The sequence below is a fragment of the Schistocerca nitens genome, chromosome 7 (genome assembly GCF_023898315.1).
Source record: "Schistocerca nitens isolate TAMUIC-IGC-003100 chromosome 7, iqSchNite1.1, whole genome shotgun sequence".
NCBI classification, from domain to species: Eukaryota; Metazoa; Arthropoda; class Insecta; order Orthoptera; family Acrididae; genus Schistocerca; species Schistocerca nitens.
Window position 1 is genome coordinate 522,969,198 of NC_064620.1, and position 72,089 is coordinate 523,041,286.

Sequence of the window (72,089 nt, forward strand, 5' to 3'; positions counted from 1 at the left end):
TCTAATCGGTATTAGATCTTTCTATATATTCAGATCTAACTCTATTGGTAATATGGTAATATGTTTCATACAGGTAAACGACATTCTCATTAATTAGCCCTTTCACTGCAAATCTATACTACATTTTTCGCAAAAAATCTATAAAGTTGAGCAAAGTTCGGAATTACTATTCTCTGTCAATATCCTGTATTTCTTCTAATCGATGGTTTTGACCGCAAGTCAATCGATTCTCAGTATTGTGTTGCATTTGCGTCCTTGTGAGTGACAACTATTGCGACTTAATCCGTCTTCTCATACTGACTTAATTGAACATCACTATATTGTGAACATTGTTCGAATTACACACACACACACACACACACACGTTACTAGAGTTCCTCAAGTATCCCACGAGACCCTGAAGAACACCATTACTTTATCAGTTCATCACCAACTCACAGGTAGGTTTGAAAGGATACGATCGATTTCCTTCCCCATCCTTGAAACATTCGAAGTGTGGGCTCCATCTCTAATGACCTCGATGAAGAACGGGCGTTAACCCTAATCTTTGCTTCAACTTCTTATGTATCTCTCTCGAGAGGCAGCGAAGACAAGATTAAACTTATTACAGTACACACAGCTGTATTTAAGCAGTCATTACTTGAATAGCTGATGTATTACTTCCTCTTCACATTTTACTTAAACTTTAATTTTTAGGATAATTTAGTAACATCTAGCTGTTCTAAAAACTGGCTTGCTGGCGCCATTAAGTTTTTATCCTATTTTTCCAAATCTAACCCAGATAGCACAGTAAGCCGGTTTCAAACTTGTTTCCAGCTGTAAAGTTCAAGTATATAAGCTTGATCAAAGCTGGAATATTCAGGCCTGTTAGCTGGATTCAAGCATGAAACAAACATCAAAGTTGGCAGAGTTCAAGCTATATTTCAAGCTTGACTTATCAAGCTTGGCTCCAGCTGTATCTACACACGTGGAATACAGCCTGGTATTTACAGCTTGTTTTAAGCTATATAAATATTAATCTGAATTTATTGAACCTAATTAATTAAATAAATATCAGAATGGAAATGGTGTGAAAAAATTATGAAGAAGTTTTAATTTATTTGTGCCACGTATTAGAGAGTTAGTTTAAAATGACCTCTTTTTGCTCAACAACTTGTAATATGTATTCTTAGCTGGTAATCCATTTCACTTTTATCCAGGCTCAATTTTTCTACGTAAAAGAATATGGTATTCCTTTACGTTACGTAATATTTAACATTTGTAACATTAACGCACCGAACTGTTTTCTAGTATAAAACAAACGTGTCAACAAACCACAACCATTAACGCGCGTCACAAAAGTAAAATGGCCGTAAATGTAACTTTACGTTACGTAATATTTAACATTTGTAACATTAACGTACCGAACTGTTTTCTAGTATAAAACAAACTTGTCAACAAACCACAACCATTAACGCGCGTCACAAAGGTAAAATGGCCGTAAACATAGCAAGGCTCAGAAAACCAAATAAAATAACATAAAACAGAACTGGAGACAGCCACACTCAAACCAAACTCCGCGCCGTCATGACGTCACACACAACACCCTTACGTCACGGCTTATAAACGCTTGTGGCGCTTCCCGTGGACGTCTATGGAAGCTATGCTGCGCGCGCATCTGCTGTACAGCCTTCCAGGGAAATTACAGTTTATTTCAAGCTTGGGAAAATTATTTTAATTCAAGCTACATTTTTACACCTTGATGTAAACTGTGTAACATGTTGATTTTTCAATCTTGAATTTTCAACTGAACCTAAACTCAATACCCACCTTGAAACAAGCTGTGTAACAGGTTGATTTTTCAATCTTGAATTTTCAACTGAACCTAAACTCAATATCCACCTTGAAATAAGCTTGAGTGCTAGCTGGGAAAAAGTGCATGTATCATCGTCCTCAGATACGTAACTTCTGACATTAGTGCTGCTACTCAGGAAACAGCTCTGAATAGCAATGTTAAGCTACATATTTGACAATATACCCATTAGGAGACTTCCAGTTTCACTTACGCATGTTCGTATAGTGATGTTGGCGCTGGAGAGCTGTAGGTTGTTACCTATTGCAAATTTATTAGCCAGATGTCATTGTCACTTCTAATCTCGTGTTGCCTAACGTTCTCTATCATTGGCGTACAAATTATTTCTTGTTTTATGCCCTGCACTGAAATCCTCCAGAGCCATAATGAAGTTGCATTCGGGTATCGAGTCGTAAATAAATTACTTGGCTATAGAATTTCTTCCGTAGTTCCTCTTCTTTGTCATTAGATAGAGAATGTTCCATTGTTGAAGGTGGTATTAAACCACTGGGCCACTACAGTACATAACATAAAAGTTTTTCTGCTTATTGATTACTGTTAGCGTTCTTTTGAACGTGAACCATGGAGAGTGAAAATAAACGTTTATCAACAAAAACTCATTTTCTTCTCAAACCCACGATGCCGTTACGAAAATAAAATGAGCGTAATTAAAGCGTCACAGAGTATATGAGTACTTCCATTAGATTCTGTTGAGCGACAGCAATCGCTGCTATCGGTCTGGTGCTGTAGTGCTAGTATTCGTGATATAGAAGGCAGCGGTATTATTGACTAAAAAACGAAATAATTTTATCTCTGGTACTGTATTGATGTTTAGTCTGTTCTGCAGCAGCTGAGAAGTACGCAGTTCTCGTGGTGCAACAGTAGAAAATTTTTGTGCAATAGAAGCGCAACGATAGTTGTGCAGTATGTCGTTGATCAGAGGGCTTTCAAAAACTTTGCGGCCGTCTCTCCTGAAAGTGCGGTGCACAAGTACCCCAGCATTGTATTATCATGAAAAAGTAAGATATTTAGGCCTACTGCGCAATACGAGCTTTCTAAGAAATGAAAATCGGAACTAGACTATTGTGTATCATTGGTTTTGACAGGTATTGGATCACTACGAAAACCCAAGAAATGTGGGATCACTGGACAAGAATGACAGCAGAGTTGGGACCGGGTTGGTTGGTGCTCCGGCGTGCGGTGATGTGATGAAACTTCAGATAAAAGTGGACGATAACGGAAAAATTATAGACGCCAAATTTAAAACATTTGGCTGCGGCTCAGCAATTGCTTCTAGCTCGTTGGCAACGGAATGGGTCAAGGGGAAAACTGTAAGTAAAAATTGAATTTTATGCACCATATGTAATGTTAGTGTACACTTTGACTTGTTCCACATCCTGAGGAGTCTGTGGAACTAAAGTGAATGAGAAGTTATTGTTATTGAAAAATACATTCCTGATAAAGTATGGGGGTGCATAGAGTGTGCCATAGTAGAGGACAGCAAGTTAGTTTTTTCATCCTAACAAATTTCAATACACGAATAACGTTCAGTGAAGCTTTTGTAGTTGTATATTTTATTGTAAACCACCATCTGTAGAGTCCTGTAGTATGACACATTTAATTTAAATACAATATACATTTAACTACAAATGGTCAGTAATCCTACCCAGCCTAGGTCTCTGGCTGCACTAAAGTTAAATGTTGAGGACATTGTTCCTGCGGAGTCTAGTGACAGTGCTACTAGGAGAAAGACTAACTATATTTGTCACTGGTCACATTGGCTCATTTTCAGAAGAATGTGCATCACGTGTTCCAAACCCTTCCAACTTCTTGTAGCATAGCCAAAGGTGTAGGTGATAGGTGACAAACTGGTTGTGCATTGGTGAAGCCAGTGAACGTGAAAACCAAATGAAGGTTGTGTTAACAAATTGGCTGGTATTACAGCCTACTGTTCATGTCTGTTCCATACACACAAGGGTGTTCTGGTATGTAGCTTTTACCCAGAAAAGCGCTGGACTAATTATTCAACAAGGTTTTTCCTCATACACACCTTGTGCTGAATAAATTCTATCATGGCGCACGGCCTTCAGGGATATGGAGCATGCCAAACTTACACTTAAATTGACAGAAGCACCCAATGCAGGCTACGTCTGTAAAAAGTGCTAGCAAATAATTAGAATCTACTCACATTTATGATTTCAATAATTGTGTGTGATTTTTCATAATTATTAATGGGTGCAATTGGCAGTAGTTGTAATTGATTGTAAATATATTATACATAAGCCTAGAGTACCCTATGGACCTTATTGTTGGTGGGGAGGGTTGTGTGCCTCAGCAATACAGATAGGCCAACCAAAACGCCCCCCCCCCCCCCCCCCCCCCCCTGCGGGTTCGGGGGTTAGAATAGGCCCACGGTATTCCTGCCTGTCGTAAGAGGCGACTAAAAGGAGACCCAAAAGTTTTGGGTTTATGTGATGGTCCCATCTCAGGTTTGACCTCCATCTTTCTAAATTCTTCCAAAGAGTGAGCCAATTGGGGAAGGGTGCCTTACATGGTGCACTGTATCTGTCGTGCGTTGAGAGCTTTAGCCGGCTTTGTTGTCTTTGCAATGCTGTCCCGCCCGTTTTCCATCTCTTGGGTGAGGTTCCAGCACTGCTGTGCTTCCAGCCTCGTGTCTTGATTGTGGTCGTCCTTCCCATCCTGATACTCCATGTGCCCCGCCTCTCATCCCCCTTGCTCGCTGGACTGTCCGATTCTGCAGAAGGAAAGGAAAATAATGGAATAAAAGACCCTGGACCGACTGACCTACACTGAGGCTAAGCGGAAATTTGAACGGCTTCATCCCGTGCGCATGACGTTTTCTTATGCCGCCACTGTCACTCCTGCTACAGTTCCATCAGCTACAACACTTGCAGTCAGCTCTGAGTCGACGGACGACTCCTGCCCCCTAGATGGTGGGGGGGCTTTTCCCTCCCTGTTGTTCCTGCATCACCTCCCTCGGGAGCAGCACCACCTCAGCCACTGGGGACACCGGTCCACACTTCCAGGCTGGAGAAGCGTAAGTCTTCTTCGGCTTCTCTTGCTAGGAAGGGATCCCTTGGGTCACTCCCTTCCCAGGTTCCTCACAGCAGACACCCACCAGTGGCTGAAGAAGCCACAGATCGCTGGTCGCAGGGCTTCGCAATCGTCTTCTGTCCCAGAGACTGACTCCAAGAAGCCCTCCCAGTGAGGGCAACCAAGGGAACAGTGCAAGAAAGTGAAATTGAGGACCCATAAGACCAAGGAACCTGCAGTGGCACCCCACTCCACCACTTCCCACAAGCTCTGAGGATGATGTAGAGATTCTGGTGTCCGCTGAGGACCTAGATCTCGCCGGATCCTCGGACGCAATGGATGTCACTCGCACGGGTACTAAATTGGTGGTAGCAGGTGACACAGTGGTGTCACGCCTTTCTCAGCCATGGACAATGTCATCCTCCAGTGGAAATGCGGCAATTTCTTCCACCATCTTGCCTAGCTCCGACAACTTCTCAGCCTTCACCCTTTCTTCTGCATTGCTCTTCAAGAAACTTGGTTTCCAGCTATGCGAACCCCCGCCCTCCGTGGCTATCGGGGTTATTATAAGAATTGGGCAGCTTATGAAAGGGTATCTGGTGGTGTCTGCATCTGTGTCCTTCTCTCTTCACAGCGAGTCTGTCCCTCTACAAACACCTTCAGAGGCTGTCGCTGTTCGGGTGTGGATGCCACAGGCTGTTACTGTCTGCAGTCTGTATCTTCCACCGGATGGTGATATCCCACAGCATGTCCTGGCTGCGCTGATAGCCCAACTGCCGCCACCTTTCCTGTTACTGGGCGACTTCAACGCCCATAACACTCTGTGGGGTGGGTCGGTGGCAACAGGTCGAAGTGCCACCGTTGAGAATGTATTGACACAACTCGACCTGTCCCTTTTAAACGATGGTGCCTTCACACATTTCAGTGTGGCGCATGGCACGTACTCCGCCATCGACCTTTCGATCTGCAGCCCTAGCCTCTTACTGTCTGCCCAATGGAGTGTGCATGACGAACTGTGTGGTAGTGACCACTTTCTGATCGTTCTGTCACTGCCACAGCGTCACTCTTCTGGGCGCCCTTGCAGATGGACTATGAATAAGGCTGACTGGGACTTGTTCTCCTCCATTGCCACTATTGAGCCTCTTTCTAATGCAGCCATTGATGCGGTGGTTCACTCGGTCACCACCGGCATTGTTACTGCCGCAGAATCTGCCATTCCCTGTTCTTCTGGGTCCCCTCAGTGGAGGACTGTGCCTTGGTGGTTGTCTGCCATTGCCGAGGTGATTAAAGATTGCAGGTGGGTGCTCCAGAGTCACAAGCGGCATCCCTCCTTAGACAACCTCATTGCCTTTAAAAGGCTCTGTGTGTGGGCCCGCCGCATCATTCGCCAACACAAGCAGGAGTACTGGGAATGGTGTGTCTCCACCATTGGCCTCCATATCTCTCCATTGCAGGTTTAGGCCAAGATTAGGCGCCTCTATGGCTATCTACATCAACATTTATACTCCGCAAGCCACCCAACGGTGTGTGGCGGAGGGCACTTCACGTGCCACTGTCATTACCTCCCTTTCCTGTTCCAGTCGCGTATGGTTCGTGGGAAGAACGACTGTCTGAAAGCCTCCGTGCGCGCTCTAATCTCTCTAATTTTACATTCGTGATCTCCTCGGGAGGTATAAGTAGGGGGAAGCAATATATTCGATACCTCATCCAGAAACGCACCCTCTCGAAACCTGGCGAGCAAGCTACACCGCGATGCAGAGCGCCTCTCTTGCAGGGTCTGCCACTTGAGTTTATTAAACATCTCCGTAACGCTATCACAGTTACCAAATAACCCTGTGACGAAACGCGCCGCTCTTCTTTGGATCTTCTCTATCTCCTCCGTCAACCCGATCTGGTAAGTTTCCCACACTGATGAGCAATACTCAAGTATAGGTCGAACGAGTGTTTTGTAAGCCACCTCCTTTGTTGATGGACTACATTTTCTAAGCACTCTCCCAATGAATCTCAACCTGGTACCCGCCTTACCAACAATTAATTTTATATGATCATTCCACTCCAAATCGTTCCGCATGCATACTCCCAGATATTTTACAGAAGTAACTGCTACCAGTGTTTGTTCCGCTATCATATAATCATACAATAAAGGATCCTTCTTTCTATGTATTCGCAATACATTACATTTGTCTATGTTCAGGGACAGTTGCCACTCCCTGCACCAAGTGCCTATCCGCTGCAGATCTTCCTGCATTTCGCTACAATTTTCTAATGCTGCAACTTCTCTGTATACTACAGCATCATCCGCGAAAAGCCGCATGGAACTTCCGACACTATCTACTAGGTCATTTATATATATTGTGAAAAGCAATGGTCCCATAACACTCACCTGTGGCACGCCAGAGGTTACTTTAACGTCTGTAGACGTCTTTCCATTGATAACAACATGCTGTGTTCTGTTTGCTAAAAACTCTTCAATCCAGCCACACAGCTGGTCTGATATTCCGTAGGCTCTTACTTTGTTTATCAGGCGACAGTGCGGAACTGTATTGAACGCCTTCCGGAAGTCAAGAAAAATAGCATCTACCTGGGAGCCTGTATCTAATATTTTCTGGGTCTCATGAACAAATAAAGCAAGTTGGGTCTCACACGATCGCTGTTTCCGGAATCCATGTTGATTCCTACATAGTAGATTCTGGGTTTCCAAAAACGACATGATACTCGAGCAAAAAATATGTTCTAAAATTCTACAACAGATTGATGTCAGAGATATAGGTCTATAGTTTTGCGCATCTGCTCGACGACCCTTCTTGAAGACTGGGACTACCTGTGCTCTTTTCCAATCATTTGGAACCCTCCGTTCCTCTAGAGACTTGCGGTACACGGCTGTTAGAAGACCCCTGTCAGCATCCCTGCGCTTTGCGTGAATGGAGCAGTTTGTACTGACTCAGACATAATTGCAAACCGCTTAGCAGACCATTTTGCTCTCAGTAACGCTTCTGTGAATTACCCACTGGCCTTCCGCTCCATTAAAGAGTGGTTGGAACGTTGGAGCCTTTCATTTCACACTCGCCAACCTGAATCCTACAATGTTCCATTCAGTGAGTGGGAATTCTACAGTGCCCTAGCCGCTTGCCCTGATACAGCTCCGGGGCCAGATCGCATCCACTGTCAGATGCTGAAACACCTCTCAGTGGACTGCCAGTGACACCTCCTCGACCTTTACAACTGGTCAAGGGTGAGTTTCCGTCGCAATGGCGGGAAGGCATTGTTATCCCCGTTTTGAAACCTGGCAAGAACCCATTGGCGGTGGCCAGCTTCCACCCGATTAGCCTCACCAACGTTCTTTGCAAGTTGCTCGAACGCATGGTGAGCCGGCGGTTTGGTTGGGCACTCGAGTCTCGGGGCTTTCTGGCTCTGTCTCGGGGTGGGTTCCGTAAAGGCTGCTCTGCCGCCGACAATCTGGTGGGCCTGGAGTCAGCCATCCGTATGGCCTTTGCCTGCCGTCAGCACCTCGTCGCTGTCTTTTTTGACATGCGGAAGGCGTATGATATGACATGGTGCCATCACATCCTCTCTACGCATCATGGTTGGGGTCAATGGGGTCCGCTGCCGATTTTCATATGAAACTTTGTCGCGCCGTACCTTCCGCGTGCAAGTTACGGCCTCCCATAGTTCCCCAAGAGCTCAGGAGAACAGGTACCACAGGGATCTGTCTAAAGTGTCTGCCTGTTTTTAACTGCAATTAACAGGCTCACTGCGGCGGTGGGAATGTCTGTCTCAGCTTCCTTGTATGCTGACGACTTCTGCCTCTACTATAGCTCCATTGGTCTAACAGCTGCTGAACGTCAGCTGCAGGGCGCTATCTGCAAGGCGCAATCTTGGGCTGTGGCACATGGCTTCCAGTTTTCGGCTGCCAAGACCTGCGTTATGCATTTCTGCCGGCGACACACAGTTCACTCTGAGCCGTGGCTTTATCTTGCCAGCGAACTTCTTGCTGTGATGGAGACACATCGGTTTTTGGGTGTGGTTTTTGATGCCTGGTTGACAGGCTCCCACATATTCGGCAGCTTAAACAGATGTGTTGGCGGCATCTTAATGGTCTGCGATGCTTGAACCACACCCACTGGGGTGCCGACCGATCTACCCTCTTACGGCTCTACCAGGCGTTAATCCAGTCCCGCCTGGATTATGGGAGCCTGGCTTATGGTTCAGCATCCCCTTCTGCGTTGTGGGTGCTGGACCCAATCCTTCACAATGGGATCCGACTTGCCACTGGAGCTTTCCGGACCAGCCCTGTGGACAGTATACTTGTGGAGGCAGCCCTCCACTGCGGTTCTCTCTCTCTCTCTCTCTCTCTCTCTCTCTCTCTCTCTCTCTCTCTGTGTGTGTGTGTGTGTGTGTGTGTGTGTGTGTGTGTGTGTGTGTGTGTGTGTGTGTGGTGGGGGGGGGGGGGGGGTTAACCCGTAATTATGCTTACACACAACAGTACAGTGCCATGTAGTGAATAAAGTCTTTGTTGAAAACCTAAAGACAGTGGTTGTTTTAAGTAACTTTTGAGAGTTGATGGGTGTTGTATAACATTTAAGGTTACTTAATGAGTCACACAGAGGTCATAGAGCGAAATAACACGTCTTAATTTCCAAAAAGTGTAATATTTGCTAAACAGGCCTATTTAACTACCACTGCAGAATGAAATGGTACTGTAACAGAGCTATCAGGCAATTGTTTTGATACATACAGAATTGAGGTCTACGTTTAGTTGAAGACTCTACAAAACTTTTGGTAGTTTATCGATTTTATAAAAGACATTTGTGAGCTGTTTGCTCTTCCCTGTCAAACTCGGATGAATGCTCTCACTGTTAAAAGAACTTTTATCTGTAACCAAGATGGGGGAAGGACATAAGGGATAACTGCAGATTGTGGTACCAACTGTCAGCTTTAAACTGTGACATTGTCAAAGTGACAGCTACTTCATTCTTATACAGTGTGGTAACTGTGACTGCACACACTAAACAGATCTAATTGCAGAGTATGTGAAGTGTTAAGTTCACGGAGAAGGTGTGGGACTGACCAAAGTTCCAGCACTTCGGATCAGGGACCAGTGTTTGTGGCATTGTCGGTGGTAAGTATGGCATTCTATTTAGAGGGGCTCCTGGTTTGAGAATTATAAGCTGGCCATTAGGGAGACTGTAGTAATAACATACTGTTTTTGCTGTTGCTCGTGGTTTGTTTTATTATTTCAAAGTTGTGAATAATATTTCTTGTTTTTACTTTTTTATTTGGGTATTGTGTGTAGGTGGGTAATAGACATATACAACAACAAAAAAATTGCAGAAATAACATGAAACTAATGGGACAGCCACCGGAATTATGGGGTTTTGGGTGGGACAAACTAAATGTACGTCAATCCTAATAATGAGGACATACCAAAACAAATAGCTATGCAAAAATCAAACAAACAAAATACATTCAATGAAACCTCAAAGCAAAACCTAGAAAAAGCTGTATTGGAAATTTTACTTGACATATATAGCTGAAGCGAAATCTAAGCTACCACAAAACTACACACTGCTCAACAAATCTGGTGTTGAGCACTTAGCTTGACCTGAATTGAAGTAGGTGGTACCCCAGCACCGAAACTCACTCATATACGTAATATCAAAAACTTCAACTCACGAATGTAGTCAAAGAAACTCCATGTTATCTACCAATCACAATTCAACATCATTATCTTCTACTAACAACACAATCAAAAAATTCAAAAAAAGATTGCATCAACACCAGTTTTGAAAGACAAGAAACACGCTATTATGCCCACAAATACACTTACCGTCCTTGATACTAGAGGAAGAGAAAGACGAAGAAAACCATACCAACAACCAAATTCAGCTCACACACACACACACACACACACACACACACACACTGGGAAACAAAATAAAAACCAAGTCTTCTATTCCTCTCAAACCCAACCCCCTTCCCTTCCTAAAACCCCCACCCTCCCAAGTAAATAACAATTCTAAACACAACACTCAAATAAAATTAAAAAAATAACACCATTCACACCCTCAAAATAAAAACAAACTTAAGCAATAGCAAAAATAGTAAGTCAACAACAAAATCTAATGACTGGCCTAGATTTTTCAAAACTGGAACCCTTCCAGATCGAACCCCATACATTTTCCTTCTGACAACAGCACATGCTCTGGTCCCTGGTCTGAGATTCAGCAACTTTGGTCAATCCCACATGTTCTCCACAAACTTCACACTTTACGTACTTGGCAATTAGATTGCGCAACTGTAGGAATGTAATCGTGGTCAGCATGTCATCCCCCACTGCAGCATGCAATGACCTACTCGTGAAATCCATTGTCATATCCATAACTAACAAAATTATGTTTCCAACTACAAACAACACACAACACTAATAATTCCAAACCTGAAAACAGATCTGTTGCCCTTAACAGTCAACATCAAAATAATGTGGTACAAAGTCATTACAAACACTTTCAATGTTATTCTTACAAACAGCACTAAGTCAGTCCAGTGACTCACAAACAACTTAGAAACACTAGAGAATGCCACCACTTACTCTAGTACATCCTCGGTAACCATGATAAATTTCAAATACACTGGCCACCGTGATGTTGCATTGCATAAAACAATTACGTCACCGGTTGAAGCAGATGGGTGATACTGCAAACTCTGGTTTTTGATTTTGCATGAGGCGTAAGAGTGCTGCAGGGTCACTGTTACACTTGCTGCACAGGCCAAAGATATTGAGAGGGAAATCTCCATGATGCCTTACACATACTTCATTTTAACTGTAAACTATAAGTAACTGTTTTTTGTGGGAAAGCTTATCAGAAAAGTAATAATCCTTGTACATTAGCTCAACTGAGTAAAATGTAATATAAATGAACTAGTATATTTTGGCAGAGGTAACTGGACTGCATTTTTGACCGTAGTAATGAAGAAAAAATTGTAATTAAATTTTTTTCAGAGTTAACTGCCTTTTCTCGGGTTAAGCGTGCTATCGAAACAAAAACATCAGGAAAGTGAACCTTTATAAACACTAGTGCGAAATAATTTGAATTTTGTTCTGCTATGAATAATTTGTTCAAGGGGCAGAAGTCAGTGACCATGTTAATGGAGAATGTTGCTTTGCCAGACTCGTAGAATAACCTGGAACTGAATGAAATGTAAAGTCCAGCCACCTGTGTTTCTATAATTTGTTTTGTAATTGTAGCTTGTATTGCAACTATGTAATGATTTCACATGAAAGGAAGTAGTGAAGGGTGTAATATAATGTATCAGTTGTGGCCAGTGTCTGCCATTTGGATAGCATTTGTTGGCTTCACCAACTCTCAACCAAACAGTCAACTTTGTCACTTCCTAATACAGAGTGTCTCAGGAGGAATGGTCAGTATTCAGCGATGTGACAGGAGCAATCATTGAAAGTGAAAAAGTATAGTAAACATGGCTCCAAATTGCATATCTTAAGAACTCTTTGATACTGTAAAATGTATCTCTTCTACTGCAAATTTTTGCTTTCCATGTTTTGGAAACAGACAGTATAAATAAAACCAAAAAGAAACAGTAAATATAGGTTCTAAAATGTATACCTTAAGAGTAGAGATCAGAAATGCGCTCCATATACCCACTTTAAACTTGCCAGTGAGTCCTGTGACATTTCCAAACTCATCATCTACCGGTGCCAGTAGACTCGGCTCATGAGTCTCTTCCACAGCTCATTTGTCACTGGAGTGTGTTGTCAGGTGCAAGTGGACTCAGCTCATTCAGAAAGGAGAGTGAGTACACCAGTTCACAGGTATAAGTTCAAGTTGAAATGTCACAAAATGTTCAACTGCGTAAATGACAGAAGCAAGTTATGTACAAATATAATGAGTGGTCAGTTAGCAGTGAATTTCATCCTATTTACACATACGTTTATATAAATAAAACTTATTTGAAGCAATCTCTGCCTCCAATAGGCAACACAAATGTCTGTTTCCGAGCTTCCATGAAACAGCAATGTGCACTATGGAGCTAATAATCAGTTAAATACTTCGTGTTATTTATACTGAGATTGCTGTTAGTATTGAGAAGTCAAACTACAGCCATATCTCTCATTTTTTAAACAATCACGATCAACATATTGCAGGAATGTACACCACAGCGACACAGCGGAGATAAGCAACAGTGTAGTGAAGGCGAGAGCCTAGTATACTGTACAGTTGGCAACAAACATCTCCCGACTGCGGCCAAATGCTACCAATCAGTAGGCAAGTTATACCTGGAGGTGGCGAAAGTCATGGGATAGTGGTATGCACATCTAAAGATGGCTGTAGTATCGGGTAAGCAAGGTATTAAAGGGCAGTGTGTTGGAAGAGCTGTCTTTTGTTTGCAGTTGATTCATGTGAAAATGTTTCTGGTATGATTATGGCAACATGGTGGGAATTAGCAGACTTTGAATATGGAATTGCAGTTGGAGCTGGCCGCATGCGTAATTCCATTTTGGAAATTGTTGCGATATTCAATATTCAGAGATTCACAGTGTCCAGAGTGTCCTGAGAATACTACACTACATGCACTACCTGTCTCCTGTCACCGTGGACAATGCAGTGGCCAATGGCCTTCACTTAATGACCGAGAATAGTGGCATTTGTGTAGAGTTGTCAATGCTAACACGCAAGCAACACTGCTTCATATACCAGCAGAAATCAATGTGGGACATACGATGAACATATCCAATAGGACATTGAGGCGAAATTTGGCATTAGTGGGCTATGGTAGCAGAGAACTGTCAAGAGTGCCTTTACTAACAGTAAGTCATCACCAGTAGCACCTCTCCTGCACTTGTGGCCATATCAGTTGGACACTAGATGACTGGAAAACTGTTACCTGATAAGATGAGTCCCGATTTCAGTTCGTGAGAGCTGATGGTGGGGTTAGTGTGTGGCACAGACCCCACAAAGCCATGGACCCAAGTTGCCAACAAGGCACAGTGCAAGCTTGTGGTGGCTCCCTAATGGTGTGGGCTCTGTTTAAATGGAATGGACTGTGTCCTTTGGTCTAACTTAACCAATAATTGACTGCAAATGGTTATGTTTGGCTACTTGGAGACCATTTGCAGTCATTCATGGACTTCATGTTCCCCAAACAACAATGGAATTTTTATGTATGACAGTCCACCATGTTACTGGGCCACAGTTGTTGGCGATTGCTTTGAAGAACATTCTGGACAATTCAAGCATATAGTTTGTCTATCTGGATCACCAGACATGAATCCCAGTGAACATCACCAGACATGAATCCCAGTGAACATTTTCAGTTTGTGCACAAAATCCTGCAGTGGACTTCCAGTTACTTATTGATTCCTTGCCACATCAAGTTGCTGCACTGCACCAGACAAAAGGAGGTCCAACACAATATTGGGAGGTATCCCACTACTTTCGTCACCATGGTGTACTCCTCGCTTAGTAATATGTTTGTGAAAAGTGAGTGCAGCTAAACACAGGAAAACATAACACTTCCATGGTGAGACGAGAGAGACGTTTTTTGTTACAATACATGAAGATAAGTGTATATGTTTGATATGTAATGCTACTTTAGCCATACCTAAAAAGGAATATATTGAATGCGATTTTAGGACAGTTGACTTGAGTCAGAAGCAGCTGTTGGTAGTGAGTCGAGGAGGACGAAACTTTCTAATTGTAAAAGTAATATACAATCACAGCTGATGTTTTTTGTAATGTCTCTTTCATCAAACATAGCATCATTTTGTGTATCAGAAGTACTGATGAAACATGGAAAACCATTAGGTGGTGGCATATTTGATAAGGAGTGCTTTCTGGCAGCTAGTGGGTCCTTGTATTCCACATAAAAAAAAAAAAAAAGAATCATAGATAATATCAAGATGGAGTATTTCATATAAAGTTCGAATTTTTGTGAGACTGATGTGGTCAGATATCACTGTAAAAGACGACTTACTTACAGTTTTCATCTTTAAAAACACTGCAAGAGCAGAAGATTTTTAAAAAAGCTTTCATTTCTGAGTATGATTTGCCAGTTCAAAAATGTGTATGTATTACTACAGACAGTGTGTCTTGTGTATATGCCTTTCTTTAAGTATCATTGTTTCATGCGTCAGCAAGTACTTAGTGGACGTGTTTTGAAAATTACGTATTAATGTTGGCACAAAAATTGAGAATTCAGTTCGCTCACAATCACCACAGAGAAGAAAATTTAAAGTGCTATTAGAAGAATTAGATAGCCAGTATGAAGAGCTGCTATCACACACTGAAGTTAGATGGCTGAGTGGAGGGATAATTTAGAGAACTTCTGCCTGTGATAAGGCCTTTTGTGTTTGAAAGAGAGGAAGAGTACTTGCAACCGTATGATTTGAGCTGGTTAGGTCTTGGCATGTGTAACTGATAAGGCAGTTGAACAAAGACCTTAAAGGAAAAAAGCCAAACCATCAGTACTCTTTAAGTCTTCTGCAAAGTGTTTGACAGTTACAGAAATTAAATGTGAAACTCTTTCTTCAGATGCTGTCTGATCAAGAAAAACCTTTGGATCAAAAAACTGTATCCTGACAGCATGGAAAACAGTTGTTGAAACCCGATTTTCAGATTTCAAGGCAATGGAACCTGTCCAGTTTTCCAAAAAGAAAGAAAAGAAGAAGGATTTTTAAGATATTTCAAGTAAAAATTTTCTCTTGTAGAGAGACTGAACATACAGACGAAATAATTCTATTTAAATGTGACATTCCTTTAAAGTCAGAATACAGTGAAGATTACTCGTGGAAATTAGGGAGTGTAAAAACCTACTCTAACATTGTAAGAGTGATAGCATATGTTTGATCACTTTTTTGGATTCATTTTTCGGATCAGCATCTCTCTGTGACACAATGATGAACATAGTGAAATCTAGGTGTCCTCTTTGACTGTACTAGTTAGGCTCTGATAAATTTTTCGCCAGTTTATTACAAACTTGATAATGATAGGCAAAACCAAGTATCTCACTCAGATTTTGTCAACATTTGATAGTGCACATTTTAGTTTTTTTCACATGTGTAATATGTTGAAAATTTAGTAGTATGTATGCAACTTTTAATAGAGAGAAAATTATCTTTTATTATTTTGTGTAATTAAAGTGGTTAATTTTGGCTACAGTATTATTTTGTGCTTAAACCTGTATGATTAAGTCAGTAGATCTCTAAATGGACTGAAGACATGTAGTAGATCTCAAGTCTAAAAAGATTGAGCATCCCTTCTCTAGAGGTAGTTGCACCATTGACAAAGTTAAGTGTTAGTAATACTAGAACACAATATTCATTACTTCAACAAAAAGAAACCCACTTCATTAACGTAACATTTTCAATGTATCTTTTGCACTACGATCCTCACTGATAATGCTCATCGAAATGATGATATCTATCCCAGAAATCACCTCCCAGGTTGAATTCACTTGCCACTTTCGTATCTGGCTGAAACACTGCTGCCAAAGAGAATCAGCACTGTGAAAGAGAGATTGTTCCTGAAAAATGCTGTTGGTAATTCTAGACATTAGTATTTCTGGTAGATTGCAGTAAAATTCTTCTGCCTTTTTTTTGTACTTCCTAAAGTTCATTAAGACTTAAGTGATATGGTGCCAATGGACATACAAAGGGTGTTGCCTCAGACCGTACACAGATGAAATGCTGCCTGTAGAAATCCACTTTGCCACAGTTTGTCAAAAGAAGACACCAGTGCAACATAGATACCTGTTAAAGTCGAGTTAATATTTGTGCTTTATGGAATACGTTTCTAACTAGTAATGAGAACTCCTGTGCTTTGTGCCGACTCTTACTTCGATTCTTTAAAATGATTGTGCAGAATATGACTGGTTGCCTTTTTAGTATGGTGTGACATACTTCATGTCTATAATTTTAAAATTTGGATTACTATTATGGCAAAAGAATTATATTAACTCAGAAATGCTGCAGATTGAAATGGATAATTATTATTTCAGTTGGATGAAGCTCTGAAGCTGAAGAACACAGACATTGCCAAGGAATTACGCCTTCCGCCTGTTAAACTACATTGTTCAAGTAAGTGAATTCGTGTTTTAACACTAATTTTTTTTATTTACTTCGATGTGTAACTTTTCATATCAATACACGTTTAGGAAATAAAGGGAATTTTATGTCTGGTTCATTCTCTTTCCTTTTCCGCGGTCTCTATTGACAATTCCTTAAGGAAAGAACACCTGCCATTATGATATGACATATTTGATAAAACATTATTGCTAAAGTTCTCAGTTGTTTAAATGCAGCTGAACATAGTGAAGATGACTATACAACCCATCAGCTTTGACAAGTGACGCTATCGATTGAGTGATTATTCAGCAGCACTACGTGACTGATTTGGTGTCATACAATGACACTTACTAGTGTCAAGAGCAAATCTTGAACCTAAAGCTAATCCTAAGACATCGGAGAATTTGTAATAAAAATTTAGTCTGCACATTTGTTGAATGAAAAAAGATCTGTGACTCAGTTTACTGAGAGTCGCTCTTCAAAACCTTAAATTAACAAGATCTAGATCAATCATAAAACAGGCACTGACTGACAGAGTCCAAAATTAAATTTATGGGGGTACTCTTAGGTCCTTTCAAAATAAAATAGGGAGCAAGAGAAGCAGATGGACTGCCTCAATTACTTTTCAACTGCGTCCTTGAGAAAGTGTTAAAAGAATGGTGCAAACAAAAATCAGTTGTCAAAACTGACCAACCAATCACTTTAGGCAGAGGCAAGTTATCTATAGATTACCTAGCATTTGCAGATTTAGAAACATTAATTTGACACTTTATGAGTCCAAATACTTTGTGAGTACTAATGGGCTTATTTGCAAATAATAATAACAACAACAACAATTAAAGTTGTGGGACTGCTGTTATTAATCAAGCATACTACGAGGGTGATTTGAAAAGTTCTCAGTATGAAATAGAAAAAAATACTGACATCACTGAAACTTTTTTTTTATTATTATTTTTCAGTTTAGTCTCTTTGTAGATTAATGTACTTGGTCCAACGATGTTCCAGTGCCTTGATCTCATCTCAAAAATGAGTTTCCTTCAGGCCTGCAAAATATTTGTCAACTCTGGCTATCACTCCTTCGTTTGAAGTGAATCTTCATCCACAAAGAAAAATTTTCACTTTTGGGAAGAGATGGAAGTCTGATGGAACCATATCAGGTGAATTAGGGGGGTGCGGCAATAATTTATACCTCTTTGTGTGTAATTTTTCTATGATTGTGGCAGCATTTGAAGCACTTGCCACATGTTTTTGATCCAGCATCAAGAGTTGTGGCTCCCATCTTGCAGATAATTTTTCATTTCTAATTCTTCCGTTAAAATGTGATATAACCTTTTAGATGACATCTGGCAAACATGAGCAATTTCATGCACTTTCAATCGGCGATCCTCCATGACCATTTTGTGCACTTTTGCAATGATTTCTGGAGTAGTGACACATCTTGGCCGACCAGTGCGCAGATCATCATCTAACCTCTTCCGATCAAATTTAAATTCATTTGTCCACTTGCAAACAGTTGAATACGAAGGAGCAGAGTCCCCCAGTGTATTCTGGAAATCAGCATGAATGTCCTTTGCTTTCATACCTTTCTTTACGAAGTACTTAATCACTGATCGAATCTCAAGATTTTATTTTTCCATCTTCACAAATCACTATGTGGGAACAACAGAGCCACGCCACCGCCACAGCTCTCTTCCAAGAGCTCTGACGTGGCATGCGTTTACAGGCAATAATTCAATGAATACCACGTGAACAACACGTGCTAGTGCTGACCTCTAGTGATGATTCTGAGAACTTTCCAAACCACCCTTCTAAATACTCGAAATATTTGACAACTTTGGGAAAATAAGTGTTTTCTGTGGTGATGTAAGTATTACTATGAAATGTGCCATCATATAAAATTTGTAGGCTTAGACAGTTCAAAACCACCTTCCAACCTAACCTGACCTTGGGCTACACTACATATCAGTTTGTCACTACAGTCATAATTTGAAAAAAGTAATGCCAATGATGTCACTGCTCAAAGCTAAACAGTTTTATTGTGAAGTTCACTACATCCTCTTAGACTAATGAAATCAACCAATATGTTAATAATAAACTAAAGTATCTTGAAGTGGAAATAACTGAATTCTGTAAGTTCTAACATTACAGCTTGCTTACAGTACATCATATAAAACAAATGTAAAGACTAGTCTCCTTCTGTGGGAACATCAGTCTACAAATGGCAAGTAGCCGGTATGGTAATACATGCACAAAAAATTGTAATTGTGTCAGTGTATCGAATTCCAGGATCTGATGAAATAATATTTATGGAAAAAATTAACACACTAATTTTGCAGTTGTCCAAATGTAAACAACATAAAATTATAATTTTAAGTAATATTAACATAGATATAAGGGCAAAGAAGAAAAATGTTATCTATATGGTTCATTCTTTGAAGTCATTGAACTATTATTGTCTTAATGAAAAGCCCACCAGACAGAATGAATGTCTTGATAACATAATTAGTAATGTATATAAAGATACTCTTGAATGTGACATAATAGAATTAGGAATAGCAGATCTTGCAGGACTATGGCTTCAAATAGAAAATTCAAAACTCAACACTAAAGAATGACAAATGACACACAGACTTCTAGGAGAATCCAATGTAAACAACGTGATTAATGAGTTACAGGAAATTGATTGGTCTCATAAAATTAATAATAATAAGACAATTGATAACTGCTTTACTATTTTCCTCACAGAAATTAAGCACATTGTAGAAAAGACTTGGCCCACTGTAACAAAAAGACAGCATCCTAGTAATACACATAAGCAATGTCCTCCTAACAAGTGGTACACTCCAAAACTTAACAAACTTAGGATACTACTTCTAATTCTGAAGGATAAGTCTAATGAAAGTGATAAAGACAAGGCAAATTACATAAATATGAGAAAACTTTACTAATCAGAAATAAAAGGGGCTAAGTACAATGCAAACGATGAATACATTTTGAATTCCAAAAATAAATGTAAAGCAGCCTGGAATGTTGTAAAACAGGAAATTAATAACATCAGTAAAGAAAAAAACATCCATATAGCCTGTGATACACTCAATGATTATTTTGTAAATAGTGCCACTACCACTCCACTCAATAATTCTACCATAGATGCAGAAGCACTACTCATCCATACAAAACAGACTAGTGAGAAATTTACTTGGACCCCTATCACCCTAAATGACATTTGCAAATCGATAAACAAACTAACCATTTCCAAAACAGAAGATTGTTATGGACTCAGTAATTCCATCATAAAGCGTATAGCAAAGGAAATCAAAATGCCTCTTCTCTCTCTGTCAGAGTACTAGATGAAGGAATTTTTCCAGAATGTCTTAAGCTCACAGTTACACTACCTGTGTTTAAAAAAGGTGATAAAAACCTCTCAAACAACTACAGACCCATATCAATAGTACCAATCATATCCAAAATAATAGAAAATTGCATGCATATGCAGCTATACAGCTATTTTGAAAGCAACAAACTATTAAATGAACAGCAGTTTGGATTAAGGTCTCACCTGTCAACTGTAAAAGCAATTGAAGCTTTGGTGAACACTGTACATGAAGCATATGAAAAGGGGCTGCATATATCTGGAACACTTATTGATTTAAGCAAAACATTTGATTCAGTGTCTCATGACATAATCATTAAAAAGTTAGAATACTATGGCATTGAAGATATACCGTATTTACTTGAATCTAAGCCGCACCTGAAAAATGAGACTCGACATAAAGGAAAAAATAATTTCCTGAATCTAAGCCGCAGCTGAAATTTGAGACTCGAAATTCAAGGGGAGAGAAAAGTTTTAGGCCGCACCTCCAAATCGAAACAAAGTTGGTCCATTGTAATATGAGACAGAATTCAGGTTGAATGAATGACGATACAGCTACAGTAGTTTGGTTCGAGCCGTAAGCTTAGCTGTTAAGCTTTACCAGGTAGCCATTGCTATGCGTCAGGCGCTCCGTCCTTATTTATGCGGGTACCCTTCGTTTTTCACGTGCTTCGTCTGGTTTGAATTGACTGCTTATTTTTCCCAGATCTGATAATTGCTGTTCTCTTTGTTATAGGTGTTTTCGTCACTCTAAGCTGAAAATGCATTACTGTACTGTGTCGTGCATTGTTTGTCGCATTCCAATAATGAATGTTCACGACCTGTCGCCGCTCGCGGCATGGTTTGCTTTTGTGCGTGCTACCGCCGCTTAAAAAAAGAGAGAGAGAGAGAGAGAGAGAGAGAGAGAGAGAGAGAGAGAGAGAGAGAGAGAGTAATTGTCTCAGTAGCGAAACAATGGCAAGAGACTGCTATTTGTTGTTATTTACACTGCTGCTTTCTTTGATAATGATCAACAAGAACCAAATAATAAACTGCGTATGATAGATGATGTTCTGAACGAGAGTTTAGCGAAAATTTTTCTCCGTTTGAAAATCTTTGCAGACGCCTCTTTAGTACATTATTTTCTGCACAGAAATTAGAGTAATCTTAGATTTAAAAATCTAGTCAATTGCCGTGCTTCATTTCTGACTGTATCACTATTAGGCATAAGAATAATACGAATATGAACATGAAATATGTGTATACTTCCGCGTTTGTGTTGTCTCACTCTAGTTTCGTAGTTTATTAGGCAGACAGGATTTAAATGAGATAGCAGCAGACACGAAAGAATACATGGCAACATGTTTATATTCTTATTATTCTTATGGTGAACAGAATACTGCATGTGATTCAGAATTCACAAAAGTTCCCATTAGCAACCATCTCTTCTCACAGGTAGAAAAAAAATCAGAATGTAGAATTGGCCATACTGACAAACATCGCAAACGGTCTTGCCAGTCGGGTTTTCGTAGTACATTGAAAAGCTGCTACATTCGAAGATGAACAATACAGAATTTGTATTTACTTCGTTGGATAATGTATGAAAATGCAGTGGTCGAAATCCGGGGCGGAGAAAAAAGCTCGTCTTCCACCTTTTTTTTTTTTTAATTTATTTACTGACGCAGAGGTTTTGGCGCCAGTATTTATCTTTGTGCCTGTAAAGCATGCCTGTGTAGCGCTACATATATTCGACGGCAGAAGTTAGTTGTGGCAGCACCTACCAACATATTTCAGAACTTCCGCTTACTTTGCACTCGATTCTAAGCCGCAGGCCGTTTTTTGGATTACAAAAACCGGAAGAAAAGTGCGGCTTATATTCGAGTAAATACGGTACCACTCACCTTATTCAAATCTTATTTAAGCAATAGGTTACAGCTAGTATATGCAAATAAACAGAGATCAGCAATACTCCCTATAAAAAGAGGAATACACCAAGGCTCAGTACTTGGGCCTTTCCTGTTCATCGTCTATATTAACGATTTCTCGAATTATGTACCATGTAAGAATATACTGTATGGTAATGATATAACACTAATAACCTCAGGTGACAATTTACAAACTGTGCTGGATAACAACAGAGAAATAATGCAAACGACTAGTCACTGGTGTCAGGCCAATCAACTGTGCATAAACAGTACAAAAACAGAAGAAATAATTTTTAATCTAAAAGCTACAAAAAGTAAAAATAAAGCAGTGAAACTACTTGGATTGCACATAGACCAAAAACTCTCCTGGAGAAGAACACACCAATAACCTGTGCAGCAAACTAGCCCGTGTACTTTTTTTACTGTACAAATTGAGAAACAGTGTGAGCAAACAGCTGTTACTCCACTCATATTTTGCTTTCTTCCATTCCCATCTGGATTATGGAAGTTTGCTCTGGGTAATTCTTCAGGGGCTAAATGTATTTTCAGATGGTAAAAGAAGGCCATCACATGTATACTAGGATTAGCACCCAGAGATTCCTGCAGAAACCACTTTAAATATCTCAGTCTAATGACAGTACCTAGCATGTACATATATAACTGTTTAATGTATGCTAAAGAAAATCTAGGTAAATTCAGCACGAGATGTGATGTACACACACACAATACCAGAAATAGTCGCTTGTTGGATTTTCCGTTTTCGAGGCTAGCTGTTGTCCATAATAACTATAAACATTTGGGCATAAAATTTTGTAATAAGTTACCATACTCAGCTTGTACAGCCCCATTTAATAAATTCAAGAGTGTATTGCAAAATTGGTTAAAATGCAGTGAAGTCTATACAATTGAAGAATTCTTAGGAAATACTCATTATAATATAAGCTTTTAATAAGTGATAAAGAAATGTTTTCAATTCTAAAATAAGCTAAAAAATTCTGTGTATGTACGTGTTTATTGTGCTTAACTGTAGTCCATTGTAAACTTTGACGAAGCCAATTGTATGAAAAATACTGAAAGGCGAATAAAAATATTCTATTCTATTCTGTTCATACGCTACTCTTGCCACCCTTGGTGATTCCAAATGGCAAGCATCATAGAAACTTGGTCTAGGCTGCTGAGATAGGGAGTATTGTACAAACATAAGAAAAACACTCTATAAATATGCTGGTGGAGGGGTTGGAAAAACCATCAGTAGCTGACAGCATTTGAAGCACTTGCCACACTCTGGTTGCTTAAGGCTTGCTTATGTATGTGTATCTATATCTAAAAACAAAGATGATGCAACTTACCAAACGAAAGCGTTGGTATGTTGATACACACAAACACCCACACAAAATTCAAGCTTTCACAACCCACGGTTGCTTCATCAGGAAAGAGGGAAGGAGAGGGAAAGATGAAAGAATGCGGGTTTTAAGGGAGAGGGTAAGGATTCATTCCAATCGCAGGAGTGGAAAGACTTACCTTAGGGGGGAAAAAAGGACAGGTATACTCTCTCTCTCTCTCTCTCTCTCTCTCTCTCTCTCTCTCTCTCTCTCTCTCTCTCTCGCGCGCGCGCGTGTATACCTGTCCTTTTTTTCCCCCTAAGGTAAGTCTTTCCGCTCCCGGGATTGGAATGACTCCTTACCCTCTCCCTTAAAACCAACATCCTTTCGTCTTTCCCTCTCCTTCCCTCTTTCCTGATGAAGCAACCATGGGTTGCGGAAGCTTGAATTTTGTGTGTGTGTGTGTTTGTGTGTGTGTGTGTGTGTGTGTGTGTGTGTGTGTGTGTTTGTGTGTCTATCAACATACCAATGCTTTCGTTTGGTAAGTTACATCATCTTTGTTTTTAGATATGTTTTTCCCATGTGGAATGTTTCCCTCTATTATATTCATATCATTAATGTGTCTATATCTAAATTGACTTCTGATTCCCTAGCTTACTTTGGGACGAAAATGGCACTCAATAATTGTACCAAAGGCACTCCCAGTAAGTTAGATGGTCACCTGATGATCACTCCCAAATGACAAAGCGAGTACAGGTGGGTAGTCTTCCAGAGCAAACTGAAGTACAGTGTGACAAAATGTGTACAGTCAGAGTATGTTGTTAATTTGAAAAAAAGGAAAGGATGGTTGAAAATTTCCCTATCAGGGGGCTCGAGACTGTTTTGTGAGTACATATGTGGTGAGTGTGGGCCCCAAGCTCAGTCTCCATCTCTGACTATCTTTACTTCTTCTACTATAGAACTCAGCATGACAATTCTTCATGTTGACCTGGCTATTTCTGCAGTTTGTCGTACTATGGCACAAACAACAGCATGATCACAATTACTTAAAGTTCATACTTCTTCCACATACATGTGAACAACAGTTAAAAACATAGACACAAATATAGAAACAATCCAGGTGCTGATACAAGCAGTTGCTGAGGGTGAGTGCGTGCTTACGAAAAGGAGGGTTCCTGCAGATGGCACGGTGGATGCTGTGTCATGTGCAAGATTCAAATGGCCCACCACAGGCAGATTATGGTGGTGGTCCATGCAGGTGCCATTGATGGAATATTCAAAGTGTAGCATGTCAGTGGCCTGGTCTCAAGTATTACGTACAGGGTTATAGCACCCCCACCCCTCCTTCCCCAGGAAAGGGCACTCTATCGATGCAGGTGTCAGTGTGGCTGTTCAAACATCTATGGCCTCTGCGGCAGATGTCACAGGTCATGTTGGCAGGAGATTCCAGGCCAGAATCGGTGAGTAGGGGCAGAAGTAGTGTAGTCATGGACACGCGCAGTGGCCTCTCTCCTGCGAAGAACCACAAGAGATGACCGGTGACAAGAGTACAGGTAGCATCTCATTATCCTGTTACTCGATGTAGTGGAACTGCTCTGATAGCAAAGACATTGGCCACTCGGTTGGGGCACAAGGGATACCAGTGTTGAAGGGCCAGATGGTGTGGCCCAGCGAGCTACAGAATCACCGGAGGCAGTGAAATATTGCGGGGAAGGCCTGGCAGCAGGTGCTGAGGGGCCTGGGCCTCAGAGGAGAGGCATCTACAGGAATGGTGGGTCCACCCCAACAAAAGGGACTGGGAGATGGGACAGGTGCTAAGGGAGGAGGCAGTGATTGCAGACCCACAGTGCTCGGGTGGTGTGAGACTGCAGCTGATTGTGATGGTGTGCCACCAGCCCATAACCGGTGTGCACCACACAAAGGCAGTGACCTCGGCAGCTGTAGACCATGGCTAGAATCTACTTCAGTCAGCAGCTGAACCCCCGAGCCCAGACTGCAAAGCCAGGAGCAAACCACAATGTGGGCTACGATAATGGGCATTGGTGGGGTGGGATGAGCAGAGCATAGGAGTGTGCGTGGCTGGAGACCTTGGGGCATCTCAGCTGGTCCCAGATTCCCCACCAACATAAACCTGTCGGAGCATGTCAATGTGTCTTTCATGGAGTAGTTCGCAGCGTACTTCATTTGAACCTTGAACAGGCGGACCAGACGTTCTGCCTCGCCATTAGATTGTGGGTGAAAAGGAGCATCTGTCATGCGACGACTACTATGATGGGTGCAACATTGGTGGAAGGTCTGAGACACAAACACCATTAACCATCACAAGTTTAGAGGGCATTCCTTCAATAGAGAAAATGTTGGAGAGGGCCTGAATAATAGCCGCAGCTGACATTGTCGTACAATGTTTATGCAGGAGCTGAAGCATATCCCACCATAGGGTGGCTGAGATAGGCAACATCCCATCCGTAGCTAAGAGACCACCACCATTAAATACCAAAAGACAGTGCTGGAGGGCAACATAGTTATGCAAAGGTTCAGAACTCCTGCCAGGAGGCCTGTCCTGCCAACCGTTATGAACGAGGTGAACAACTTACTGCAAAATGGGATCAGCAGCAGCAGCAGCAGCTATTACCTGATACCTAGGACCCCGTAATAGGGAACCCTTCCGTTATACATTGCGCCTCAACATCTAAGTAAAAAAAAAAAAATTCATCCCGGTCGAAAAATAGGATCTGACCACCTTTGGAAGCCGGTACAGCACATTGGTCTTAGCATGTTGCGCAATAGGCTGAAAATGTATATCAGAGTTGTAGCGAGACAAACAAGCCCAACACTGGAGGTGATGTGCTGCTTTGTCTGGCAATGAAGCAGAAGGATTAAACAATGTAACCAAGGGTTTGTGGTCAGTAATGAGGTGGAACTTAGACCCATACAGAAACACATGAAAAGTTTTTGAGAGTGTAGACGATAGCAAGCACTTCCTTTTCGACTTGGAAATAGTGCTGCTAAGCAGAACAGAGCGTTTTTGACGTGTATACTATAGGATGTTCACAATCATCCTCATGTTGATGTGTGAGAATGGCCCAGAGTCTGTACAGAGAGGGGTCTGTAGCAAATACCAGGTCGTGGTGAGGGTTGAAAGTAGGCAAACAAAGATTAGAATGTAACTTAGATTTCAAAAGTGTGAACATGTGCTTGCAGTCTGGCATACACTGGAAAGCAACTTTTTGTGGAAAAACTCGTGGAGATGGGCCAATGCGATTGCACCTGGAATAAATTTGTGTCAGTAAACAGTTTTACCTAAAGTTTGGAGTTCTTGGGACATTTGTAGTGTGTTGTAGAGCTGTGACTGTTGTGACATGATGGCTTAAAGGCTTAACATCATCCTGAGAAACCTCAGCCTCAAACCCCAAGTACACAATGAATGGCTAAAAAAAAGTGTGACTTGGCCAAGTGGCATTTCTACCCTGCAACACGAAAGACCATGAACAAGGTGTAACAATAAAATTGAGAATATAATGTAAATGGATAGGGGAAAAAAAATCTATTCACCAAGCGGTGGCAGGCATGAGCGCGCGCACGCGCGCACACACACACACACACACACACACACACACACACACACACACACACACACAAGGTTTAACAAGACTGTAAACCTGAGAGCTTGAAGGTGGAAGACAGGGTAATATTCAAGACAGAGATTACTACTAAAACATTGTGCATGAGTTAATAAGAGTAAAAGCTAAGAGCATAGCATTGTGTGTAACAAAGGTGGGTGCGGGGACAGCGAAAAATAGACAGGTGAGTATATGACGTATGTAGAAAACTAAAATGCAGTGAAGAAAGGAGCAGTTAGTGTGAAGAAATGCTAAGACAGAAGAAACTAACGTAAATTAAGGCCAGGTGGATGACAAGAACCAAGGACATGTTGTAGCACTAATTTCTACATGTGGAGTTCTGAGAAACTAGTGTCCGGGGGAAGAATCCATATGGTGTGTGGGGTGAAATAGGCACCGAGGTCATGGCTGTCATGTTGTACAGAATGCTCTGCAACAGGATATTGTGTTTTGCCAGTTACAGTGTTGGAATAGGTGGTGGTAGGAGGTTGTATAGGGCAAATCTTGCAGCGGGGATGGTCATAGGGGTAGGAGCCATAGGGTAGAGAGATGGGTGCAGAAGCAGTATAGTGTCGGACAAGGATATTGCGGAGATTGGGAGGGTGACATAAAGCTATTCTAGGTGTGGTGAGCAAAATCTCAGACAGAATGGACCTCATTTCAGGGCATGATATTAGGAAGTCATGGCCTTCTTGAAGTAGCTGGTTAGTACATCCCAGACCAGTATAATACTGAATGACCTGTGGTGTGCTCCGAAGTTGTTGTTTTTTTTGGAGGGATCAGCTGTACCAGGATTGGAGGTGATGACCCAGGAAATCTGCTTTTGAATTAGGCTGTTGGGGTAATTACTTCCAGTGAAGGCCAAGGTGAGACTGGTGGTGTATTGCTGTAAAGAGTCTACATCTGAACAAATACATTTGCTTTGAATGTCAAGGCTGTATGGGAGGGAATGTTCGACATGGAAAGGAAGTCAACTGTCAAAATGTAAGTGCTGTTGTTTGTTAGTCGGTTTAATATGGATGGAAGAGATCAATATCAAGGAAAGTGGCTTGGGATTCAGAATAGGACCATGTCAGATTTAATTGGGAGAAGGTATTTAGAGATTCCGTAATTTTAACTGGTCAGCCTCACCATGATTCCATGTGACAAATGTGTCATCATTGTATCCAAACCAAACCAAACCAGGGGATGAAGCCTCACGGATCCCAGGAAAGCCCCCTCCAAGTGACCCATGAAAAGGCTGATATAGGAAGGAGCCATCCTGGTTCCCGTGACCATACCCGTGATCCGTCTGTATGTCTGCCCCTTAAAGGTGAAGTAATTGTTGATAAGTATAAAGTTGATTAAGGTCAGCAAGAAGGATGTCATAGGTTTGGAATTAGGTGGGTGCTGACTGAGGAATGTTCAGCAGCAGACCGACCATATGCATGGGGGATGTTGGTATAGAGGGAGGTGGCATCAGTGGTGACAAGCAATGTGTGTGGTGGGAGGAACACAGGCAAGGATTTCAGATGATCTAGAAAATGGTTGGTGTCTTTGATGTAAGAGGGGAGTTTTTATACTATGGGTTGCAGGTGTTGATCAACTAAGGCAGATATAAATTTGGTAGGGGATTTGAAGCCAGCAGCTATGGGACAGCCAGGATGATGGTGTTTGTGGATCTTTGGAAGAAGGTAAAAGGTGGGGGTGCGTGGTTTGGGTGAGGTAAGAAGTTCTGTGGATTGAGGTGTAAGACCTTGTGAGGGGCCTTAAGTTTTTAGGTGGCACTGCAGGTCAGTTTGAATCACAGGGATGGGATCTTGATGGCAGATTTTGTATGTAGATGTGTCACACAGCTGGCATAAACATTCACAAACATACTCCTGTTGGGCAAGTACATGGAGTAATCAGCTTGTAGAGAACATATAGCCTGAAGTTCTGGAGAGGACAGGTTAGGGTCATGTTGCAGAGAGACCTGAGGAAGGGTTGTAAAGCAGTGCTGGATGTGAGGAATTTTTGGAAGGTTTTTAAGGGATGATTCTGAGGTAGTGGTGGTGGACCAAGTTGGGATCATGGTCAGAACTGTTAAAGACAGGATTTAATGTCAGATTTGCTGTTGGAAAGGTTTTGGGACTGGGTTGCAAAGTGATATTTGCAGTTGACATTTGTTTAAAGGAAAGTAGGTCCTGTACCAAAGCAGCATGATTAAATGCTGATTTAGGCCTGAAAGTGAGACCCTTGGATAAGACAAATAATTCAGGAGCGGAGAGTGCTTTAGATGAGAGGTTGAGAACACTGTACTGTTGTGACTGGTTCTTGCGATTGAGCTATTACTGGTTAGGAGGCATTGATGAAGGCTGTGGGATGTTAAGGAGGTTAGCCAACCTCGGTTTGTAGGAGAAAAGTGGTGGTTAATGGTGAGGCTGTTTCGGGAGTTGCAGAGGGACGGGAAGAGAAACATCACTGTTAAGGTAGTTTAGGAGAAGATGGGATAGCTTCTTGAGGTGAAGTCTAGCATGTTGTTGCAGTCTAAAGTTGGCTTGGCAGATGATACCATCCAAAGAAACATGAAGGCCAGGTAATTGCAACATTTTGGAGGAGAGAAGTCTGGAGGAGTGGAAACTGGCAGATGAGGCATATAGGTCACAGATTAGTTGGGTAGGTGCAAGAGATTTCTGTATTTGAAACTGTAAAAGAGCCTGGTGTAGAGTAGGATTACATCCAGAAACAGGGTTTCCAGTGATGGGACTTTGGAAGTAACACCAAAGGACAAGCAGGTTCCAAGAAACAGAATGTGGGACTTTAATCTTGATAGTGCAAAAGCTTGTTTTCGAAAGGAATGGACGTAATATGTGATGAGATGAGATTCATCATGGCAAGAGAGGACTCCCCCCCCCCCCCCCCCACCACCACCACCACCACCACCACCACCTTCATTACATATAATGCACTTGGCTTTTCATTCTCAATAACTCGTGGACGGTGTTTTAGCAGTAATCTCTGTTTTGCATATTGCCTGTCTTTCACCTTTAAGCTCTCAAGTTTACATCCAGTGCAGTCCCCAATAGTCTCTTTCCTTATCCCGTCCAGTAAGTCTCCCCTGACACCGGGGTCTGGATGACTTTCCTGAACTGTATCCTTTTTCCTAAACCTTTCCAGTCCTTTACCTTAACCGCTCTTTACTCCACTTTCAACACTTCTGCCAGGAGGAGGAGCCACTTGCTCCGAAAGCTTGTAATAGTTAAACCTTTTTGAGTGTGTAGTTTTTATCTATCCATTTACATGAACAAGGTGTGCAAGTTCTGTAAATGCTCTTCTGTGGAGGCACCCATCATAATTATATCAAGAGATATTTGATGTAATCCAGAACAGACATTGTCAGCTGTTCCCAAGAATTCTGAAAAATTATTGGGGCACTAGCCACACTGAACGGGAGGTGCTGATATTGGTACAACCCAAAGGGTGTGTGAATCACAAGGAGCCATTCTTGTCATCATCATCCAGTAGAGCCTGTAAATAGGCTTCAGATGAATCAGTTTCGGAGAAAAACTAGCCCCTTGCCAGTTAGCCAATAACTCATCTGAAAAATGCAAAGGGTAAAGTGTGAATGATAGTTTGTGTGTTAAATGAAACTTTAATGTGGCGACAGAGGCAAAGCTGACCAGTAAGTCTTTTAAGTCATTGGGGGGGGGGGGGTAGTAGACCACTCGCTTGATGTAATAGGCTGTGTGACTCCCAATGATGTCATCTTGTCCCATGCTGATTTCACTTGAGCCACTGGAGTAGGGCGTGCATGGCACATTATCTGAAATGGAAAAACCAAAACCATTGAAAGCAACAGACCAAACAATTCATGGATGTGAGCACCATTCACTACCAAAAAGTCAAGGAACAAATCACAGAGTTATACATTGTGGGAGCTAAGTTACCACAGAATTGGATATGCTGGTTGTTGTAACTCGCCAGCTGGCGAGTAACTAGGGACAACACCAGAGATCCCAAATCCACATAAGTTTGTGAGTTCATTAAAGTCATGTCTGCACCCTTGTCTGAGCACTTTGTCCATCATTCACATATCAGTAACAGTTCATTATCATTCGTAAGTATTGGAGATGCACAATTAACGTCCATATCTGTAGGTGGGGGCTGGGAATGATACACAGTTGTAGCAAACTCCCCAGTGCTCTGGGGTGCACGGCCCTCTCATGTTAGACGAAATAATGGGGGCAAGATGGAAGCGTAGAATGCTGTCATTGCTGTGGTTGCTTGGCACGTCACTGTCCAGTGCAACATTGAGGCTGTGTTTATATGGCTGCCACATCATTCTCCTCCCTCCCCATCCACTCCCATCCCCCAAGAACAGAACTGACCAGTGCCCAAGGACCAGGACCAGGAACAGGAACCACTGCAGTGATGTTGCATGAAGCCTCAGCTGTTCACCAGCAGCACAATATGCCTCAAAAGATTGAACAAGAGCAAACATGGATTCTTGTACTGTAGTGCATGTTGATGCACCTCCTTGTCAGGACCCAACTGAATGATGGCATGATGGACCATAGAATCAGCATAGGAGTCATGCAGAGCCATGGTTAAAACTATTGTTTGCAACTGAGGACTTGGAGTTCGGCCACCCAAGCCGTGAAGGACTGGTAGGGCTGTTTATGATACTGATCAAACTCTTTACGCACTGCAATGACACACGTATGTTTGACAACAACTTAACATATTTTGTTGAACAAAGGAGATGTGGATTCCTGGATTTGGAAAACTAACACAAAAACTGATAAATCTAGGGAGAAATCCAAGAAAGGAACAAAGCCTTACACATGTTTTTGTCAGTGACACCAAAAGCGACGAAGTGTTGCCAAAGCTGCTTCTCATAAGCCTGCTAATCTTAGACTGCATCATTGTAAGGGGGAAATGGCAGCAGATACTTTGGCAGCATGGGAGTCTGCAAACCCCTTACAGCTGACAAGTTAATGATAGGCACTGTAAGAGTACTGCCTCCATGGACACAAGAACTGAAGGAACAACCAAATAGAAGAAGTGAGCACTACACTCATCTCCAATTTTAATACTGTAAGACACAAACAATAGCATTGCCACGATGAGCCAAATTATTATTATTATTATTATTATTTTTTCTTCTTCCACGTACAAGCTAACAACAATTGAGAACATACACACAGATATAGAAACAATCCAGGTATGTTAAAAGCAGTTGCTGACAATTAGTATGAACACAGCAAGAGGGAGGGAGAGTCCCTGCTGCCCTTCTCTTATAAAGAGCACTTTTATTTACATCTTTCTGCATTAATTTTCATCAAACATTTTGGCTAAAGTAATTTTTTTGTCCCCGTTATGGGTTGACTTCCACTTTTTCTAATTTTTTTTCTTTAGTGCACAATGGCTGTGGAAGGACTTGCAGTGCTGACTTACCTACCATGTAGAAGATCCTCTGTGCCCAGTAACTAAGTAGATACAGAAATATGCTTAAAAGCCAGCACAGTAGCCAGTCTGTCATGGGGGGAACATCATCTGGCCTCTTCAGAGTCCATTGAAAACATAGGGGTGGCACTTCTGATGCCAGAGCTGTTAACTCCTCATGCATGCCAAGGAGTAAGTGTTAAGTCTTCCTGGCTTACCAGGGTTCCAGGCAATGACCATCATGCCAGATGACCTTTGCTGTGGACAGATGATGCCAGTGAGGAGAGTCCTTGATTGAAGTAAGTGGCATCAGGATGGACATTCCACAGAGGAAAAGAATCAGGTTAAGTCAAAACGATAGTCATAATGACTCTGCTGTCTCAGTAGAGAAAAAATAATGTAATCCAGAAACTTATAACTGTATTGTGTTCCCATCTTGAGCAAGGATGAACAACCTAGCAGGATGAAGAGTTCATTTCATCCACCAAATCAGAAAGGTCTGAAAGGTGATAGGATAGATACAGGCACTTTTTCCATGGTCCACCTTTGAGACTTTTTGGTGCCTGTGCTTTGATCACCTGTGTTCCTGCTGCATCATTTATCTTAGCTGTGAAAATTGTGGAGGGCTTTGCACGAGAACTGACCTCCAATGTTTGTTAATTGTCCAGGCCCACAGTGCCCATGTTAATCATTCTGCTCCATGCTCAGAAAAGAAAAAGATCCAAGAATACAAAATTATAGAAGCCAGTGGTTGACCTCTGTGGTAGTGGGGCTGTGTTGTCATAAGTCAGGAAGCAGGTAGTTCACCACCATGGGCGGAGTAATGGTGAAGCACTGAGTAGAGGTCTAGTTGTTGTCTGATGTTCTGTCATGAAAATAGCAATGTCAGAATATTCACTTATTGCTCAGCAACCTACAACATGATCGGAGAAGCAAATGCTCCCAAAGTGTAAGCTGTGCATGGTTGGCAAGGTTCTGCAGTCAGAGAGCAGCTTTTCTCTGGCCACTGGCTTCACTGGCCAGATGAACTGGTGATAACAGTGACTCTAAAGATGTTGCCTGTAGCAGGGGAGCAGGTAGTAGTCCGTGATGGCAGGCTAAAGGCAGCCATGTGACTCAAGGCAGGGTGTGCCGGATACATGCAATTGTGCTGTAGACTTAGCATGGAGAAGGCTGCTCTACCCATGCAAGAGAAGGCAGACAGAATGGAATTTGAGAGCACACAGGTAATGATGGCTGAACGGCTGCATGGCACAAGGTTCGAACTGTAGACCACAAGGATAGGAGGCTGACAGTGACTGAAGTAGGCCCACGGGTGGCCCACCAGCTAGAGGACACCGATTGGCAACATCAGATAGTTGACTCCATGCAGACTCATGCATTGGCATAGGAACTGGTGGCTGTTGGACTGCTTACTTCTGTGTAGATATAAGTCCATGTTTGTTTCACTTCGATACAAAGCTACATTCTGGACAGACACCTTCCGAAAAGACTTCCAGACATTTAAATTTATATTCCTTGTTAACAAATTTCTCTTCTTCAGAAATTCTTTTCTTGCCATTGCTATTCTATTTACTTTACTACCAAATAGCACAGATCATTTACTGCTTTTAGTGTTCCACTTCCTATAATTCCTTCAGCCTCACCAGATATAATTTGACTACTTTCCTTTGCCCTTGTTGTGCTTTTGTTAATTTTCATCTTACACTGAAGCATCAAAGAAACTGGTATAGGCATGCGTATTCAAATACAGAGATATGTAAACAGGCAGAATATGATGCTGCAGTTGGCAACACCTATATAAGACAAGTATCTGGCACAGTTGTTAGATAGGCTGCTGCTAAAACAGCAGGTTCTCAAGACTTAAGGAGTTTGAACGTGATGTTTTAGTCAGTGCACGAGTGATAGGACACATTATCTCGGAGATGCTGATGAAGTGGGGATTTTCCCGTACGACCATTTCACAAGTGTACCGTGAATATCAGGAATCTGGTAAAACATAAAATATCAGACATCGCTGTGGCTTGTAAAAGATCCTGCAATAACTGAACCAACGGTGACTGAAGAGAATTGTTCAACGTGACAGAAGTTCAACCCTTCTGCAAATTGTTGCAGATTTCACTGCTGACTTTGTGTGCGAAATATTTGATGAAACATCATCGATATGGGCTTTCGGAGCCGAAGGCCCAATTGTGCACACTTGATGACTGCACGACATAAAGCTGTACACCTCGCCTGAGTCTGTCAACATCAACATGGGACTGTTAACTGGAAACGGGCTGCCTGGTCAGACGAGTCTCGCTTCAAATTGTATCGAGCGGATAAATGTGTACAGGTACACACACACACTCGTGACTCTGTGGACCCTGCATGTCAGCAGGGGACTGTTCCAGCTGATGGAGGCTCTTTAATGGTGTGGGTCATAAGTAGTTGAAGTGATATGGAACTCCTGGTATGTATAGATACGACTCTTGACAGGTGGCACTTACTTAAGCATCCTGTTTGATCATTTGCATCCATTCATGTCCATTGTGCATTCCAACAGATTTGTGAAATTCCAACAGGGCATTGCGACACTCCAAACGTCCAGAATTACTACAGAGTGGCTCAAGGAACACTCTTCTGAATTAAAACACTTTCGCTGTCCAGACATGAACATTATTGATAATCTAGGATACCTTGCAACATGCTGTTCAGAAGAGATCTCCACCCTCTTTTACTCGTAAGGATTTATGGACAGCCCAGCAAGATTGATGTTGTCAATTCCCTGCAGCACAACTTCACCATTAGTCGAGTCCATGCCATGTCATGTTGTGGCAGTCCTGCCTGCTCGCGGGGGCCCTACATAACATTAGGCATGTGTATCAGTTTCTTTGGCTCTTTAGTGTATTTCCTCCTTTCAAGACACTGTCCTTTCTGTTCAACTGCTCTTACAAGTCCTTTGCTGTCTCTGACAGAACTGCAATGTCACTGTTAAACTGCAAAGTTTTTATTTGTTGTCCTTGAATTTTAATGCCTGCCTCGAATTTCTCTTTTGTTTCCTTTACTGCTTGCTCATTGTACAGATTGAATAACATCTGGGATAAGCTCCAACTCTGTCTCACTCCCTTCTCAACCACTGCTCCCTTTTCATGCCCCTCAACTCTTATAACGGCTGTCTGATTTCTGAACGAGTTGTAAGTAGCCTTTTGCTCCCAGTATTTTACCCCCACCCCAACTGTCAGAATTTCAGAGGTTATTCCAGCCAACATTGTCAAAAGCTTTCTGTAAGTCTACAAATGCTATAAACGTAGGTTTTCCTGTTCTTAAACTGTCTTCTGAGATAAGTGATAGTGTCAGTATTATTTTGCATTCATACATTTCTCTAGAATGCAAACTGATGTTGTCAAAATTTGGCTTCTGCTAAATTTCCATTCTTCTGTAAATAATTCATGTCAGTGTTTTGCAACCATGACGTATTAAGCTGATTCAGATTTACTTTCTTTGTAATTGAAATTGCTACCCTCTTGTTGAAGTTTGAGGGTATTTGCTTGTCACACACATCTTACATACTAGGTGGAATAGTTTTGCCATGGCTGACTCTCCCAAGGATATCAGTAGTCTGCAGGAATGTCATCTATTCCAGGGATGTGCTTTTTCAGATGCCCTCGTAGTATCATCTTTCTCATCTCATCTACTTTCTCTTCCCTTTCCATGAGGGGCATTTGGAAATGATTTACAATTGGTTTGTTTTACAAATACTTGTCAAAATACTGGCTTGTCCTCTTGCAGCACAGTGAACTGATTCTAGTACTCCATGCACGATGTGAACATTGTGTCTAGTGAAAGGACAGTGCTTGTTTATTGTTGTTAAGCATCAAAAGCTATGGGTAAGATGGAAGGTGGCTATCAAGGACAAAGATGGATAACATGGTTTTTGTGGAAGGAAGGAGTGAAAACAAAAGGTGTACATAAACATTCAGTTGTGGTGTGTGGACAACAATTTCCTGCACAGAAGACTATTCACAACTATATCTACATACATACTCCGCAAGCCATCAGGGGAATGTGGCAGAGGGTACCCGATACCACTACTAGTCATTTTCCTCTCCTGTTCCGCTCGCAAATAGTGGGGTAAAAACATCTGGAATGCTGGATTCTCTAGCAGAAAGGAATCTACATTCTTGAATGCAAGTACTGATTGGCCCTAGACATTGTGGTCTTCAGGGAACATTGAAGTTATCTGAGTTAATTATGGCTGATACATGCTTAACCTTTGATGAACTGGAATGGAAAACAGATGCTGGTGCTGCAGCCCTGCACTCCATTATTCATGACTATTTGGATATGAAAAAAATGGGCGCACATTGGGGACTTGACACAGGCCCAGAAGGAGAACAGAGTTGGAGTATGTCAGTGACTATCAGAAATGAAGAATGCAGATGTAGATTTTTTTTTTTTGGAAAAACTGAGGCCTGGTGACATTACCAGACATCTGATAAGTCATCCACCCAGTGTAAACATCCTGGTAGTTCCTGGCCTAAGATATTTTGTGCTGCTCAATTTGCTGCAAGCACATGATCTCCGTCTTTGGGACATATGTTGCATACTAGCAATGGGGTGACTTGTACAAGGAACAACTGTCAACAGCAGGATGTACTGCAACACCCTTACGTGGCTTAGATGCAGGATTCTGCAAAGGTGATGTGGGAAAGTGGTTTAAAGGAGTTCTCGTTCAGAATGACTGCAAGTTCATTGGGGTTCGTTGTTGTGCCAGAACTTCTGTATTCAGCGGATCTTTCTTCATCAGATTGTGCTATCTGATAATATGAAGGATGCGCTGCTAGGTAAGAAGGTCAGCAACAACAAAGAACTGCAGGCAACTGTCCATGATTGGGTGCATAGGACCCCCAAATGATTCTGTTATGCAGTAATGAAGTTACCAGGAAGGTGGCAGATGTATGTTGAAGTCACTGGAGAGTATATTGAGAGATCCTATGTACGTTGACTCATGTGTATCAAAAAATACAAAAAACTACTATTTTAAATCATTTCATATAATATTGCCTTGAAGTTGATTCCTTTGTATAGCCTTTATATATTTCATTCATTTTCTGCCATTCAGCTCTCTCTTCTTTGCTTGGTACTGGTTTTCCTTTTGAGATATATATAGATGCTTATCTTTCCTCCGAAGGCTTCTTTAATTTTCTGTAGGTGGTATCTATCTTCCCCTAGTACACATGCTTCTATAGTCTTACATTTGTCTTCCAGCTACTCCTACTTTGCCATTTTGCACTTCCTGTCAGTCTGATTTTTAGACATTTGTATTCCCTATCACCTGCTTCATTTGCTGCATTTTTACATTTTCTCCTTTCAAGTTAAATTCAATATCTACTGTAATATCCTGGAATTTCTATTAGGCTTTTTTTTTACCCACTTTTCCCTCTGCTGTCTTCTTTATTTCATCTCTCAAAGCTACCCAGTCATCTTCTACAGTATCCCTTTCCTTATTTCTGTCAGTTGTTGCCTTATGCTCCCTTTGCAACTCTCAACGACCTCTGACTTAACTCACCTATATTCCACCTCTGTAATTTCTTACCCTACGCAATTTTTGGTTTCAATCTACAGTTTATAACCAATAAAGTATGGTCAGAGTCCACATCTGCTCCTGAAATGTCTTTGTTTACAATCTGGTTCCAAAATCTTTCTCTTACCATTATATAATCAGTCTGAAACTGTCCAGTGTCTCCCATGTATACAACCTTCGTTCATGGTTTGTAGACCAATTTATTACATTGTGCTTTGAGCAAAATTCTACAAGTGGCTTCCTCTTTCATTCCTTTCCTCAGTCCATACTTTCCTGCTCTTCCTCTTCCTACTACCATATTCAAATCTCCCATCACAGTTAAGTTTTCCTCTCCCCTAACTTCCTGAATAATTTCTTTTATCTAATCATATATTTTTTCAGTCTCTTTGTCTACAGATGTAGTTGCCATATGAACTTGCACTATTGAGGTGGTATTGGCTTCATGTCTGTCTTGGTTATTATAATGCATTCAGTGTGCTATTCATAGTAGCTTACACCTATTCCTATTTTCCTATTCATTATTAGATTTGGATGAGAAGGTGCAGGAAGTGACTTCCGTAATTATGTGTGCCACAGATGCAACAATACCTTTTTCAACAGGCCTCCCATGCAGAAACCTGCACCCTGATAGTTCAGTGAAATAGTTAAGGCCATTATAGAATGGGGAAGAGTGTGACAGTGTCATAAATGCCACCTCATTACGACTTAGTTAGCTACATTCAAATGACTCAGAATGAAGGTGTGGTTTTTAATTAAAAAATGGAGAAAGAGTTGGGTACAGTGTCTCTCCTGAGTATGCATACTCCATCTCGAGTATCTACATCTACATGGCTACTCTGCAAATCACACTTAAGTGCCTGACAGAGGGTTCATCGAACCACCTTCACAATAATTGTCTATTATTTCACTCTTGAACAATTCATGGAAAAAATGAACACCTATATTTTTCTGATTTCCCTTATTTTATTGTGATGATCGTTTCTTCCTATTTAGGTTGGCATCAACAAAATATTTTTGCTTTTGGAATAGAAAGTTGATGATTCAAATTTCATAAGATCCAGCTGCAGCGAGAAATGCCATTGTTTTAATGGTGTCCACTCCAAATCCTGTATCATGTCTGTGATGCTCTCTCCTCAATTTCTTGATAATACGAAACATACTGGCTGTTGAACTTTCTTGGTGTACTCTGTTAATCCTATCTGGCAAGGATCCCACACTGTGCAGCAATACTCCAAAAGAGGACAGACAAGCATAGTATAGGCACTTTCTTTAATAGATCTGTTGCATCTTCCAAGTGTTCTACCAATAAAATGTGGTCTTTGGTTCACCTTCCCCACATCATTTTCTAGGTCTTCTTTGTAATTTCAATTGTTCATAATTGTAATAGCTAGGCATGTAATTGAATTTACAGCTTTTAAATTTGATAGATTTATAGTGTAACCAAAGTTTAATGGATTGCTTTACACTCACATGGATGACATCACACTTTCCATTATTTAGAGTCAGTTGCCAGTTTTGCACCGTTCAGATATCTTTTCTAAATTGTTTTGCAATTTGTTTTGATCTTCTGATGACTTGAATAGATGATAAACAACAGCATCATCTGCAAACAATCTAAGACAGCTGTTCAGATTTTCCCCTAACCCATTTATATAGACAAGGAGCAGTAGAAGGCTTGTAACACTACCTTGGGGAATGCCAGAAATCACTTCTGTTTTAGTCAATGGCTTTCCTTCAATTACTACAAAGTAAGGAATAAATTTCGACGTATTTATGGACATAAACTACCCACAGATCTATCAAGCATTTCTCCCCACAGATCTATAGTATTTCTCATAACGGGAACATTATCACAGACTTTTGGCCATCATGGAATTCATGCTGCATACTCTACAGAAAAATCTGCATCCCATAGTTGCTGCCCTGTCTTTGCAACTTATGGACACTGCATAGAATGTTAAACTTTTCCTTTTACTCCCATCTCCTATAAACATATAATGCTTCTTTTAATGAATAGGAACTCGACAGTGCTTTAGCTTCACACAAAAAAATATGTCCCTCAGTTTCGACAGATTTTTCAACCAGGTGCTTTAACACCTGAACAACAGAAGTTGAGTATCCTGGAGACTTTTTAATTGGATATAACAAGAGGGAGTTTCTCCGTCCAAGTGAAGGGAGATTATTGTGGTACCTATCCTGAAACTGAGAAAACACACACTCAACATAGATAACAACAGACAGATTGTCTAACATCTACTTTATCTAAATTATTAGAAATTTTGGTGACTATCGGGGCATAGTATCGAAACTGGTACTTTCTTCGACATCCAAGAATATCTGTCTACCACTGACCACCTTCTGAGACTAGTCTGCAGTCTGCACACTGCCAACACATTGCATTGTATTCATCGATATACAAAAAGTGTAAGGTACTACATAGAGCTATCACATTTTGTCCACATTGTGTAAAATGGTGTATTAGGATTACCTAACAATTTTTATAAAGAATTTTTTCTCATTCAGACTGTTTCCTGTACCAATTTGCATGACCCTTAGCACCCAATATGTCCAGGAGAATAGTCGCACTGGGATTGGTGCTACCCTCTTTGCTACTGCAGTCAATGTTACTGTAACTATTGTGTATTCCACCATCTCAACAGTATCATATGTAGAAGACTTCTATATATATTATAGCTCTTAATCACTTCATTCTACAGAACAACCACCACAAATGCTGTACAAAGGGCACAAGATTGGGCCCAGAAGCACAGCCACTCTCTCTCACCAACAAAATCTCTTGTCATGCATTTTTTTGCTCTCTGTTTTGTCACCAACATCTCTTAGAGAATGAATTCAGTAGTTTTAGTAAGATTTTTGGAGACTTAAATCTGTACATCATCAACTGAAACTTTACTTGAGAGACCAGCTGCCAGAAATATTTGACCAATTTTGCTTTTTAGGATTTATATTTGTAGTAAAGTAATGTGGACATCTTGGAGAACAGATTTAGTGGTTTTATAAAACGCTAATTTTATGTCGCAGGCCCAGTTGATAACCTCAAACGCTGAGAGCCTATCAGAGTTAGGGTACGAATGAATGGCACACCTGTGTGCTTGGTCCCTAAACTGGAGTTATGAGTGAATGCCTCATATTTTATTGTAGAACCCTTTTGCATCTTTGGCTAACATTTGAGGTATTAATAGTCTAATTTCAATTTACAATGTAGGTAATTTAGAATGGTGCATTCTTTGAGTATATGAAGTACCATCAAAGGGACTCAAGATGGGCACTAGGCTGTGCCCTCCTGTTGCAAGATACCTTCATATGTGAGTTCAGTGAGTAATATGTACATGGTATAAGATGACGGGTGATGTGTGAGAGGCCTGGAGAGAAGTTCACCACTTCTTAGTAGTATCTTTGATCATTCCGAGTTCATTGGTATGTTAAGTATGTTGCCACTCCACGTCCCGTGCCCTCAGGATATGATCTCAAATGTAAGTTAAAAACAGCACTTCTGTGTCAGTGTGATGCACACATGCAGGTGAAGTTGCATCTGAGGAAACTGAAAACGAAAATGGTAAGTATCATACGGTTCTGTACACTCCAGGAAGGAGAATCTTTTAGTTTAACAGAATCAATAAACAATATGAAAATTTTTCCATACATTAAACCAGTTTCCGTTACCGCATCCTGAAGCATTTGTCGCATGAGCTCAAAATCTAAGTGTTATTTGATATAGCATATTAATTCGGAAAGGTTTTTAATAGACAGTGCTTTAAAAGATGCTAAAAACTTTTGGATTTTAAACAATAATACTGGTGTTCGCTCTGCTTAATAATAAAATTAGCAGTTCAGTGAACTAAACATGTGTTCAAATGAGTATTTGTCTTGTTCAATGATACCACCCTGTTTAACCAATAGGAACTGGGGTACCAACAGTCTTTTTCTTCTGAAAATGGAACTTCCACATTCAAGTCGCATGCGCATTCCTGACTTCAGTATTTTAATGCTGATCAGATATATTTTAATGCTAGCTTCATTTAATTTTATTGTTGTAAAGCTGAACTTTCCGTTGACACTGTATGTGTCACTATTGAGATAATTTGTGTGTAATCTTGAAGTGTTAATGAAATTGGAAACGTATTTCTTTCAGTGCTCCATGTATGGATTAATTCCATATTGGCAGCAAAGGAAGTATAATAGTTACATTTTCTTTCTTTGGCTTTTTCAGTGTTGGCAGAGGATGCTATAAAGGCAGCTCTATCAGATTACAAGATTAAACAGGAATCACTTTCCAAAGACAAAGGAAAAGAATAAGGACCTATGATTTAAAAAAATAATTCAGAAAATGATTTTAAGATTAATTCAAGGTTTGTATTTGATGAAGCATCGAATAAAAAATAAAATACAAAAATTTATGAAAATACAATCCATTTATGAAGAAGCCATGAAATTAGTAAGCAGCTTTATTTGGCATATGACAGCTGCAGTGGATTCACATCTGTGATATTTAATTTTAAAATTTCATGTAAATATATTGTGACTAGATTAATATTCATTAATATAAACCTTAATGCACTTGATATAGGTGCCTGTTTCATGAATGCGATGACGCATTCTCCTTTAAGAGGATGTAGGGGCTTTTCTCTGTAAAGTTGAAATTTCAAGTTATTGCAAATGTTACCTCTGTCATTTGCTTCTTTTACTGAAATTTTCTTAGGAAACACAATTATAAAGAAATATGTTTGTATGACAGTATGTAGAATAAATGCTTTACACGTAATTAAGGAGTTTCATTTTTATGTCTTTTCTGATTACCTGTGAGACATGTAAATACTTCATTATATAATTCTTTCTACAGCAGTAGCCTTTATTCTCAACAAATTGGGATTTAGTAAATGGAAGGGGTAGTATTAATGAAAGCAAGTAAATTAAACATACTTTCCTTTTATTGAGTATTCATGAAAGTGGAAAAATTTGTGTTAGGGTTGTGGTATCAACATTCAGTACCACACTTGATAGGGGTTGCAGTTATCAACCGCGGTCCATACTAGTATCGCTGGACCCACGAGTCGTGACTAGTGCTGCTCCGCGGCTTGTAACAATTCTGTGGCGAGCGCTCATCCACTCTTGTTCAGGACATGAAGTAGGAAAGTAGTATAGCCTTCAGCTAATAGGGAGCAACCTCTGTCAAGGCGCTTAGTTAAAGTATGGCCTATGTGATGCCTCTGTAGCTCTGTTTGTAATTATATTCATCCTGACTATGAAGACTCCTGTACCACCAGTTAAGTACAATACATTGTTTTACCAATGACTTCTAATTATTTTAGTCGTTGCAGACCTAGACCATGCAGTCAGCTCCTTATCGACTTCACTGACAAACCTGCTGTATATGCAAGAAGATATTTGTATGTTTCTATTTAGCATTGGCCCCAGTCATTCACATTGGCGACGATTCATTCATTGTCATCATATCTAGGGTTAAGTTGGTTCTGCAGATGTTAGGGTAGTAAGAAAACGTTTAGCTGTGTACACAGAATGTTTCATAGGTCTCATAATGAGGCAGCACATTCAGTGATATGGAAAGTGTCAACCACCAGCTGAGTTGCCCTAAAAACTCAACAAAAGGTCATTTTGAACACCTGAGGAAATTTTGAAATGGTATCGGCTTAGAGGATGACATATTGTCATTTTGACAATGAACGTCTCATTCATCAAAGTGCAGGAGGTCATAACATTAGAAAACTTGTGTAAATTACTGTAAAATAAGGATGTAGAAGTTAGTGGATATTTAATGATAATTCAGTGCTCATGTGATCATTACTATCCGAAATTTTGTCTTATTTCAGTAACAGTAAATTAAAGAATGGTTGTTTACACCAGATAGTGCTCTACAGTCAGTAACCAAGTGTTGTTCAGTTGGCAGCCAGATATATACTGTGTTACCTTTCTATAGAAGAAAATGGATGGACACACAAAATAACCACCAGAGGACATTGGTATTTGTTAAACAGGTTTCCTTGGGATGTCATTCTCTCACGAAGAGAGCAATGAGAGATGGGCTCAAACTAGAGTTCTGCTCTGCCAGAGTTATAGTATGAGAAAATGGTCTCAATATACTCTTTGGGCTGGCTTTCCTACCGTGCTGTTTAATATGGGCACTCGCTGACATAGTCATTATATAGTAAGTAATGTACAGTGTGATGAGCTAAGCTGTTTATCTCAGTCATTTCCTGAATTGTTTAGGATATCATAACACTATCATCAGCCAAATTAGTTGTGAAGAAGTCCTCACTAAAAGATGTGTACTAGTTTTCATAGCTGTATGAAGTGCAGAAATACTGGTATCAGCTTCACTTTTTCAAATGGAACAATAGTAATTTCTGATGCAAGGAGTTGTAAAAGAGGCTAATTCAAGGGGGGCTTCACTCTTCAAAATGCAATTATTAGTTTGGAGAAGTTGCATTATTTACAACTTACAATTTATCTATTTTGAACATGAACCAAATTGCTGTCTTGTGCAGAAGTTTATGTTGTTAAAGGGAACTATTGCATCAGCCTGATGGAGAACTCCCATTTGACACAGCCAAGAGATTCCACTTGCAGAAGTGGAATACTAAAGAAAAGTTTAATTTAAAACTGATGCTAATCACACTTAGCTACATGTGGCTGGACTAACACACCAACTGAAAGGCAAAGGATGTGGCATAGAGCACTAATTCAATGCCTGGCTACAGTAACAGTTCTGCTCTTCTCTCTGCTAGATCCTTGTGAAGCAAATGTGGACATAACAAACTGAACGGATTTGTAAAACAGGGAATCGTTATGTAAATATTATTTAATAATAGCCTTGCACCACGAGTTTCATGGTAAGATACACTCTTACATTGCAAAATTACATAAGCTTTGTTGTGAAATGAATGAATTTCATTCATTTCACAACAACAAAAGAGAAATTGCCAAAGACTGTCACCGTAAGCACTTGCTTAAAAATCCCTTTATATTATAAAGTGTTCAAAATGCCCATTGTCTACTGAAATACACATTTGCAGTCCCTGGTGCTAGGACTTACAGATAGAATGAAGAAATTCTGTATATATAATTACATATGCCGTAACAAGGAGATATTTTAAATCTTCTTGGTCCATTTGAACTTTCACTTAGGCTTCATCTTTGAATGCACACAGAGAAAAATGTCTAATGGTATCGAATCAACCGAACATGTAGACCAACTGATAATGCCTTCACATCCTATCCAGCAGCCAGGAAAGAGATGGGGAGTACTTTCTTAACCACAAGTGAGTAGTGGACTGAGCATGCGTCGTGCTGGAGCCACACATTTCTATGTATTTCAAATGGTGCTTCCTCGAGGAGAGCTGGTAGCACTTTGAAAAGAAGTTGTGTATATATTTTACCCTTTAAAGTTTCTTTAATGAAGTACAGACAGATCACATTGCATCCAATAATCCCATAACAAACTTGCACACTCCACTGCCTCTGATGTTCAACCTGCTCCATTGGTCCAGTAATGCACATCTCCTGCTTTTAGCTTTCCGTGATTGGTAGCTATGGTTTTATTGGTAAAGATAATTCTTTGAAGGAAGAGTCTCTTGTTCTGATGTCACATCAGAACTTCGTGACAGAATTCCAAGTGATCTTCTGCAATCATCTTCTGGTGAAGTGACTCATGATATGGATAGAAACTATTTGCAAGCAAAGTGAAGAAGAAAAAAAAGTGGGCTGACTTATTCCAGAGTGACTCTCAATTCTCTGGAGTTACACATGTGGTATGGGCAAAAGCAGCCAGAGCATCTTTCACCGCTGCATAATATTCTGGTGATCTTCTAATATCAATTTTTGGCACGTTCACTGCATTGTTGGTTTTATTGGTCATTGTTTGTCAGGGTATGTTTAGTATACAACTCAACGTCTCTCTTTACGTTTATTCTGCATCCTCCATAAGGAAGTAGCATATCTAGTTTCTATTGGTTTGTTAAAGACATTTACTTTTTCAGACCAATCAGTAATTGAATCATGTGGAAAATACAAACTAAATGAAAGTCAAACTGCCTCTGTGCCACTTTTATACTGGTATTGTGGCAGTTCAACACATTATTTCCTTCTTACCTGTTATATTTCTTTATTTGGGTGTGAAATCATCAATTTGCACGTTAGGCAGCGATCAGTTATATGTTGAAAACAGATATATTGTAATTTATTTTTGAAGAATGATATATTGTTGTATTTGTCTTTTAGAACTAAGATATTAAAAGCAGAAATTACTGTAGCTCCCTTAGAGAAATGAAGTTGATGCCAATACTTCTGTAATTAGTATAGCTATGAAAAGAGACTATAGATTATTTAGTGATGACTTTCTTGTGACTCATCTGGGTGAAAACAGACTTGGGAGCACACAGACAGTTCCAGAAATATTTTAGGTGAACAGATTACCTGAATCGCCCTCTATGACTTCACCACATAGTTATCACTGGCATCTCTATCATAAGAGAGCTCTGTGGATGTCAGTATGTTAATATGGATGAAAGGATGTTAGTGGAATAAACATGTTTGAAATGGACCACACCAAGCTGCATCTGTGCTCGTGCCTGTTTTCTTAAAGCAAAATATTAATGTACATGTTAGATGGAAAATCTGTTTGTACTGTGATTCAGATAGGGACAATAAAGTGCGGCACAGTGGTTGCCCAACCACTGCTGTTGCGTATGGTTGACAATGGTGAGTAAAGAAAGGATGCACAAATATGCAGTGTCTGGGTGTCTGTTAAACACCATGTGCTGATCCAACAGCAGCAGCAGCAGCAACAACAACAACAACAATAGCAGCCGCAGCAGCAGCATGGAAGTACCAGATCGTTGGCAGGCAGTTGCACAATGCAGGGCTCTTTAACTTGCAGCTGTGGAACATTTCCATACCTTCATGTAGTGTGAGGGATCTTTCATGGGGCCATTCAGACTAGTAGATCATTTTCAATTGTCAGATACACTTCTGTATCAACACTTTTGCTACCAATCCCATAATTAGGCAGGGTAAGATTTCACTCAGTTTCAAATGTGAAATGTTATATTGATGGGTTTGATTGGTCTTCATTATGTTGTGATGGATATGTAGTTTCTAAACCAGCCAAGAAAGGCTGGCATTCTAAGAAATGGCACAGTTTTCGTGTTCAGCAGTCAAGTGTTACTTGTGACAGCCGTTGAGTTCGTGTCTGGAAGAGAAGTGGGAGAACTGGGTGGGAGAGCTGGTTTGTAGTATCCCTTAAAGTAGCTACACCTTTCTTGTATGTTTGATATCATATGGTGTCTGATCACGTTGGTGTTCCTCATGTGCATGGTAACAGCCGCACAACATATCCAGGAGGATTTGTTACCCATGGCATTGCTATTATGAATGCCCACTAGTATGACCTGTTTCATAAGGCCACAAGTGTTTTCGCATCACAATTGTACTGAATATCTTGCAGTTTTGGATACTTGCATGCAGAGTGAAAGTTTTACCAAGAATTGTTAATAGCTACTCCTCTTTTTCGTGAAATGTACCTCTTCATCCTTCTGCCCAAGCCAGGGCAGAGAAGCAGAAGTTCTCATGTCATATTGTTAAAGTCTCTTCAAAGTTACTTTACAGTTGACAGCTATGATGGAAGCAGCACAGGGGGGAGGCACTGACTGCATTCCACTGCTCCATGAACCCCATAATATCTGTAGGTGCAGCAAACCCTTGAAGGTGCCAAACTCCACCCCAACACTCCAGCCCCCACCCCAGCCCGTGCCCCCTCCACACACAGTGTGCTAGAGTTTAAGACAGCTTTCTGTCCTGTGTGTTCATTTCACCCTGTGATTTTGTTTGTTTTTACTGTTGCAGGAATTACTATTTTATTTGTTACTGTTATTTGTAGTGTGTTACTGAACAATGTCAGTAGAAAGTTCATCGAAAGTTATGAGTGCTAAAGTTCTGCATTCTGTTGGTCAGGGGATTTCTGTAAGAGATCAGTTGAGAGAAATGGTTTGTGCATTATGTGACTACTCAGAGACTGAAAAACTCAGTGGCTCAATGCTCTCCTTTAACAATGTAATCATTAGAAATACTGCTCTGAACATGAACAAAAGCACTCTTGTGAAAATTGGCAGGGAAATGTTTGAGAAATAAAAGCAGGCTGGAAAAACACTGAAGTTTGAAACTCAATGTTCTCTCACAAAACTGTTGTATTTTAAATTGTCTTGAACAATCTTACAATATACTGTAATAGATCTTGAATTTCCAAGTTATTACATTAATACATGTGTAATATGCCTGTCACATCTAGTGACCAAAGTTCAACTTAATAATGAACTTTGTTTCCCATTCTGAGATGTTCAGAACACCTCCAAGTAGTGTCAGCATGGCTCAATTAAATGTTCACACAAGTGGGTCTGCTAGGGTGTTGGCACACCTTGTAGACATTCTGTATGCATTCTGCCTCATGGATTTTACCTACAGATCATAACTGCCTCAAACAGTGGGATGTTCCCACCAACTACTGAGCTACTTACTTACATGATAATCTCTTTTCTAACATTGATGAATAGGTGGAACATGTATCTCTGGACAAGCTGCATATTACACCTCGAAACAAAGTGCAGCTCTTCGTGACCACAAGTTCCATATTTATAATGCAAGTAGTTTGTCTGTTGGAGCAAGTGGAATGAAATGTACGATTATGCACATGAACCATGCGGGATGTGGCAACTCTGCTGTATGCTGAACTGTCAGTTGTAAAGTAATTGTTACTGTGTTGGTGCTGATGAAGGGATAGTATGGCGGCAACTTCTATTTACACATGTGCTCAATCACTCACTTTCCCCAATTTGATAACAATATCTGTGTGTGTGTGTGTGTGTGTGTGTGTGTGTTTGTGTGACATTGGTAAAAAATGACCATTAACATATCATTTTTGTTTCAACCATTATTATATATATAATTCCATTGTGAAACTTTAATCATGTTTCTGATCTTTAATACTTCACCTGAAGTTTAAAAATCATAGTTATAAAGTGTCCACCTCCATAATTATGTTTATTACTCAGTAGGTGTAGACTAGCCACCAAGGGGACTGGCAATCCAGTTGCACCTATATTTTGATTAACAACTTTTCTGTTACCCAGAATGAATGTTCACCATTTCATCATTTTCTTTGTACATTCTATAATCATGGATTTCTATTACCCACTGAACATTATTAACATTATTTTTGCATCATCAAGAAATTACTGGTATCTGCACAATAACTCTGGCAGTCCTATTAAAAAAAAAAAAAAAAAAAAAAAAAAAAAAAAAAAAAAAAAAAAAACCTGTTGTAACGCACAGATAAGGAAAGGGTTTCTGTGGTAGAAATTACTAAATATGAATGAGGGAAGATGGACATGGTACTCATGATGGAGAAGAAAGGAAAAAAAGACAAGGAATGTTAGAACTGAAGAAGAGAAGACATATGCCCATACCACCCCCCGCAACAAGTGTCCCTTCCTGAGACATATTATACCTGTGGACTGGAGGATGATGATCCCCAATTCTACAGACTGGTAACCACCAGTTTCACCTCCATAGGTCCGAAAAATAGGTTCTAGCATCCTGTTGTTGACAGCCTGTGGAGAGAATAGCAACATAAATAAAAACTCCTGTTTGGTTGACCAATAAAACTCCTAAGGCAACTGTGGCCTGTGATCCATACTTCTTACTTGCTCTACCTTGTATCTGAAAGACAGCTAAGCAGATAGTTTTACAAATAATCTAAGTTAAGCTAATATTTTGTACAAAATTCTGTAACAACCCAAATACAGAGCTTAACTGATGGCAAAAGGTATAGATATCCCTAGGACAGCCGGCCGGTGTGGCCGAGTGGTTCTAGGCGCTTTAGTCTGGAACCGTGCATCCGCTATGGTCGCAGGTTTGAATCCTGCCTCAGGCATGGATGTGTGTGTTGTCCTTAGGTTAGTTAGGTTTAAGTACTTCTAAGTTCTAGGGGACTGATGACCTCAGATGTTAAGTCCCATAGTGCTCAAAGCCATTTGAACCATCTCTAGGACACCTCTTAATTAACCAGGTTTTTACTAACCAGTAGAAAATTATACAAAACTTGGTAAACGTAAATATACTTGGCTACATTGCCTACCTTAGGTGTCACAGGAGATACACTAAAGCATGTAAAAGCATGTAAAAGCATGTAATATTTTTTGTTTTTGGCACTGCGGGGGCCAAACCAGAGGAGTTGCATTTTTTAAAGACTAGTAGCAATCTTATGTTGCCTTATATATTATACTCCTTAACTTTTTATTGTCTGTGTCATGAACAGCACAGAAAGTTCAAAACACTTCCATCCCTATGACCCATCTATTACATCTATATAAACAGCAGACTATAGAATTCGGGGAGGTACGTGTACTCTTCAGCTTTGAGTAAGCCTCAAAATCCACAGTATACTTCTACGGAAATTAAGTGCGTCTCCTTCTGCAGGAGGATATTCACCAAGCAGCTACTAATTTTCACAGTGATAGTGTTCCTACACACACACACACACACACACGTACGGAAATTAAGTGCGTCTCCTTATGCAGGAGGATATTCACCAAGCAGCTACTAATTTTCACAGTGATAGTGTTCCTACACACACACACACACACACACACGCACACACGTACGTCCCTTCTGAGTCGTCAGCTACATCTTCTGGTGTTTCAGCAGAAGTTTGCAATTTAATTTTTGCAGTGTGTAGCTGGAGTCAGCCCAAGTGAATATTGAGTATCACATTTTTCATGGGATGTCCAATGTTGACAAAAAGCAAGTTTGTTTCCCATTAAAAACAAAATTATTTTTAATGCGGTATTTTACATGTCTATTGATATTCATTTTGTTGATAGGTGTGAACAAGGATAGTAAAACACAAAGAATAATCAGTATTCCTGCAGCAACTGATAGCGCTGCTGCAAGGCGGAAGCAGTCAGCGGGGGCCAAAGCAGTGCTGTTGCTGCTGCAATACTGATTATTCTAGGTGTTTTACTATCCTTGTTCACACCTATCAATAAAACTAATATTCCACTTGACTTATTTGGGGTTTTGGTATCGAACCGGCAAGTAAAATTCCATTTCAAAAACCATTTTGTTTGTAAGGGGAAAAAAGTCAGGGCTTCCCATTGCCACTGGCCAAGGAAAACACAGTGAGCAGAATTTCTTTGGGCCGACTCCAGCTACACATTGCAAAAATGAAATTATGAATGTCTGCCAAAACACCAGAGAAAATATCCTGACAACTTTGAGGGACAGCCTATATACACTGTGTGATAAAAAGTATCTGGACATCCCCAAAAACATAAGTTTTTCATATTAGGTGCATTGTGCTGCCACCTACTGCCAGGTACTCCATATCAGTGATCCCAGTAGTCATTAGATATCGTGAGAGAGCAGAATGGGGTGCTCCGCGGAACTCACGGACTTCGCACATGGTCAGGTGACTGAGTTTCACTTCTGTCATACGTCTCTAAATGAGATTTCCATACTCCTAAACATCCCTAGGTTCACTATTTCCAATGGGATAGTGAAGTGGAAACGTGAATGGATGCATACAGCACTAAACAGTACAGGTTGACCTTGTCTGTTGACAGATACTGCCGACAGTTGAAGAGGGTCGTAACATGTAATAGACAGGCATCTATCCAAACCATCACACAGAAATTCCAAACTGCATCAGGATCCACTGCAAGTACTATGACAGTTAAGTGGGAGGTGAGAAAACTTGGCTCTCATGGTCGAGCTGCTGCTCATAAGCCACACATCACACCGGTAAATGCCAAATGACGCCCCGCTTGGTGTAAGGAGCATAAGCACTAGATTATTGAACAGTGGAAAAACATTGTGTGGAGTGACAAATCATGGTGATCCAATGGTAGGGTATGGGTATGGCGAATGCCTGGTGAACATAATCTGCTATAGTGTGTAGTACCAATAGTAAAATTTGGAGGCAGTAGCATTATGATATGGTCGCGTTTCTCATGGAGGGGGTGTGCACCCCTTGTTGTTTTGCGTGGCACTATCACAGCGCAGGCCTACATTGATGTTTTAAGCACCTTCTTGCTTCCCACTGTTGAAGAACAATTCAGGGATGGTGATTGCATCTTTCAACATGATCGAGCACCTGTTCATTATGCATGGCCTGTGGTGGAGTGGTTACACTACAATAACATCCCTGTAATGGACTGGCCAGCACAGAGTCCTGACCTAAATCCTGTACTACACCTTTCTCCTGTTTAGTATCGCATGCCTCTCATGGACTTCAAGATAATTTACTCCTATTGTACTTAAAGTGTGTGGCTAATTTCTGGGCTTCCTCAGCTGCTGTGTCTTGCATGTACTCTGCCACACATGACCTCAAATCACCATCTTGTTTTTTATCAGTTTAATTACAAATATCACATTTCTCATACTTTTGGCAACTTAGCATAAATGTAAATATTAATTACGTTAATTACAGTATTCGCTACTTTTTGTAAGTAATGCAAGTTAGTCTGAGAAGCTTGGTTACTTTATCTTTGCTAATTTCTGTATTGTTTGTGTGATTATTTTGTAATGTCAGCATGTGTGTCCTTTCCAAAAATTATGGAGGCCAGGTTAGGGCTGTTTGTCAGTCATCTTTGCTGATTGTGGAAATCCTTCTGATCTCGTCTCACATTGGACATACTTGTGCTGCACATTGGACATACTTGTGCTGCACATTGGACGTATATGTGCTGCCACGATAGAGAGAAAATCCGTAACCACTGCACTGTTAGCGGAATGGTCAGCAGCATCTTGCTATTTGTTGCTATTTGTGGCTTACATAGTTTACACCACACAAGATACAGATTGGTCAGCCATGTGTGAATTCTGCAAAAAATTGTATTTGCTAGTGTTAAGCTTTTCCTAAGAGAATAGTCAAAGGACGTAAACAGGTGGGTTTTTTCCCATCCTGAAAGTACACTGATAAACAATTTATTATAGTGACTGTGTTTGTAAATTTTATGAGATATAATTTTACGCAATTCACGAACCTTCTACAGCCACAAATATACATGAAACTCCCCCTCTTCCCTTAGGTTGCTGTTATATCATGTAAGGCCTGTGTTATTATTGGATACATTTTGTAAATTAATTGGATATTGTCTTTTTCAGTGTTTTGACACCGTGAAAAAGTCTTAAAATTCTACTTAAGTTCTTAAAATTGTAGAATTTTATCATATGCTTAACACACTTCCTCATTCGAAAACTACCATAGCCTCTAAGTAAAAACCAAATAAGATCTTCTACTGCTACCTGAGGAGTACAAAATTTCAAATGTTTTGAGTATTTGTTAATTCTTCAAAACAAAGCATCTTCATGAACAACCATTTACACCCTGCCTCCTCTGACAACTTCCCTTGGTCCCATGACCTAATAATATTAACAAAATACCCATCAAACTCTAGTTGTCCTTTGAATTTACTAGCTAGTAGTCATACCTCATTATTGGTATAAGACTGTCTGCGCACAGAGTGGCTAAAAGGAATGTAGCGGGCAGGCAGCTGGTTGTTGAATGTTGGTTGGTGTTCTGCACACAGTGCAACTCTGGAGGGGGGGGGGGGGGGAATGCAGTTGCCATATGCGCTCGAGGAGGAGGAGTACTGTTTGTTGCACCTGAGCATCTTTTGACTACACTCAGCATGTCAGATAGAGATTGAGCCCACAGGAAGATGTGATTCTCTATTTTTATTATTATTGTTGTTATTATTTTTTTTTTATTTTTATTTCATATGGAGGAGAAAATTAAGAAAATCCTGGATTCATCTGTACATTTGCTCCCATTTATGTACTATTAATTTTATTTTGAACAATAGATGTATAATACATTAAATACAGCATAAACAGAAGGCTGTATGCAGCATCCAAGGAGCTCTGACAAGAGTTGAAACTGATAGGTTTTTAAAAAGCAAATAAACAGTACTACAGTGATTTGGTACAGCAGATCTTTTCCACTATAACAGAATTATATGTAAAAAACAAAGATGCTCTGAATTATCAAACGACAAAGTGCTGGTAGAGAGAGACAATAAAAACACACAAACACACACACAAATTTCAAGCTTTTGCAACCCAAGGTTGCTTCATCAGGAAAGAGGGAAGGAGAGAGAAAGACAAAAGGATGTGGGTTTTAAGGGAGAGGGTAAGGAGTCATTCCAATCTCAGGAGCGGAAAGACTTACCTTAGGGGGAAAGTCCTTTTTTCCCCCTAAGGTAAGTCTTTCCACTCCCAGGATTGGAATGACTCCTTACCCTCTCCCTTAAAACCCACATCCTTTTGTCTTTCCCTCTCCTTCCCTCTTTCCTGATGAAGCAACCTTGGGTTGCGAAAGCTTGAAATTTGTGTGTGTGTGTGTGTGTGTGTGTGTGTGTGTGTGTGTGTGTGGTTTTTTTTATTGTGGCTATCTACCAGCACTTTCTCGTTTGGTAAGTCACAGCATCTTTGTTTTTTATATATATATTTTTCCCATGTGAAATGTTTCTTTCTATTATATTCATAACATAGAATTATTTCGATTTTGAAAACCCAAATACCTTGAGATTTATATACACAGAAGAGTGGTGATAGTTGTTTGTGCACGTTAAATTGCTTGCATGCGAACATTATTGTGTTCGCTCATATCAGAGATTTGGTGCTTTTCTGTCACTGTTTCCACTGTTTGTGATTTTAGAGAATAACAGACTGCTAGTCTCACAAAAAAATACTTTTTGGAATGTTTTACATTTTTTGTACATTTGCTCCCATTTATGTACTATTAATTTTATTTTGAACAATAGATGTATAATACATTAAATACATGGCACATGAAATTCTTTTACCACTTTGCACCCACTTTCTATGTCAAATCCCTCTTGCAGTAGCCTGGAAGCATCTAGTGCATAAATGGGATGTTTTCCACTTCGCATACAAAGCTTATGTTCACAACCTGCTTGTTCACCTTCAAATTAAACCAATACAGAGCTATGTTCGTGGACATGGCACAACTTTGCTTGGCAATGCAGACACTGAGTTAACTCGCAGTTCATTGGCAATGTGTTGCAAGCAATCTACTGGTGAGTTACTCTGCAGTTGTACTGTCTGTGGAGCCCTATTTAACTTCATTTGCAATCAAGTGGTTACCGGATTGCGTTACCAACAGGTTTCATTTAAGTTGCTCAATGTGTGGAGGACCCAATTAACAGAATAAATTTAACTGTAAATGTTATTCCAAGATCTTCTGTCCTGCTCATCTTTTTCATACCTGTGGACAGTGAGGTAAATGCATAAAGTAAGTTATTTAGTTGATGTAATTTATTTGCAGTCTAAACTCTTGTAAGAATTAGAACTATCTTATAATTTGTCTACACAATGGTCTACTTTCTATTAAAGACATTAGGGCTTGGCGGTCTGTGTACGAGGTGTGCAAGAAAAGTAATGAGACTGACAACACTGTGAGCAATCTGACAACGCTGTGTTGCGTTACTTGTGTAGATTGGTGTGTTCAATCAGAGTTTTAGCTCCTACAGCCATCGTGGGAGTTTTGAGAGCGTCGTCACTGAAGTTATATTTTTGTTTTGTGTTACGAAAGTGGTACAGCAGAATTTAAAGGAGCTGTATGCCATTAAGTTTTTGTTAAACTTGGGGAATCCGGGAGTGGGACCTTTCAAAAGTTGAAACATTGAAACAGGCCTAAGGGGAATTTTCCTTATCAAGACCACAGTTTTCTGCTGGCTCAAATCATTTTTGGAAGGTCGAGAACATGTTGAACGTGAACCTTGCTCAGGGAGACCTTCAAGTTCAAAAACTGATGGAAAGTCAGTCGGACATGTGCGTCTTCTTCCGAGTGTGTTCCTCCAGGACAGTCTGTCACAACCAAGTGTTTTACAGAGATGTCCTTGAAAGGCTCAGGAAAAGTCTGAATTGAGATGTTGCAGACAAGTGTATGCAGCATCGTGATAATGCCCCATGTTGCATAGCCACTGCCATAACTGAATTCTTGACCTCAAAAGACATTCTTGTTGTTCCACGCCCCCCCCCCCCCCGCCCCCCTGCCCCTCCCCATTCACATGAGGTATTGTCACTTCTTTTCTTTTCCTGAAATTGAAAAAATACTAAAAAAGGATGTCATTTAGAACTATGGAGAACACTGAAAAGAATGTGACTGATATGTTAAAGGCCATACCAGATACAGCCCTTCAGAGCTGTTTCTAAGACTGGGAACGATGACTCCACCAGTGTATAGCTCCCAGAGATAATTACTTTGAAGGGGACAGTATTGTTGTTAGAAAAAAATAATTTTGGTAGATAAAAGATCTGTGTCTCATTACTTGCATCATACACCTTGTGTGTATTATAATTTTTGATCCCCATATTAGAGTTTGAAATTTCTGTAAACTCCAAATTATGGCCAATAATTCCTTTTCTACAGCTGTGTAATTCAATTCATATTTATTAAGGCTTCTATTAGCAAAAGCTACACTTTATGTTCTCCTTTCTCTGGATCTCATACCCCTTGCAACAATTCACAACCTAGCCCACATTCTGAAGCATCTATGGCTAATTTAAAAGCTTGATTCATTTTTGGATGACTTAAAATCTTGGTTTTCAGAAGAGCGTACTTAGTATTATCAAATGCTTCAGTGACACAATCATCCCAAACCCAGGAGTTGCAGATGAGCCTTTAGTGTCCTCCTATAAAAATCCTGTTGAAACTGGCAAACCCTAAAAATGAACACAATTGTTTTATGTTTCATGCTTCTGGGCAGTTTGTTTATCACTTGAATCCTTTCTGAATCGGATTGTATCCCCTTAACACCTACTATATGACCCAAAAACTTTAATTCATCACTTCCAAAATGGGACTTAGTTACTTCTGTTGTTCTGCCTTTCTCCTGTAATCTTTTTCAAGTTTTAATTTTTAATAACTCACAGTGTTCTTCCCTGGGTTTGGAAGTGAGTAATAGAGTGTCTGCATACATACGTAATTCGTTAACCAATGATTTGTCTAGTGCACATGTGAAAACGGCTGTAGATATATTTTTCAGCTAAAAGGTAGTACTCAAAACTGATAACATTTTCCTTCAAATGGAAATCCCTATAACGTCTAGAGTCTTCATGTAAAGGCACCTACCTGCAGCTGGCCATTAAATATGTGGAGCTAAGGAACCTAACTTGCTCAAACTTTGACAGTAATTCTTCTATACTAAAAGGGCCTACCCGCTCTATTTTAATGTGCTTATTTTAAAATTTGAATGTCCAACACCTATAAAACTGTTACTGCAAGTGTTGTTGCTCACCACTAACAATGGACTATTGTACATATATAAGTTTCATACAGTAATGCCAGTGTCAACCATCTTTTATATCTCTACATGGACAACAGGAAAAAGGCTCATTGACCTCATATGGCTTGCAAAAAAAAAAAAAAAAAAAAAAAAAAAGGGGGGGGGGGGCAAGCTTGAAATACATCTTTATATGTGAGTAGAATGTTTTGTAACTCCTCCTGCTCCAGGGTTTTAGATTCCAGCAATTTTATCTTAATAACTTCAACTAATTCTTCTCCTGCCATATTCTGCTTCTGTCCTATACCATGGTAGCTGTAGTGACCAAATGAACATGTTCTAGCTTTTGCAGTTCTTGCCTGAAAGAGACCGAATTATTTTCTAATGGTACAGTGTAAGTAGTTGTTTCCATTCTCCTATCATGCAAAAATAATATGATAGGAGGTACCATTAAAAAAATTTCGGTCCCTTTCAGGCAAGAACTGAGATGTGTTATTGGTGAGTAGCCAGTCTAGACCCAGAAGTACATGTAAGTTTGTTGTTGTTGTTGTTGTTGTTGTTGTCCTCAGTCCTGAGACTAGTTTGATGCAGCTCTCCATGCTACTCTATCCTGTGCAAGCTTCTTCATCTCCCAGTACCTGCTGCAACCTACATCCTTTTAAATCTGCTTTGTCTATTCATCTCTTGGTCTCCCTCTATGATTTTTAACCTCCACGCTGCCCTCCCATACTAAATTGGTGATCCCTTTATGCCTCAGAACATGTCCTACCAATCGGTCCCTTCTTCTAATCAAGTTGTCCCACACATTTCTCTTCTCCCCAATTCTATTCAATACCTCCTCATTAGTTATGTGATCTACCCATCTAACCTTCAGCATTCTTCTGTATCACCACATTTCGAAAGCTTCTATTCTCTTCTTGTCCAAACTATTTATCGTCCATGTTTCACTTCCATACGTGGCTACACTCCATACAAATACTTTCAGAAATGCCTTCCTGACACTTAAATCTATACTCGATGTTAACAAATTTCTCTTCTTCAGAAATGCTTTCCTTTCCATTGCCAGTCTACAATTTATATCCTCTCTACTTCAACCATTATCACTTATTTTGCTCCCCAAATAGCAAAACTCCTTTACTACTTTAAGTGTCTCATTTCCTAATCTAATTCCCTCAGCATCACCTGACTTAATTTGACTACATTCCATTATCCTCGTTTTGCTTTTGTTGATGTTCATCTTATACCCTCCCTTCAAGACACCATCCATTCCGTTCAACTGCTCTTCCAAGTCCTTTGCTGTCTCTGACAGAATTACAATGTCATCGGCGAACCTCAAAGTTTATATTTCTTCTCCATGGATTTTAATACCTACTCCGAACTTTTCTTTTGTGTCCTTTATTGCTTGCTCAATATACAGGTTGAATAACATGGGGGAGAGGCTACAACCCTGTCTCACGCCCTTCAAAACCACTGCTTCCCTTTCATGTCCCTCGACTCTTTATAACTGCCACATGGTTTCTGTACAAATTGTAAATAGCCTTTCGCTCCCTGTATTTTACTCCTGCCACCTTTAGAATTTGAAAGAGAGTATTCCAGTCAACATTGTCAAAAGCTTTCTCTAAGTCTACAAATGCTAAAAACATAGGTTTGCCTTTCCTTAATCTATTTTCTAAGATAAGTCGTAGGGTCAGTATTGCTTCAAGTGTTCCATTATTTCTACGGAACCCATACTGATCTTCCTCGAGGTCGGCTTCTACCAGTTTTTCCATTCGTCTGTAAAGAATTTGTGTTAGTATTTTGCAGCTGTGACTTATTAAACTGATAGTTCGGTAATTTTCACATCTGTCAACACCTGCTGTCTTTGGGATTGGAATTAGAATATTCTTCTTGAAGTCTGAGGGTATTTTCGCCTGTCTCATACATCTTGCTCACCAGCTGGTAGAGTTTTGTCAGGACTGGCTCTCCCAAGGCTGTCAGTAGTTCTAATGGAATGTTGTCTACTCCCGGGGCCTTGTTTCGACTCAAGTCTTTCAGTTCTCTGTCAAACTCTTCACGCAGTATCATTTCTCCCATTTCATCTTCATCTACATCCTCTTCTATTTCCATAACGTTGTTCTCAAGTACATCGCCCTTGTATAGACCCTCTATATACTCCTTCCACTTTTGTGCTTTCCCTTCTTTGCTTAGAACTGGGTTTCCATCTGAGCTCTTGATACTCATACAAGTGGTTCTCTTTTCTCCAAAGGTCTCTTTAATTTTCCTGTAGGCAGTATCTATCTTGCCCCTAGTGAGATAAGCCTCTACATCCTTGCATTTGTCCTCTAGCCATCCCTGCTTAGCCATTTTGCACTCCCTGTCGATCTCATTTTTGAGGCGTTTGTATTCCTTTTTGCCTGCTTCATTTACTGCATTTTTATATTTTCTCCTTTCGTCAGTTAAATTCAATATTTTCAATATTTCTTCTGTTACCCAAGGATTTCCACTAGCCCTCATCTTTTTACCTACTTATCCTCTGCTGCCTTCATTACTTCATCCCTCAAAGCTATACCCATTCTTCTTCTACTGTATTTCTTTCCCCCATTCATGTTAATTGTTCCCTTATGCTCTCCCTGAAACTCTGTACAATCTCTGGTTCTTTCAGTTTATCCAGGTCCCATCTCTTTAAATTCCCACCTTTTTGCAGTTTCTTCAGTTTAATCTACAGTTCATAACCATTAGATTGTGGTTAGAGTCCACATCTGCCCCTGGAAAAGTCTTACAATTTAAAACCTGGTTCCTAAATCTCTGTCTTACCATTATATAATCTATTTGATACCTTCTAGTATCTCCAGGCTTCTTCCATGTATACAACCTTCTTTCATTATTCTTGAACCAAGTTTTAGCTATGATTACGTTATGCTCTGTGCAAAATTCTACTAGGCGGCTTCCTCTTCATTTCTTACCCCCCCCCCCCCCCCCAAATCCATATTCACCTGTTATGTTTCCTTCTCTCCCTTTGCCTACTATTGAATTCCAGTCACCCATGACTAATAAATCTTCGTCCCCCTTCACTACCTGAATAATTTCTTTTATCTCATCATACATTTCATAAATTTCTTCGCCATCTGCAGAGCTAGTTGACATATAAACTTACTGTGGTAGGCATGGGCTTTGTGTCTATCTTGGCCACAATAATGTGTTCACTATCTACATCTACATATTTACTCCGCTAGCCACCAAGCGGTGTGTGGCGGAGGGCACAATTCGCGCCAAAGTCATAGCTGTGTCTCGCATGACCGCTGTTTCCTAAAACCGTGCTGGTTTCTGCAGATGAGCTTCTCGGAGTTTAGAAAGGTAATTATGTCTGAACACAAAATATGTTCCATGATTCTACAACAAATCGATGTCAGAGAAATTGGCCAGTAATTATGTGCATCCGATTTTCTACCCTTTTTATAGATTGCTATGACCTAGGTCTTCTTCCAGTCCTGTGGAACTTTCCGCCGTTCCAATGATCTCTGATAGATGATGGATAAGAATGGTGCTTTATTTGTAGCATAGTCAACATAAAATCTTACGGGGATACCGTCTGGGCCAGATGCCTTTCTGGCATCTAAGGATCTTAACTGTTTTACAATCGTTAATACAGCTATGTCAGCCATCCTTTCGCTTGTTCAATAATTGAAAGGGGGAATAGTGCTGCAGTCCTCTATCGTAAATGAGTTTTTGAAAGCTAGGTTTAGAATTTCAACCTTCTGTTTATCATCATCAGTTACATTACCCATACTGTTAGCAAGAGAAGGTATTGAATTATTTGTAGCATTCATAGATTTTACGTACAACCAAAATTTTTTGGGGTTATTTTTGGAATCTGCAGATAAAATATTGCTTTCAAATTCGTTAAAAAGAGTCTCTCATTGTCCTTGTGACAGCTGCTTCCATTTCACATAATTTCTGTTTGTCAGCGGGGCAGTGACTATGTTTAAAACGACTGTGCAAAATTCTCTGCTTTCTCAGCAACTTCCTAATATGTTTGTTGTACCAAGGTGGATCCTTTCCCTCCTCTATACTTTTGCTAGGCACATACTTCTCTAGCACATGGTGGACAATACCTTCAAATTCCGACCAAAGATGCTCAATATCTTTGTGCCCCATGGTGAATGCTTGGAGCTGACTATGAAGATATTCATTAATGATACTTTTATTTGCTTTCCCAAATAAGAAAACTCTATGCTGTTTCTTTGTTTTTTTGCAACTTCCACTGACATAGAAGCCACAACGACATTATGGTCGCTAATACCTTTATCCAGATCAACTTCCTCAAAAAGATCAGGTCTGTTTGTTGCCAAGATATCTAATATGTTCCCATCTCGAGTTGGGTTTCTAACTAATTGCTCAAGGTTGTATGTTGAGAGCGCTCCTAGAATAACTTCACATGAATATTTGCTTCTGCCCCCTGTGATAAACATGTAATTTTCCCAGTCAATGGATGCTAGATTGAAGTCTCCACCTATAACTAATGGATAATTTGGATATTTACTTCCTATGTACTCAAGACTTTCCCTGAAACGTTCTGCAACGTTTGTTGCAGATGCTGGTGGTCTATAAAAACATCCTAATACAATGGTCAATCCTTGTCTGATTGACAGCTTTATCCAGACTATTTCACAGTCCGACGCAGTATCGATCTCAATTGCGTTTAAACAGCTTTTAACTGCAATGAACACACCACCTCCCATAGCATCAGTCCTATCCTTCCTAAACATTGTCCAATCAGAGTTCAAAATTTCACTGCTTTTTATGCCTGGTTTCAACCAGCTTTTGGTACCTAATACAATATTGGCATTGCTACTGTTTATTTCAGAGATTAACTCGGGGATCTTGCTACACACTCTTCGACAATTTACTAACATGAGATTAAGCATATTAAATCCTTTGGAATGACATGTTTAGGTGAACTAACAATTTTTACAGTTGGCACACCCACATCAGTGTCGTGAAATGGTAATTTTTCGGGCCAGCGGTTGGTTTCCCATAGTGAGGAACCTAATCCAAAAAACCCCCATGTGCACACCACAAGTACTGTGCTACCCATGTAGCTGCTTCCTGTGTGTAGTGCACCCCTGATCTATCGAGGGGCGTCCTACAACCTTCCACCCCATAGCGTAGGTCGGGGAATCTGCAACCGCTTTTGTCACAGAGTCGACGTAGCCTCTGGTTTAGATTCTCCACTCAACTCCAAACCAGAGGACCCTGGTCCACCCTGGGTATGATGCTGCAGATTGTCAGCTTGGCTTCCACTCCTCGAGAGATGGAGGCTGCCTTCACCAATTTAGCCAGCCATCGGAAGGACCCAAGGATTTCCTCGGAACCCCGACGACAGGCATCGTTGGTGCCGACATGTGCAACAATCTGCAGCTGGCTGCACCCCGCATGCTTGATAGCCACCAGAAAAGCCTCTTCCACATCCTGGACAAGGCCCCCCGGATAGCACACCAAGTGAACGTTGGACTTCTTCCCCGCCCTAGCCGCTATGTTCCTGAGGGGCTCCATGACCCGCTTAACATTGGAGCTCCCAATAACTAACAAACCCCTACCCCCACATGCCTGTTTGGACCTTGCTGAAGGAGCAGCCACTATCCTGGCAGAAGGTGCAGTCTGATCCGGCTCAGCCTCCCCCCCCCCCCCCTCCCCCCAGCATCAGATAGCACACGGAATCTATTAGCAAAGTGCATAGGATTTGGCAGGAGCCTGCTTCCCCCATGCAGCCTTCGCCTTGGGGCTCGAGACCTCGACACAGTCTGCCACCCACACTGAGGTGAGAGTGGGCCAGCCGGCTCAGTCGCACCTGAGGTCGGCTCAGTGACAGAGAGCTGTGACATCCCCCCCTGCACATCTAGTACAGCAGAGGCTGCCCCAAGCACCCCATTCCCACTGCACCTCAAGGTGGCACTCTGTAGCTTGTTGACTGTGGCCAACAAAGCTTCGAGCTGCGTTTGGACTTTGGCCAACTCCTCCTGCATCCGCACACAACAGACACAGTCCCTATCCATCTAGCTAATAACTGATTTACTATAAAAACTTAAGGAAACCTACTGTCACACAAGGTTAACAGCTACACTCTAGTTGGCAGAAAGGACACTCAATAATGAAAATAAAAATTTATGGTAGAAGCGAGATCTGGTGCTTATTTTCCTGCTAGGGGCTATTTAGTGAATACTAAAGAATAAGACGGTGACCTACAGTAAACTTCTAGGGGCTATCTAGTGAATATTATAAACAAATTAAACAGTGACCTACGGTAAGCTGCACCTACTGATTATCCCTCGTATTTGTAATTTAAACAAGTGTTTATGTACACGCGAAAGTGACCTAATAAAACTATAAAAACTGCTACCTTAAATGTACCGAGTCTAAATGACACTAATAAACATAAACACTACGCTGTTTGTAGTAGCTTACCTGCACTCCTATTTTTTATTCATTATTAAACCTACTCCTGCATTACCCCTATTTGATTTTGCATGTATAACCCTGTATTCACCTGACCAAAAGTCTTGTTCCTCCTGCCACCGAACTTCACTAATTCCCACTATATCTAACTTTAACCTATCCATTTCCCTTTTTAAATTTTCTAACCTACCTGCCCGATTAATGGATCCGACATTCCACGCTCCAATCCGTTGAATGCCAGTTTTCTTTCTCCTGATAATGACGTCCTCTTGAGTAGTCCCCGTCCAGAGATCCGAATGGGGGACTATTTTACCTCTGGAATATTTTACCGATGAGGACGCCATCATCATTTAATCATACAGTAAAGCTGCATGCCCTCGGGAAAAATTACGGCTGTAGTTTCCCATTGCTTTCAGCCGTTCACAGTACCAGCACAGCAAGGCCGTTTTGGTTAGTATTACAAGACCAGATCAGTCAATCATCCGGACTGTTGTCCCTGAAGCTACTGAAAAGGCTGCTGCCGCCCCTCTTCATGAACCACACGTTTGCCTAGCCTCTCAACAGAAACACTGCTTTGTTCCTCAAGCAACCTCTCATATACCTACATCTGCATCCTATTCCACAAGCCACCTAATTATATGTGGCAGAGGGTACTTCTGGTAGCACTAACTGATCCCCCCTCCCCCTTTCCTGTTCCACACATGAATGGTGCATGGAAAACCTCTTTATTAGTTCTAATTTAACGAATTTTCTCATTGTGCTCATTTTACAAGATGTATGTGGGAGAAAGTAATCTTTTGTCTGACTCTCCCTGAAAAGTATTCTCTCAAAATTTCAATAGTAAACCTCTCTGTAATGCACAACACCTCTCTTGTAACACCTGCCACTGGAGTTCATTGAGCATCTCTGTAACGCTCTCTTGCTCTCCCCCGTCAGTCCTACATGTTACTTGCTGAGGTCCCATATTGACCAACAGCACTCAAGAATCAGTCAAACAAGCACCCTATAAGCCATTTACTTCATGGATGAGTTATATTTCCTTAAGATTCTTCCTACGAATATCAGTCTGGCAGCTGTTTTCCTACTATTTGTTTTATGTATTTGTTCCACTTAAGTTGCTCTGGAGAGCTGCCCTTAGATTCATCAGTTGTGTAGTTGTACAGCAGTGGATTTTTTTCTCTTTGTATGTGCAATATGTTATGTTTATTCTTGTTCAGGTTCAACTTCCAGATCGTGCACCATTCATCAATCCTCTGCAAGTCATGCTACAAAACAATAGTGTCTTCTTGCATTGCTGCTTTCCTATACTACAAGCACATCATATGCAAACAGTCTTAAACAGGTTCTGCTGCTTTCTACTAGATATTTATATAAAATTATTTACAGTAACAGTTGGGTCACACTTCCTTGGGGCATTCTGAAAATTATTTTTACACCTGTCGATTTTATTCCATTAAGGGTGATGTGTTGAGTTGCATCGTCAAGGAAGTCTTGAATCCAGTCACAATTCTGGTCCAATACTTGATAAACTCATACTTTTTTCACTAATCAGCAGTATGGGATGGTGTCAAATGCCTTCCTGAAATCAAGGAACACGGCGTTAACCTGAACGCCGTTGTCTACAGTGCCAAGGATCTCAAAGAAGAGCATAGCGAGCTGAGTTCTGCAAGAGCTCTGTTTGTGGAATCCTTGTTGATTTTTATAGAGGCATTTTTGTTTTCCAAAAACATCATGATTCTTGAGCACAAAACATGTTCCATATTTCTACAACAGATGGGCATCAACGATATAGACAAGTATGTACATCTATCCTATGGCCCTTCTTGAAAATGGGAACGACCTGCACTTTTATCCAGTCGCTAAGTACCCTTCATTGCTCCTATGGTCTATGATAAACTGATGCTAGGAGGGAGAAAGTTCTTTCACATAATTGCAGAATCTTATAGGTATTTCATCTGGTCCTGTTGCCTTTCCACTTCTGAGTGATGGTAGTTGATTTTCTATCCCATGATTGGTTATCTAAATATCTACCATTTCGATGTTTGTACAATGATTGAAAGGAGGAACCCATATTACAATCTTCTGCAGTTAAGCAATTGCAGAAGACTGAATTCAGTATTTATGCCTTCTCTCTGTTATCTTCCATTTTGGTGCCTGTATGGTCACGGAGAGAATGAGTGGGAAATTTCAAACCACTTACTGATTTTACACATCACAAAAAAACTTGTAAGACTTTTACTCATGTTGATTGACAAAATTTTACTTTTAAAGTCATTGAACACTTCTCTCATTACTCTCCTTACACTCATTTAGCTTTTGTTTTCTAAGCTAGGGTTTGACTTCTTGTAAATCTGTGATGAAGCTCTCTTTGTTTACATAGCAGTTTTCTAACATGGCTATTAGACCAAGGTGGGTCTTTCCCATCCGTTAAGACCTTGCTTGGAACATGAACACTCAGGTACTCTGCAGTTTGTGTTCTGTCACTCTTTATAAGCAAAAATATTTTCCTACCTTTCTTAATATTTCTTGTAATACCCATAGTCATATTTGCTATCACAGCCTTATGATCACTGATTCCTTTCTCTACATTAACTGATTTCTTAAGACATTACCTTTACGAGTTTGTTCTCTAACTATCTGCTTGAAGTAATTTTTGGACATGACATTCAGAATAATGTGTCACAAATCTCTGTCTCCATGTATCTCCCAATCTATAAGTGGCAAGTTCAGTTACCCCACTGGTCTGATGTGACCCACTACAAATTCCTCTCCTGTGCCAACCTTTTCATCTCTGAGTAAAAATTGCAACCTATGTCCTCAATTATTTACTGGATGTATTCCAATCTCCGTCTTCCTCTACAATTTTTACTGGCTAAAGCTCTCTCTAGTACCACGGAAATTATTTCCTGATGTCTCAACAGATGTCTTATCAGCCTGTCCCTTCTTCTTGTCAGTGTTTTCCACATTTTCCTTTCTTCGTGGATCCTGCAGGGAACCACCTTATTCCTTACCTTATCAGTAAACCTAATTTTCAACATTCTTGTGTCGCCCTATGTCTCAGATGCTTTGCTTGCCTACAGTGCATGTTTCACTACATACAGTGCAGTGCTCCAGACATACATTCTCAGGAATCTCTTCCTAAAATTAAGGCTTATGCTTGATACTACTAGACTACTATGGCCATGAATTCCCTTTTTATCAGCACTAGTCTGCTTTTGAAGTTGTCCTTGTTCCATCCTTCAGTGGCTATTTTGCTGCCTAGGTAACAGAATTTCTTAACTACTTCTACTTCATGATCCCCAATTCTGATGTTTAACTTATTGACATTCTCTTTTCTGTTACTTCTCATTACTTTTGTCTTTGTTCAATTTACTCTCAGTCCATATTCTGTACTCACTAGGCTTTTTAATTCCATTTAAGAGAGCCTGTAACAGCATGTCAGGAAAATTACTAACAATATTCTGCAAGTTCTCTCTGAAGAGCTCTACCACTACAGATCCTGATGCAGGCAGTTACCATTTTTGACTGACCTTCGATGCTTAACTTCATCCAGATTAATTCACATTCAGAATCCATGAGAACCTCTTCTTTACTGCAATAAATATGCCACCACAATTGGCAATTAACCTATCCTTACCATAAATCTTCCAATATGAAATTATGATTTCATTGCCATTCATTTCCAGTTTCCATCAACTTTCTGTTCCTCATTCTATGTGGGCATTATAGTCTTAAGTAAGTGATACTAATTCTGGGATCTTTTCTTGGATGTTCCTGCTGCTTGCTATCATATTAACCTTTTCCATATCTGATCTGTGAGGATGATCATTCTCTGAGAACATTGTGGCTATTGTAACTTCGTTTTCAGCATGCATTTCATCTCTCACCATGTGCGTTCCACATGTACTACTAGTCACTTCCTGTGTGTAGTGTACACCTTATCTATTAAGGGGAACCCTACTATTCTTCATCTGACAGCAGAGATCAAGGCGCAGAATAGGTGGAGATTACTAGGTTCTCTACTGCCCTTTTTTTACATTCTGAAGCTTAGTCCGAACCCCAGAATGAGCATTGTTCTCTGATGATGGGTGTGAAAACAACCAATCCACTGGCATACTAGTACTAATATTCTTAGAAGCAAATTTCAATATCTGATTATGGTGTTGATTACTGCTCCCATTGTTATTATTCTTTCTCATCTTACAATATTGTCCGCCCCGAAAGCTGAGTGGTCAGCGTAACGGATTGCTGTCCTACGGGCCCGGGTTCGATTCCCGGCTGGGTCGGGGATTTTCTCTGCTCAGGGACTGGGTGTTGTGCTGTCTTCATCGTCATTTCAACCCCATCTGGCGTGCAGGTCGCCCAATGTGGCATTGAATGTTATAAGACCTGCACCAAGGTGGCCGGACCTGCCCTGCAAGGGGCCTCCTGGCGAATGACACCAAACGCTCATTTCCATTTTTACCGTACAATATTTACTTCCACATTTTTCTGAAATCAAAGCGGATAACAGTTTCCATCATGTAACTCACTTGATAAAAAAAGAGAGACATACAGAAGCTAAAATACTTTCAATTTATTTTTAAGGATTGAGAAAATTGCTGCTGTAGCATTCTTCCGAACCTTAACTGTTTGGAAGTCAGGGTGAGTCACAGTGACCACTGCAAGATTTAAATATGAAAATCATAACTGAACTGAGTAATATCAATGTTACAACTTCTACTGTAAATGGTCTGTTATAATTAATGTGGTTACCTGCTTTGCTGGCAGTCAGCTCTGAATCATGGTTGCTGAGCATAAAAGTTTGGTGATAGCACACCTTGTTTGTATTAAATGCAATGTTTCAAATAATTTTGATCTTCTTTAAAAATCAATTACACTGAAATAGAGAAACTTTTTGTGTCATCAGTGACAAAAAGTAACTGGTGTTCTGTAAGTGAAACATGGACAGAAGTAGTGATTGCTATTATTATTACCAAGGAGGCTTACATGCTGAGCTGCTGCAAGAGAGAGAATCAGAAGAGAAGCGACAGAAGATAGAAGATGAATTGTGCCTCTTTTATTTACAAAATAATGTCACAAAATTCACACCAGCAGTTGCTGTAAGAATGTAATAGTGATGAAACTGATATTTCAATATATAATTCAAATACACTCCTGGAAATTGAAATAAGAACACCGTGAATTCATTGTCCCAGGAAGGGGAAACTTTATTGACACATTCCTGGGGTCAGATACATCACATGATCACACTGACAGAACCACAGGCACATAGACACAGGCAACAGAGCATGCACAATGTCGGCACTAGTACAGTGTATATCCACCTTTCGCAGCAATGCAGGCTGCTATTCTCCCATGGAGATGATCGTAGAGATGCTGGATGTAGTCCTGTGGAACGGCTTGCCATGCCATTTCCACCTGGCGCCTCAGTTGGACCAGCGTTCGTGCTGGACGTGCAGACCGCGTGAGACGACGCTTCATCCAGTCCCAAACATGCTCAATGGGGGACAGATCCGGAGATCTTGCTGGCCTGGGTAGTTGACTTACACCTTCTAGAGCACGTTGGGTGGCACGGGATACATGCGGACGTGCATTGTCCTGTTGGAACAGCAAGTTCCCTTGCCGGTCTAGGAATGGTAGAACGATGGGTTCGATGACGGTTTGGATGTACCGTGCACTATTCAGTGTCCCCTCGACGATCACCAGTGGTGTACGGCCAGTGTAGGAGATCGCTCCCCACACCATGATGCCGGGTGTTGGCCCTGTGTGCCTCGGTCGTATGCAGTCCTGATTGTGGCGCTCACCTGCACGGCGCCAAACACGCATACGACCATCATTGGCACCGAGGCAGAAGCGACTCTCATCGCTGAAGACGACACGTCTCCATTCGTCCCTCCATTCACGCCTGTCGCGACACCACTGGAGGCGGGCTGCACGATGTTGGGGCGTGAGCGGAAGACGGCCTAACGGTGTGCGGGACCGTAGCCCAGCTTCATGGAGACGGTTGCGAATGGTCCTCGCCGATACCCCAGGAGCAACAGTGTCCCTAATTTGCTGGGAAGTGGCGGTGCGGTCCCCTACGGCACTGCATAGGATCCTACGGTCTTGGCGTGCATCCGTGCATCGCTGCGGTCCGATCCCAGGTCGACGGGCACGTGCACCTTCCGCCGACCACTGGCGACAACATCGATGTACTGTGGAGACCTCACGCCCCACGTGTTGAGCAATTCGGCGGTACGTCCACCCGGCCTCCCGCATGCCCACTATACGCCCTCGCTCAAAGTCCGTCAACTGCACATACGGTTCACGTCCACGCTGTCGCGGCATGCTACCAGTGTTAAAGACTGCGATGGAGCTCCGTATGCCACGGCAAACTGGCTGACACTGACGGCGGCGGTGCGCAAATGCTGCGCAGCTAGCGCCATTCGACGGCCAACACCGCGGTTCCTGGTGTGTCCGCTGTGCCGTGCGTGTGATCATTGCTTGTACAGCCCTCTCGCAGTGTCCGGAGCAAGTATGGTGGGTCTGACACACCGGTGTCAATGTGTTCTTTTTTCCATTTCCAGGAGTGTATTTACTTATACTCAGTACTATTGGCTTGCCAACTTTCTTCTTTTGTATGTACTCTGCAAATTCTTTAAATTCAAACATTTTAGGTGAGGCTTTACTGTGTGACTTTTAATAATACTGAATGGACCAAGTAGTTTGCTGTTACCAGTCATTGTTTATTTGTTATTCCAATGTGTTTCATCAGTTTAAACCTCAATCATGAGGTGGATTTATGTGTATTATGCCATGTGTGTGTTGTTTAATGACTTCAGGGTAACCTGTGGCACTGTCTAGTAGAAAAAAAAATAAAACACTATTTCAGAACATGGTTATTTTGATAACTTTGAAGACTGTGAATGTAAATGTAATGTGAAAGTAAATTAACTAAAACAGAATACTTCCAGCGATCACAGGCTCCTGTCTCTGTCATAATACATCATATAAACCATGACACTATGTAAAAGAAGGTGGTGTCAAGAAACTAAGGGTAACACTCGTTTCACAAGACTTCTCACAAGTCTTGCAAGTTGAGCATTGCCCAGAAACTGACAGGTACAAGGAACATACAGGAAAAAAACACTATGTTGGAACAATTCTTAAGGCACTGTGTGTAAATGAACTGAGATGTTAGTGTGAATATTTCCAGTAATACACAAATCCTTTTATGTCAAGATTACATAGCTTATAATTTGTACCCATTTATGTGATCAGGTGATACATTGAAAACATTAAGTGTAACAATTGTGCTTCCAAAAGTGGCAGAATTTATACATAATAACAATTTAGTCTGGGGTTAAGATGAAAGAAGTGACAGAAGAAGAGCAAAGTTTTGGTTGTGCCAGAGCTGTTGGTTTGTTAGGCTTGCATCTTTTATGTGTTACAACTAAGTAACTCATGACAATCAGCCAATGGTGGAAGAGACTGAACCAGTTGCTCCAATTCAACTGAAAAGGGACCCAATAGCAGAAATATTTTGTGGATAGGAGAGGTCTGGTGATAATATTGTCCACATAACTAAACTGGTGGCAGATATGCCCATCAAGCAGGATCTAGCAGATATGACCACTATACAAGGTTTCATTGATCTTCCCACCAAAAAAGATTTCACAAGGCAGACTGCAGAGTCGCACCTGACTTTAGCCAATGAAATTTCCAAATTATGAAAGCCCCAGGTGGGTTTACATGAGGCTACCTCTAAGTTAACCTAAAGCAAACTTCAATTCACTATTGAGTTCTGTTCAGCTGTGTAAGCCACAGTGCCAGGGTGGTGTAGTGTATAGCACACCCGCTTAGTAAGCAGGAGACCCAGGTTCAAGCCTCGACACAGGCACAAATTTTAAATCAGTCCATCAGCTTCTATCCTTATTAAAAATAAAGTTGAAACTCAATATGTCTCCAGGAAAATTTATTTACATCAGATCAATAGATCACCTACACCTATAGGCAGGATTTCCCCAATTTTGCACAAAGCTAGGGTGCTATTCCAATAGTGGAGAGCCCCAGCAATACTGACAATTTAAGAAGGGGCACATCAAGATGGGTTGATGTGTTAATTGAAATCTGTGTTAGGGAGGACATTGGATTAGGGTATTCCGTGCAGCTGCATGAGC

General features: G+C 40.7%; 1 protein-coding gene across 1 annotated transcript; it reads left to right on the forward strand.

Annotated features, from left to right (window-relative positions):
* The first annotated feature begins 2,643 nt into the window (after positions 1 to 2,643).
* LOC126195313 (iron-sulfur cluster assembly scaffold protein IscU) lies at positions 2,644 to 42,938 on the forward strand. Its single transcript, XM_049933872.1, has 4 exons — positions 2,644 to 2,850; positions 2,938 to 3,162; positions 16,898 to 16,976; positions 42,387 to 42,938. Exons 1-4 carry the CDS (start codon positions 2,758 to 2,760, stop codon positions 42,470 to 42,472), a joined length of 483 nt encoding a protein of 160 aa, XP_049789829.1. The 5' UTR covers positions 2,644 to 2,757; the 3' UTR covers positions 42,473 to 42,938.
* The last annotated feature ends 29,151 nt before the right edge of the window (positions 42,939 to 72,089 follow it).

Coding starts and splice junctions, on each gene's coding strand:
- LOC126195313 (XM_049933872.1), top strand. CDS start 2,758: ATGTCGTTGATCAGAGGGCTTTCAAAAACTTTGCGGCCGTCTCTCCTG. Junction 2,851..2,937: donor CATTGTATTATCATGAAAAA/GTAAGATATTTA, acceptor TGGTTTTGACAG/GTATTGGATCACTACGAAAA. Junction 16,977..42,386: donor TGTTAAACTACATTGTTCAA/GTAAGTGAATTC, acceptor TGGCTTTTTCAG/TGTTGGCAGAGGATGCTATA.